Source organism: Rhipicephalus microplus, chromosome 9 (genome assembly GCF_043290135.1).
Source record: "Rhipicephalus microplus isolate Deutch F79 chromosome 9, USDA_Rmic, whole genome shotgun sequence".
Classification (NCBI taxonomy): Eukaryota; Metazoa; Arthropoda; class Arachnida; order Ixodida; family Ixodidae; genus Rhipicephalus; species Rhipicephalus microplus.
In genome coordinates, this window is record NC_134708.1 from 112,210,416 (window position 1) to 112,282,504 (window position 72,089).

A 72,089-nucleotide genomic window follows, 5' to 3' on the forward strand; every position below is an offset into this window, starting at 1 on the left:
AAGCAGTCGAGCTGGTGTGAGAGCTCGATCAGAGAAGACCGAAGCTCCCTGTGTTGCTCCGGTGTGCTTGCCTCAAGGTCGTATGAGGCAGCTACATCCAACACTGCCTTAATGTCACACAATGCTGGCAACATTGTAGGAGCTCGCTCGGCGATCAACGCTGTTAGTTTGTTAGTCTCGGCGCGGAGCAGTGCTATGGTAGGCCGCAGCTCCACGGCACTGTCGGACGAGGCTTCTGAACCACTTTGGTTAGCGTCCGTGAAGTACGTGGTTCTAGTATTACTCACGGTGTTGACACGCACGTCCAAGGAAGCGTGAACAGCGTTTCTTGGCGGCTTATGTGTTGGAAGAGTACAGGACAGAGAATGATGGCCGAGGGAAGTTTTACCAGCATTCCCAAAGAACAGGAGCCCGTGCGTATTACGGCCGCGAAGCGGTAGCACAGTGTCCATTGGGTGATGCCCTGGTACCACAGAGGAGGCATGGACACCGTCCACAGATGGTCCGATGGGCAGCTAAAGCGGCGGCCGGGTTGTTGACTCCATCGTCAAAGAAGCGTGAATGGCGTTCCTGGATGGAGAAGCCCGCGCAGCCGACTAAACACAAAGACACGTACCGGTGGCTTCCCGCAGAGGGTTCACTTGCCGGCTTGCGCTGACGGCAGAATTCATGGCCATGGACGCGTGGACGGTGTCCCTTGTGAATTGGTACCGGTAGCGTGTACTGCAGCCGCCGAGGAGGCCTTGACGCCGTCCCCGAACGGTGGTGGCAGTGGCGGCAGGTGAACAGCTGCCGAGGAGGCCATGACGCCGTCCTCAAGCGGCGCTTATCACGGCTCTCCTGGATGACGAAGCCGGGACGTGAGACTTCTTCTTCGTCGGCTGCGCCATTGTGATGAGCGAGACAGAGAACAAGAGACAACACCCGATCCTGGGCCAGCTGTTCTTATTCTGCCTTTGTTCTTCTCTTCTTTGCTCTAGCTACCCGCGCGCCGAAGCGCCAGGATTTGTCGTTCTTGGTCATTAATATATATATATATATATATATATATATATATATATATATATGTATGTATGTATGTATGTGTGTGTGTGTGTGTATGCGTTATGGATTTGTGAGAATTGATTTCAAGACTAGCACCTTGCTCCAGCATAACAAAATTGTGTTATCGTAAAAGTACACTGCAAATACTGGGCTTGGAGTACACACCAGCAGAGAACAAGCAGATGACTCAAATAAATATCGAGCTACTCTCAAGGCCTATGCTTGCATTCTGCATGTCCCAGAACATATTGCAGTATCCATGGGCGCACTCTGACAAATAAGTGAGCCTTCGTTGGTGAATGTAACCAAATTTTAAACTCCTTGTATTATCGCAGAGATTCTGTTTTTTTTTTTGTTTTGTCCAAACTGAAGGTGGAAATCGCCCTCAAGAGAGAAAATGACCTGCAGGAAACATAACTGACTTAGAACCTGCTACGGCACTTTAGTGATATACGAACGCAAAAAGAACACGAAAACGAGGTAAACGACGTATGAAGTATGGCTTGATCCTCATAACATGCTAAATAAAAGCACCAACTCATTCAAAGTGGTTGTCGGTTTAATAGGAGTGAGGCAATTTTAGGATATATATCTTCGAATATAGAAACGCAGAATGTATATGTATCCTAAAACGTTGGATACGCACTGTGAAAAGTTACAACCATTGCACTTCTGCGACTAGTTAAAAACTGCCAGAGTCGTTGCAGAACCCTAGATTGTACACAAATGTTCACTAGATTCTTCCGGAAAAAAAATAAGCAGGTTTTTATAGCAGTAGCTTATCGTAGAGCGGAAGCAGCATGCCGTTAAATCTTTAGCTTTAAGGCCTTATTCAACGCTAAATTTCACAGCGTTACAACTTTCTTCAATTTCTTTGAAGCTAGCATTACTGTGAAGATGTATCCAGCCTTCACGGCAACATTAACGTTCCGTTACTATAGCGCAAGCCATAAAATTTCAGTGCCGCTGCCACTTTGATGTCCAGCCGTGGGTGACGGCGGCCCTAGCGGTTCCTCCTGTCTCAATACCAAACTTTCGCCGCAGCTTCATGACCAGTGAACAGTCAAAGCTTTGCCGCGAAATGAAGCAATGAACGTGATAACAACAAGTTTCAATGTTAGGCGCAAAATGAAAAGTAGTTCGAAACATGCTCCGCGTTTCTCACTCAAAAATGACGCACGAAACGTACTCACAGGTACAGATAAACGCGAATTAGGGTCCCAGGTAATACCTTGCTGTGTCTGAAAAGCACGTGCTTTTCGCGAACGTTGGGCTCTCAAATGTCAATGCAATTATTGCAGTGACCTTTGCGTGCACGATAACTACACAGATTTGTTCCAGGTAAAGCCCGAGGCCAGTCGAGACGTACTATCCTTTCCTTCTCCTCACCGTGAGATAAAGGCACGCGAGGGAGCATTGTCTCCCTCCTTTAACCGGGGCAAAGCACACGTGGGAGCAAGATGGCGCTCATTGTGCCATCTTGCTGGTAATGCTGGAAACATGATAATTCTTCCGAGATTCCCGTCAACAGCGGTAAGTGGTTAACATTCATAGCTTGCTGTTTGACCAGTGAAGGATGTGCTCTTCGGTTGCTCAGTGGTTAACGCTTCGCACTTTCAATAGAGAGGATTGAAGCTCAAATATGCACACCGAAGTCTTTTTCTGGCTGGCTTTTTATTACATTTTCTTATATATACATGCATATATATATTGATACGGTGAATGACGGTGACGCCGACGTCAATGCCAGCAGCAACATCCAGCCGAGGGCGGCCATATATTCGCTACTGCAATAAAATAATTGAAGGACTCTGGCAGTAGGTAGCCATTTCTCGTTTAGCCCTTGGAATATCCGCTGAATGGGAGTACTTTGATATGATCGAAAAATGCGAGATGTTGATACTTGGAGTGTTTACTAGATGGACAGACAAACGCACGCATAGACGGACAGACAGACAAGCAGACACCCGGACGGACAGAAAGAGAGATGCACAGAAGGACGATCGGACACACGGACGACCGCCCAGACGAATGGACGCATGAATGGCCGTACGAATAGAATTATGAGTGGACGGTTTCACGCGCGGACGGACGGCCAAACGCACGGATAGACCAATGATGCTGTGACGTATTCATGAACAGACGCATGGAAGAGGGGAAAGAGTAACCCACGATCGAACGCGTAGACAGATGGACGCATGGACGTAAGGAAGCAAGAACGAACAGACGGACGGCACCACGGGCGTAAACGGACGCTTCACTCTCTTCATCATCATTCAGTCCTTGGATTTATTTGATTGATTTGTGGCGTTTACTGTCGCAAAACCACCACATGATTATGAGAGACGCCATAATGCAGGACTTGGGAAATTTTGACTGACTGAGATTTTTAAGGTGCACCTAAATCTGAGCACACGGGCCTACCATATCTCCGCATCTAGCAGAAATGCAGCTGCCGCAGCCGGAATTTGATCACGCGACCTGCGTATCAGCATCCGTCTTCATGCTGTGATTTGCTAGGAGAGAATTATTTATGTAAAGAAAGTAATCACCTTCGTTTGGAAGGCTTCTCGCATTTCATTGGATTATCACAGGCATGATTCTGAATAATCATTTGTTTCTTTTTCATCTGGTGTGGCAAGCAGGCCTGCTGAGTTTGTTGATTTTAAGTATAGTGTCTAGATATTATTTCTAGGCACTATACTTTAAGTGACATTTTCGGTTTGAGGGTTTCAATAATGTGTTCTAGGTGCTGTGTCTGTGTAGCAAATTGTTCGAAGCAGTGCTGGTGTTGCTCATGCTGGGAAGGGGGGGGGGGGGGGTTGCGTTTGGCTCAAGGTTAGAGCGTTTCTGACAGCTTCTTGTTCTTTCAATCGAATAATAGCAGGTTTAGGCTCATCAATAGTTTTCTCCTAGTCACTAATAATATGCAGATACTTCTTCTAGGTGTTTCGTAGTTCCGCTAGTTTTTGCAGAAGACTTGGATGTGTCTGTGGTACAGGTGAGGCATTAGGTGGAGACTGCACGTTAAGCGCCATGGCTGCGTACGTGTTTGAGACGCTATAGTGGCGTCAGAGGCTGCGTTGTTGCCGGCGGAAGCGTCTGTGTTAGTGAGTGTTTTGTTGATTGTTTGCAAGAGACGGAAAGTCTTCTTCCTCTGGCTGTTGCGACTTGTTGTTCTTTTTGCCTGATGCGCAGTGGTGTGGTAAGCAACAAGGCGCCGCTAGTCCTATGCCTAAGCAGTTCAAGCATGACGTTATCTTGGGCCTGTACTTGTGCCCAGCGAATCGTAATGTTTCGAAAACCCCATATTTTCGCAGGTTTGAACCGTTTAACGTGAACGATATGGCGTTAGATTTTCTAAGGAGCCGTGCTGATGTGATTTTGTGATCGCCTCATCAGATGTAGCGTCAATGACGTCGTCAGCACTGGCCCCCTAAGGGACGACGACATCAAAGGCTAATGCCTTCTTCGGTGACTAGCTTACCATGATGAGTGGTCATTAGACTAAGGACGCCCTGAAGCATGCTGCTAAGCTCGTCACAGCTCTTTTTTTGTTTAGAAACAGTTTTTTGTTTTTTGTTTGTTTTTTTGTTTTTGTTAGTCTTTTACGAGTCGTTGACGATTTAGAGTACCAGATACTCTACTCTGAGAGGACATAAAGCCATCCTGTACGCAAGCATCGTCACACATGCAGCTGTGTGGTTAGAAAAAATGTTTAACGATTTCGAGTACTTCGTACTCAACTATGGGAGAGCACTGAGCCATGCCGACTGGTTACCTATGCGTAGAACGTATCTAAGCATCAAGATAACGTTTCGTGCAATCGAGCACACAGTGCTCCTCATTGACTCTCGTTTTCGAGAAACAACCATTGCGTGTTTGCTTTCATGATGAATTCACGGGAGTATACTGCGTGGAGTACGTGATACAAAGGTAACTCGAGAAACTCACCTTAGGATCAACGTTCGTGAAATCTGTCGTTTAGCTAAATCCGATACCATTTATGAAAAACCGAAGCCACGGATGTTTTCATTTCTCAATTTTTTGACTCGCCTAATGTCTTCCTATTAGATTTCGTAAATGCGAACAGCACCTTCTGTACTTACCAGGTCAATTATGAAGTCAACGGTGTTTCAATGTAGCCTAATTGTTGCGCCACAGTCCTATCAACACAGCAGCTCATTCAGGTACGAGTGCTGAAAACAAAATGTTAGCTCCGTGTACAAATATCGCTGTCAAATTATCTTCCCTTCTACCGCTTTACTTTTAGGGGCGAAGCTCTTTATAGCGGCACCCGTTCGTCCCGCGTAGTATGTAACCAGTCTCTCGCTTTGACCTGCACACACTTTGACCTCCAAGGTGGCGCCGGTGAGAGATTCCTTCTGTGCGTTGTTGAACAACAAAAAATAGTGCTCAATGTACATGCCAATAGCTGATAATGGGGTATGAGAGACAGGAGCATTCGGCTTTTAGTTAACGTGCACGCTGCGATCCCCATTAGCCGCCATTGCATGTACATTGAGCAATATCTGAAGGGAAAGGGTTGCTACGTTATACCCGCGGGGTGTAACCACCTTAGTTTTAGAAAGGTTTAGCGAGCGTTGAGCCGCAGTGCCATGAATACAATGAACTAGTATATACCATGAATGAACTCGAGGTAGTTAAAGGTGGGAAGTAGGTACGAAGTGCAAGCCGTAAGAAAGTAAAAGCCGAATTCTCCTGTCTCTCATTTCCCATGCAGCCATTGGCATGTACATTGAGCTCTATCTGCCACGAAAAGGTTGCTACTTTATACTCGCTGGGCGTAACCTCCTTGGTGTTAGAAAGGTTTAGCGAGTGTTGGGCCACAGTGCCATGAATACAGTGAACTAGTATATACCATGAACTCGAGCTGGTTAAAGTGGGAAGTAGACCCGAAGCGCAAGCGGTTAGAAAGTGCTCGTGTGCGACCTCTCGTTTAGTCCTTGGAATGTCCGCTGGATGGCGGTGTTTCTATATGGGGAATATATGATGAAAAGATGCGAGATGGTGGTACTTGGAGTGTTGAATAGAGGGACGAACGGACACACAGACAGATGCATGAATGAACGCATGAACGGACGCAGGGGCGGATGCATGGACGAACGCAGGAACGGACGCACGCACAGAAGGGCGGATGGACGCATGGACGGTCGCACAGACGGAAGGAAGCAAGAACGAATGGACGGACGAATGCTTCGCCCCACTCTCCATCATTCACTCTGTGGATATGCTGCAAATTTTTTTTCTCTGGCTCAGTGTAGCAAATCGGTCGGGGGTCTCGTGTATAGTGCGGGAGCATGGAAGGCGGTATTTTTCAATCAAACTACCTGTTCGTAAAATCTGTGTTGCTGTGAAGGGTGACATTTTCTCAGGGAGGTTGCTTTGAGGCACGTTAAGGCTATTACGTAGAGAGCAAGGTACCCTGACTTAAGTAGAGAGCAAGGTACCCTGACTTAAGACCCGCTGCGCACTCAGGAAACGAATTTTCAACACATTTTACCGTAAATGTGTAAAAGGGTGTCCCACGTGGTAAACTGGGAACTTTTACTCTATTTTTGGCAGTATTGGATTACTCTTAGAGTAAACGCCAGTGCGCTTTAGAGCACTTCTCTAGGGCAACCATTCTTGTGTTTTGCGGCGTCTCCATTGGCATCATTGACGTAGCCCAAATGGCAAATTAGGATAAAGGAAAGTGAACTCGGAGTAGCGATATCACGAGCCACCGGCCTGTAGTTTCGCTTTCTCTCTCCGTCAAAAGTGATGGCAACTCAGGCACAGCTCGTGCCCATTCGGTACCTGCACGCGCAGTGCTACTGGCTTCAATTGTTGTAACGGGGCTGTCGGCGCTTCGCTTCGTTCGTCGCTACCAAGGAGGATTAAAGAAAAATTGCTGGAGTGCAAGCTCCTGCATTGCCTTGCCAGCAGAGGAGAAGCAAGCTTTTGCCACTGCTAAGATGGTGGAAACATGCTCTTTTCTGATAGTGCCCACTTGAAGGTCAAGCGGCTTTGATATGTTATGTAAATGCTGCGATAGTTCTATATTGAAAGATAGTTGTTCCCGACGAAATAACATACAGAAACGATTAAGGATGACTGAATCTTCAAAGAACTTTGACTCCCAATAAAGGCTCAATAAGGAAAACGAGTAACTGTAAGACGCACTTGGAGCACTATGTGACCCGAAAAAGTTCCCACATTAAACTCGTAGGGCGTGCGAGAGTAACGCCCCGTTTTTAATCGCTGAACGGTGATGCTTTATCATGCCCCTAGTAAGATGGCCGCCACAGCCGCCATCTTGCCAGAGGAACGGGTGGACTTCTGCGCAACCATTTCCACTTCAGAAATTTTTTTATATCCTCCTAGGTCGCTACACCTCCCGTTCACAGAGTGGTGTATGTACGTAGCACTCGAGCTCTGGCAGTTTCTGGGGATATATCAAACGATGATTTCATTGCTATAACTGCGAATAGCCGAAACTCAAAACACAATTCACGTAGCCCCAAGACAAATCTGTGCTCCGAGTCCACATTAGAGAGCACAGTAATAGTAGGATATTTTATTAGGAAGAGGTCACAAATCGTTAATAAAGGCTGCCTGCCGAGGCAGAGGGAACACCTAAGCGTGACATAGCAAAACGCTTGGATTACAGCAGGCGCTGGGTCATTATCTCTGATATTGTTGTCTCAGCGCCTAAATTTTAGCGATTATTTTGCTGGTACAGGCTTGAATAAATATTATACGATTTAGACGATTAATGCACTGTTACCGCGACTCTGGGAAAGAGCTGGGTTGTCCCTTAGATAAAGTGATGAAGAATTTAAATGCATTCGTTCGGAACATGGTAAGTAAATGAGGCCTGTTTAGAAAAAAAGTTTTCACCAATATTTAGAGTATTGTGAAATTCATATGGGCCGCCAGTAAGCTGCTCTTTGAACAAAGGAGAAGTTTGGAAATTGGTGTTTGTTCTGACATAAATTTAGGCGAGTTAGTGCACAGCGTAGTTTTTTTCCTACCAGTGCAGAAGTGAGCAGCGACAGGCCTTGTGAGCAATCGTACTTATCTCGAGGGCACCGTTCCGCGATCAGAAATAATTAGAATGACGATGTACAACCCTGGATACTCTACTCAGAGGAGCAAAAACTGTGCCGAAACCTCGCAAAAATCTCTTGTTTGGAAGCATCCGTCTGAACTGCGTTAAGCCAAAATGCAGACTACTTAGGCCACTTTCTCCGCTTTTATGTGATACTGGTAGGCAGTGAATAAAATATCGAAACAGAGATTGTGTTTGTGTTCTCAAAAAAATGGCAGATCCAACATACAGTGGAAACCGATGATATATGAAAAATGGAGGAAGGTTTATATATCACTTTAAAATCATCACGAGGTGGAGGTAAAATATGACGTACAAAACTTCCGTGTCAAGATTGTCATGTTGCGATGTGCCGTTTACCTTCGTCATCTATTCACGTCACGTCATTCCAAGTTTATTGCTCCGAATGCCTCATAAAGGGCCGCATTATACTGCAACGTAACGTTGACGTGCGTGAACGCTGGTGGAAGCGACGCTACGGTAATAAAACGCGAGCTCTCTATAGTCTGTCGGTAGGCGCGACCAGCGTCGGTCGGCGTGGCGCGACGAACGATCGCCGAAAAGTATTGTTGCTTTGACTGTGACATGTAGTGATGTTCTCACATGACACGCACTTCATTATTATCACGTTTTAACCAGTCAAATACCTACGTCATCCATTGACGTCCTGTAATACCGAATTTTTCACATGTGAAGCTAGCGAAACGACTGCGAGCACGTCATGAGAGTGGAATGTGCCACGTTGTTACATGATACGCATGTTGTGATTATCATGTTTGGATGTGTCATCTACCTATGTCGTCTATTCGCGTCACGTAGTACCGAATTTGGTACATGTGAAGCTAGCGAAACGGCCGTGAGCGCATTATGAGCGTAGCGTGTAGTCATGTTGTTGCATGGCACGCATCTCATGATTATCATGTTTTTACCAGTCACATGCCTTCCTCATCCATTCACTTATAGTAATACCAAATTTGGTATATGTGATGCTAGCGAAATGGCCGCGTGCGCACCATGAGCGTAGAATGGAGTCCTGTTGGTACATGACTCGTATGTTATTGTTTTCATGTTAGAGTCTGTCGGTTGTGTTCGCCATGCAATCATGTCATGCCATACTAGTTTTCCAACATGTCATGTCAACGAAACCACTGGAACAGCAGCAGGACCGTGAAATATAACTTATGACATTTAATAAATACATATCATGATTTTAATGTTATGACTAGTCAAATATTCTCGTTATACAGCCATGTTATGCCATACCAAGTTTGGTATGGATATCACTATTGAAGCCGCCAGGAAAGGTTCAACTCGTAGGCCGCTACATAGATAGACAGACAGATAGACACGCTCAAGTTGCTGAAGTTCACTAAGAAATGCTTCGCAATTAAAATATAACAAGATTGCAATTACCCATGATTATCTTTCTTGTAAGACGAAATGTCAGTGCAGCTAACGTGCCTTTCAACAGCCAATGATTTAGCTAGTCGTAATTTGGGCGGCCTGTCATAAAACTACCACGATAAACAGGTATGTGGCAAAAATTGTTTAAGACACACAACTCACAACTCAGCTCTGGTCCACCAACAGTGATGGAAGCCGCAATTAGCCCTACAAATGGCTGCGGTTCGGCAGTAGGTAGCCGAAGAGCTTGAGTACGTACAACGAGAAAATACTATAGGGAATGGAAAAAGGTACAGCAGCTGGGAGGAGACCCCGAAGCAATAGAAAGCGTGTGCTAACGACGACGAACCTGTAGATCTACGAGAGATGTAATCGCTTGGTTCCACCGCGAGTTTATGCCTGTGGAACTTGTACAATGATATGATATCGCATCTGTGACTTTTTCTCGTTCAACTTGATCTATTACTATTCACACTTACTACCCATGCTTATTGCCGCGCGAGATAGCTGGCGTTCCACATCAATGATGTGTTGGTTCCGTTTGAAGGTAAGCCTCATTGAAACTGATGTCTTGAAGATCGCCCAGGTCTTCTCGCTGCCAGGCAGGCTGTCCCAAACCTCGCCTTCACGAAGGGCTACTGTTGGAGGGAGTTGGTTTGCAAATCCGGTGAAGAGTACGAGAGGTTTGTTTACATTTTGCAGAAAGAGAATTCCAAACAGGAATCTTTCGCTCAGGATTTCGCCTGCCGCTTTTGGGCCTTTCACAGTCCCTAGACGCCAGGCCCAGAGAACCGGGAAAAGCTGTTTTCACCCAATCAGGTCACCATTGTTGAGGGTCATTTTGCCGGCACCACCCCCAACATACACACACCCACAAAACTCAAAGCAGGTGTTGTTCCGGCCATGCTGTCGCAACCGGGGAATCAGGCTGCCAGCAAAAAGGATGTAACGAGTCCGTCATGTCTCTTCTCGGTCTGACCACCCACAGTGTCGAACAGTGATCGCACGCCAGGCAACTCTACTTACACGTACTTGATCATCTGGCGTTGTTTTCGGCGTCGTTAACCTATCAGCCAGAGACGCACAGCGTAGTGGTCCGCCTTCGGCAGAAACTCGGCATCACGGCTTCGGTGCACAACGGCGCCACGTGTCGCATTTACGCGCCGGCACAAGCGACAACCATGCTGCGTGGAGTAATTACAACCATGCCCCTCCCAATAGATGAAAAACAACCGGGAATCTTCGCGTTCCTCCTATATGGAGGCTGCCTTTCTTCCTTTTCGGCGCCCGCGGCAACGATGGGCTCGCCGATCGCAACAGCTCCTTCAGGGCAAAGAAACTCTCGAAGGGCCAGGAATCTTATTGCTGGCCATGAAGAATGGGTCTCAGAGTTGATGATGACTGCAGCTATGCAGCTCGAAGAACCTCACACAATAGGATACAACAGTAAGAACGATCCAGGTGCCACAACACCACACCACACATAAGAACTCGGAATCCACCCCCAACCCACCAGACTTGCCAAAACTGGAGGTTCATAACACAACTCAAAATTTAGAATCTCCTTTAATAATGACATTTGAGAGGTAGTTTTAAACAAAACAAAGCAAGGAGCCATCTTCCCCTGAAAGCTGCAATCGAGGCAGAAGTCACCACGACAACTCAAATAAACCAACTTGGAGACCACCCTGACAACGAATTCACAAACATTATCAAACAAAGGTTAACCCTTTAGCCGCAGATCAACAATAATATTGACTGCAAAAAGAAACCACTCCTGTTCAAAATGCACGCATAATATGAGCTTTTTTTGCGAAATTGGGTGGCAAAACAACATGTGCTCTTGATTATAGTTCGAATTAAGACAACAGAGAGCGACAGTTGATGCTTTGTTGACAAGAATGTAGCACGTACGGTTCGCTGACGTTCTCCGCGGCGACGAATTTCTGCCTCACATTCCAGAAGTTCCGACGAGGTAAGCAAGTCGAGCTTTTTCAAATAGGCAGATAGAGGTATGAATGTCATGTATGAACCTGTGGTATGAATGTCATGGCGTCGTTTAGTTGAGACGCTGAGGTAGCAGCCCATTACCGCGATCAACAATAATGTCGAGCTGCCAGGCAATGGTAGTGGAACACCACGCGCTTCGTAGAATATCATGGCTCCTGCACGCTTCGGGTCACGCTCTTTTAGCGTTGTATTTGTTAGATGCTGTAACATTTACGTCGCAAATAAAACCATACAAGCTATTGCGTGTGCAGTCGGAGCCATGAATACCAAGTAGTTTGTCCCCATTAAAACTTTGTCCGATGAATATGGTATGTTTTGAAGTAGAATGACGAGAGTATTTTCGTAAAACTCGCTGATCTTATTCTTTGCAGGGATAGATAAAGATATTATCTGTGAAAAGTGAGGCACGGACAGTGTGCTAGAGTGAGTGACGAACGGACTAATAGATGGACAGAGAGACAGACTGACGGATGGACGGACGAATAAATGGAAGCAAGAACGAGCGGATGAACGGAAGCAAGTATGAACAGACGGCCGGCAGACGGAAGCAGCAACCATTGGACGGAAGAATGGAAGAACGCAAGTGTGGAAGCACGGATGCTCAGACAGACGGACAACGGAAGCATGGACAGACAGAACCACGGAAGCACAGACGCATGGACAGACGGACGCACAGACAGACGGACGCACGGACAGACAGAAGCACGAACAAAGAGAAGCACGGACCGACGGAAGCATGGACAGGCGCAAGAACGGACGGACGATTCGCCCCACTCATCATCATTCACTCCGTGGATATGCTGTGATTTTTTTGAACCCCGCAATTCAACCGTTAACTGGCAGATCAACACTATTGTTGACCTCCTCTACCTTTTTTTAGTTTTTCACGAAATATTATGGAACTTGTTTTCGTGGTTTTGAGGTGGTAATAAAAAAGAAATAAATCAGCTAAAAAATTTTGACTCTGTTTTTTCTTATCTTGCAAGTTAAAGGGTTAAATAAGAGCTTGCGCTTAACAAATGGGACCTACTGCTAAGTTCGTCGGCATTTTGGTTCATTTTACCCTTTTTTTACCAGACGGAAAAGCTGTATTCTCGGAGGATAAGACTCCATCGGATCAAAAACCCATTTTTGTGCGACCTTTGGCGTAGCCAAGCACGAAGAGAACGAACCATTTCAAAAGTGAACCTTGTTCCGTACAAGTAACAGGACAATTTCTGTGCCGCCCATACTAGATATGCGCCATCCTTCTTCGAGGCACACCACGCCTCCTCCCTCACTGCCAACTTACGACTTGCTTCCATAATGGGATGTTCGTCTCCGTCGTCTCCCACGTGACTTAATACCACGCCCAATCCTCTATCACTCACGTCGCACTAGTCTACAAATTCCTTAATGTAGTCTGGTGACCCTAACACTGGCCTTGATATCAACAATCTCTTAAGGCTTGTAAATGCACCTTCTTTTTCGGCATCCCAAGCTACTCTTTTCGGTTTTAGGAGCGAAGCACCTTAAAGCTCACCTGTTCGTCCCTCGTTGTGGTCGTAGTCGTAGTGTGTAACCAATCTTACGTTTCGACCTGCAAGGTGGTGTCGGTGGGAGAATTCTCCTTTGCATTGTTGAACAATAAAAACGTTGCAGCGTGCGCATTAACTAAAAACCGAATTTTCTTGTCTCTCATTCCCCATTAGCAGCCATTGGCATGTACATTGAGCACTATCTGACAAAAAAGGGTTGCTATGTTATACTCGCTGGGCATAACCTTCTTCGTTTTAGAAAGGTTTAGCGAGTGTTGAGCCGCAGTGCCATGAATACAGGACGGATGCATGAACGAACGCAGGGACGGAAGCACGGACGGGCGGGTGGATGCACGGACGGTCACACAGACGAACGCATGGACAGACGGAAGCAAGAACGATTCGATGGACGGACGCTTCGCCCCACTCTCCATCATTCACTCCGTCGATATGCTGCCATTTTTTTAGGGGGCTCGCTATCTGGGAATTTAGGGGGCTCGCTACCTGGGAATAATTGGGTGTGTACGGGTGGTAGTACTCTACCAGTCCTCGAAAGGAGCGAACATTTCACTTATTTTGAGGCCGCAGAAACTCAACAATAGGGCCCATTTTTAGCTCAGACAGACTACGGGTCCCTTGCCCCACCACGTGACCAAGATGTGTAACCTGCGAACAGCCGAAGCTGCAATTTGCGGCTTTTATTGTGATCCCCGCCTCTCACAGTCTCGTTAACACCGTTCTAAAATGTGCCATATGCTCTTTCCAAGTTTTCACAAAGATGGCTATGTCGTCAAGATATGGTACGGCATAGTAATTCAAGTCATTGAGTACAATATTCATTAACTTCGAAAAGCTATAAGGAGCTTTCTTAAGAGAAAAGCTCCGCACAAGAGGACCAAATGTACCTAACGGAGAAATAAATGCCGCATAGCGACTGACACTGTCCGACAAAGACACTTGCAAGTACCCCCTTGCTAAGTCATGTGTAGAAATTTAGTTAGCGCCACTCACTCTTTCAACCAGTGCTTGAATGTTCAGAATGGAGTAGAGCTGATCCCATGTGATTGCGTTCAATTTACGATATTCCTGACAATGCGGGAATCTTCACCCGGCGCTTGTACAAGGATCATGAGTGATGCATAGTCACTTTTTGTGGGCTCAATCACCCCAAGTTGATGGTGATGAAATAATTTTATTGAATATATAGCGATGGGAAGGCCCGGGCCTGGGGCTGCCTTGATGGCCGCTTGAAGTTGTTGCTCCCGCGCTGCCTCCAGGGCTCGCTGGACGGCCCAAAGTTGGTCCGTAAGTTCCCAGCTTTTCAGCACGGCCGACCACCACACGCACAGATCTTTTGAAAAGACTGCCATTTGATCTTGGTATATTCGACAACCCCACAACAGGTGTTGAAGTGTGGCTCTACCAAACTTGCATAGCTTGAATGTGTTGATCTCGTATATGGCAGGGTAAGAAGTCTTTATTTGCACAAGTATGGGGTAGCTTTCTGTCTGTTCTCACCTCCTCGCAACGGACTCTGCTCACTTGAGTTTAGAGTGAGGTGGTGGATAAATTCGCCTCTGCATCTGGTAGTACTTGGTTATATCACTGAATGTGGTTAATCAATCTTTTTCTCAAGATTTCTGCCCTTCCACGTTCGCCTAACCCGTATAAGTCACTCCTAGCTCAGCTCGGTGAGTAAGACCTCGAGCCTCGCAGTGCGCTACCTCATTGGGGTTGATTGCGGGAATGTCGGGAGCTGTATGCACTGGGAGCCCGAGCAGTATTCTGTCAATCTTTTCTACAGTGGAAAATTTTGCTTTGTTCACATTTATGATACGCCACACCTCCGGGGAGATCCGGCTCTTAGCGTAAATTCAAATGACCGCCTGTGAATCACTAATATATCATTGAGGACTCGTGGAGACCAGTACTAGTGCAACGGCTACTTCTTCTGCTGTCTCGGGAGATTTCGTATTAACTTACACGCTGGTAACGAGCTTTTTATTGTGATCTACGACTACCGCAAAGTAAGCTTTAAGTAGGTTTTTATTAAGTTTTAGGTTTTCAACTTCGGTCCAGAGGGATTCAATTTCTGAAGTTTTTTCACGAATCTCCGAAAACAGTTCGCTAACTTCTGCCTAATTGGCACTTAGAGATGACACAGTTTTTTTGTGTTGTTGAAAGACGTTCGTGAATGTCGGCTAGTTCACACAAGATTGTGGTCTGGCCAGATTTAAATGACGTGGACAATTTTTCGACAGCCGGACCGGGAATAACTATGTCACCACAAACAAGCAGTTTGAAGACACAAATACAGTTGTACGCTATCAACAAGCATGCCGTGGGCATGGCACAACTTCCTATTGAAAAAACGTCGACCATAGGAATGGTGGAATCCACCAACCACAATTTTGGTGGATTATGGCGGTGGAAATGTTGGTGGCACATGGTGTATGGTGGAGCGGATGGTGGGTGGCGTGCTCCAGCCGGCAATGGTGGAGTGCGAAGCAGAGTCAGAACCACCGTGACGAGCTGCCACTAAAAAATTAACAAATATTATTGTATAAAAAATGTAGCAAGCACACGAAAAAAGAAATGTGCGCCAGCGTGGCATTGAACCTGCCATCTCCGAATTTCGAACTGAGCACACTAACCACTGCGCCACGCCTACAGATGGTTTCATGGTTGTTAAAGAAGTAGTCAGCTAACAAAGTCACTGTTTAACTTCAGTTCTCTTTGTCGTTTTCCCGGGAGGGACGGGATCTGCATCTGCAACTAAACTTTACACATTTGATAAACACAAAGAACTGCTGCCTCTAACGATTGCCACTGCGATAATGGCAACGGCGCTATGTTTTTTGTTACAATTTACAACCGCTAGCAAAAAAAAAACAACTTAGTGGACTGAGGAGCAAGTAGAGTTTATCGGCAGTTACTGGCAAGTTCATTATACCTTTCTCGCTCCTTCCAAAGGGCGATATCAGTTCAGGCTTTATTACGCTTCTATGCTCATTGGATAGATACGCCCACACAATTGATTTGGATGTTTTTCGCGCAACGCACACCACACTCGTGCCAGTGCACCGCTGTTGCTCTGTAGTTAGGAACAGCTACATAACGGCTTGTCCAAAATGAATGCAGTGCACAAAAAACATTATGTTATCTTATTCGTTCAGTAAGCGTACGAATTGACGTGTCTGTGTTCTCGCATAAGAGCCAGCGAAGTGCCGGCGAGTGCGACCAGCGGCTGTCGGTGAGGGGAGGCGTACCTTTGTGGAAGTGCCGCAAGCGCGTCGCATCCGATGTTTGTCGCTTCTTGCGCGGACACCGTACACAATAAAAAAAGGCTTCGTTTAGGTTAAATGATGCCGCAGCTGCACAGTATTGTCGTTTTTACTGGTCGAAATTGTGTATTCTGTAACCCAGAAGCACCGATAACACTGGTACGGGCTCGGTCGTTATGACTAACCTCTGGTGGAAATCATTATGGTAGAACACGAGGATGAAAGTTAAAATTGCTGGGGCTCATCTCGACGCATATCAAAAGTTGAAAATTTATGCGTATTCGGACGCACTTTGTCAACTTAAAGGTACGGCTCAAACAATAGAGTGTGCAAGAATTAGCAGAGTTGCCTTTCTAACATGGCGACATCAAGTGATCACGCTGTGTTCTGCTCTAACATTGAAAGGGGCAATTGCGAACTGGAGCCCATTTATTTGTCGACAACTGCGCGCCGACGTAAAATATTTATTTTCATGTTCACAGTGACAACTCCAGTCTTCTAAACATCCGAAGAACAACAAAAAAAAAACACATCGCGGACGTCAAACTGATGAAAGTACGTGCGCGAAATGTAAACATATTCCCGGCCGCATACTCTATGCTCCGCAAAAATTGAAGCGTTGTTGACACCACAGGAATTAAAAAAAAACGTACTAGAAAGCGTAATGAGCAGCGTTGGTTTCTTTTGACCGTAAACATATATCTTTGCGCATTCAAGAATGAAACACTATAAATAAGTGATTTCACATACTGTAATGAGCTTTTCATCATGCCACCGCCATCTACCAAACTTCCGTCATGCCACCGTCATCCACCTTGCTCACCAAGCCTTCCACCAAACACGTTTTGCCTCGCCACCAAGAGCCGGCATTTTCCACCGTATCCACTATTGGCTCACCACCACCACCACCATCTGCCGCCATTTTTTTCCTCTAGCCGTCATCAGCCGGCATTTCCCACCGTCACCACCATTGGCTCGCCACCACCACCACCACCATATGCCATTATTTTTCCACTCTCGTCGTCATCAGCCATTACGCCCACTACAGTTTGCACCATATCCACTAATATTTCCACCATGTCCACTAATATTTCCACCATATCCACTATTCTTTCAACCATATCCACCAACGATTCCAGCATGCACCAACCCAGGATTTTCAATAGGGAACTAAGAAAATCAGGTCATCACTTTTAAATGATGAGTAACTAACTTGTGTTGTAGGCAGGAAACGTTTGGTAAAGCACATGATTCCTGTGGTCTCTCCTGCCCACCACGGCGAGACAGTAGTCATCATGTCACTTAGCAAACGTTTCCTGTTCACAACACAGGTTTTGCTGGCTGCCGCTGCCGTTGGATCATGCCCCGCAAGCAAGTGTCGAAGCTTATGCATGGATGATGTAAAGTCGATCCCGTCCTCTGGCCATGTATTTTGTCAACGTCTGACTGCCAGCTGATTCTTAGTTTCACTGCGCAAGTGAAGTCTTCACGTGAGAAGGCGCAGGGTACAACGTCACTCAACCCGGTTTGAAAAACTTGCGCTAACACTTCTCCACCAGTGGGCAGGGGGAGACCGGAGGCATTTTCTTCGCTCAAGGATACATGGGGTCGTCTAGCCCGTTGGGCTCTTCGACTTCAAGAATACGGCATCCGCGTTGTATATCATACCGGCCACAAGCATACCGATGCTGATGCACTGTTGCGATCTCCCCTATCCCCTGACATTGCATCAGTTCTTTCAGACAACACTTCGTCAGCTCTTGACGTGGACACCATCGCTTCTGCACAACGCAGTGATCCATGGTTCGCTTCGATTTTCGACGCGTTTTTCGACCGGCACCACTATTTAGCTGACGGTAGGAAACGACAACTAGTCATTCCGCGAACGCTCCACTCTACAATCCATTAAATATCTGTCTGATATCGCTCACATTTGTCCAGTGCAAAATAGTTGAGCATATTATTTTCACTCACCTTGTTAACTTTCGCGAGTCTAACCAGTTTTTCACACCCTCCCAGCATGGCTTCCGTAAAAACTTCTCCTGTGACACGCAGCTCTTAGTCTTTATTAACGACCTGCATGTCCTACTCGACTTTGGATTTACCATTGACTGTACTTTTTAGATTATTCGAAGGCGTTTGACAAGCTTAGTCATGAGCTACTACTTCTTAAGCTGAAACATTTATTTCTAGATCCTAACGTGCTTAACTGGATTCCAGCCTATCTTTCTAACCGAACACAACTTGTTTCTGCTAACAATGTTTGCTCCGCCGCCCAACCAGTGCTTTCGGGCGTTCCTCAAGGCTCTGTGTTGGGACCATTGCTGTTTTTAATTTTCATGAATGACTTACCAACTAACGCTTCATCAAAGGTATGCCTATTCACTGATGATTGCGTAATTTATTGAAAAATAAGTGACGAAGACGATGTTACCTCGCTTCAGGCGGATCTAAATAACATATTTACCTGGTGCCAATTATGGAACATGGAACTGAACATTTCTAAATGCAAAGCATTGCGTGTGTGCCACACTTCACTTGTTTGTCCACAGTATCATCTTAACAATACCTACCTCGAGGCTATTTCATCTCACAAATATCTAGGTGTTCATATTTCAAATAACCTGACCTAAAACCATCATCTGAAGTACATCATTGCCAAAGCTAACCGTAAACTCGGGTATTTTCGCAGAAACTTCTACATGGCACCTTCATACTTTAAGAAGCTTCTTTACAGTACATATATTCGTCCATCACTTGAATACGCATCATTCATCTGGAATCCTGGTGGCACTACACTAACACATGAGTTGGACGCACTTCATAATCGTTCAGTTCGCTTTATTTTGTCCAATTATACCCGCACGGCCAGTGTTACACTAATGAAATCTCTGCTCAACCTTCCTGAACTCGCCATTCGGCGTAAAAAACCCGGCTAAGTCTTTTTCATAAGCTTTATTATCATAACAATAGCCTTCGCGAACATTTTAATTAAGCCCCCCTCATTCATATCACCCCACGAAAAGTTCATGTTCCTCAATGCAGAACCAGAACCCATTTGCACGCTTTCAATCAAAGAACTACATCTCAATGAAATCTGCTCCCACGATCAGCTTCCGCAGTCACCGACACATCACGTTTTAAGGTTTTTTTACAAAACCTGTTTGGCGCTACTTAATTTCTGCGTTGTGTTATATATGTGTATATATGGATGTATGTATGCGTATGTGTATATGTGTGTCATGTCTTTTTTGTTTTTTTGTTTTGAGAGTGTTTGTTGTTCTTTGCTTAGTGCTTGAACATGTACTACATCCATTATCGCTACTGCTACGTTGTCTTTGTTGACGTTGTTCATATATAACGTAATGCTGTATTATTCTGCCAATTATTGAAATTTTGTTCTTGTATATATTTGTCAAGTGTTGTTTCTCATTTTTACATGTAACATGCCCCTCCCCTCTGTAATGTGAAAACCCTGCGGGTATAATAAATAAATAAATAAATTAATAAATAAATAAACAATCTGTGCGTCATTTCATTTCGACCCACAATGTGCACACGCCGGTGTCTTCAAGACCTACGAGCGCCTACCGAAAAGTTATTACTGGCGTGGAATGCTTACCTTCGGCCGCCAGTCCGTTCCTGGCTGCCAGGAATGTCACCGGTAGGAAAACCTGCCAAATCCTAACAGGTTCATTGAAGCCACTTCCATGCCCAGACCGTCCATTTGACCGCGTTGGAATTGACCTCCATGGCCCACTACCATCGACAACGACAGGCAACCAATCAGCTATCGTGGCACTGGATCGTCTTACACGGTGCGCTGAAACTGCTGCTCTCCCGACAGCGACAGCACAAGACGTCACATCGTTTATACTGCAACGTTTTTTGCTTCGTCAAGTGCCTCCTCGCGAACTCTTCAGTGACCGCGGACGTGTTTTCCTCTCCGATGTAATCTAAGCACTTCTTCAACTGTGCAATATATTGTACACTAGAAGAGTACAGCCTACCACCCACAGACGAACGATTTGACTAAGCGGTTTATTTGTACTCTGGGTGACATGCTGACAACGCATGTCGCTTTTGATCAAGCTGAGACCTCATTTATCTATTTGTGACATACACGTACAACACCACTACGCAAGTCAATACCAGGTTTTTCAAATTTTTTCTCCTGTATGGTCACCAACCATCGCACACCATCGACACTTCGCTGACATATTCGCCAGCTTGCCCCAAATGTTCGCTTGTCTCGGAAGGCCATCGTTACGCAAAAGAGTGCCGCAAGCTACCTTAGCGGCTTACTACAGCCAACCAACAGAGCCAGAAGGAGACCCGTGACGACGACTATCGTTCTGCACATATCTTCGTTCCTAGAGCACTTCTATTGCTGCAACAACCGCCCTGCGCTCCTGGTGTATAACCTAAGCTACTCTCTAATTAACTTGGTCCCTACTGTGTGGTCGAGCGTACCTTCCCGTTGAACTACGCTATTGAACCCTTCACGCCACCGAGCGATCGTCGTCGACATGGACGTGATATTGTCCACGTAAACCATCTCAAGCCCTACTTCGACTTGGTTTTCCACGTGTGTTAGATTGCCTGGATGGCTTCATCTCTTTCTTCGGGGATAGTTCTATTGAAGAAGAAAAACGTTGATACCATCGGCTCAACCATCATCACCACAACAACAAGGCATGATATCGGCGATCGAGCACCGTCATCAAGGTCCGCCTGCGTTTCTTTTAGAGCTACTACCCACTGGCTCAGTTCCTTCAATGAAACCACTTTACGATATATATATATATATATATATATATATATATATATATATATATATATATATATATATATATATATATATATATATATATATATATATATATATATTTATTTATTTATTTACCTAGAAAAACGAGAATACACGACCTACGTCGAAACACCTTTACATTAACAATCGTTTCGGCTGGTGGGCCAGACTTTGTCAGTGTTGGGCACACTGACGAAGGCTGACTCACCAGCCAGAACGTTTGAGATTATTTAAAAAAATTCAACGCATATTTTCACTTCTGTCTTTACGACGAAGCGACGAAGCTAGTGGGATTCTTTTGACCGGGATGCGTCTTATATATATATATATATATATATATATATATATATATATATATATATATATATATATATTTATTTATTTATTTATTTATTTATTTATTTATTTATATATATATATATATATATATATATATATATATATATATATATATAAATTCTGTTTCTACCTAAACGAACGCAACAACATTAACACTTTAGTATGGAACTGGCGTCCATCTTATTCTGCTTTATTCCTAATTTCATCCCTCTCTTCTTTCTTGCCCCGGCTCTCATGCTTCTTCTTCTCCTGTCCGAAGACTCATACCACTTCACCCCTCTCGGTTTCTTTTATTAAACCGCGCCCCCGCCATAGGGTAATATTTGAATACAGTCCAAATTGAAGCACATTCAACTGATCCACTTTCACCAGTGTGCCAGACAGCCTTCAAAATTCTGTTCTGGGTGGATGTCTTGGTCACGGAGTAAGGACCGTAAGGCCATTAAGTCTGCCAGTGTGAGACCCTCGTTATGAATAAAGAAAAAAAAAGACAATAACGCCAATTAAAGTATACGGGAGGTTATTAGACCAAATTGTAAGGTAAATGTGAGGAAAGAAAAGTGGATGAAAAGATACTTTGCCGTGTGCAGGAACCGAACCTGCGACCTTCGACTAACGTGTTCGATGCTCCACAACTAGGCAACCACGGCAGCTATCCTCTCAGCCACTTCAATGGTTATATATGAGAATTTAACCGTCGAAGTGTCAGTCAGTGCCATCTGTAATCATGGCGGTGAGTGTGGCACACTCTTTCATGAGCTTGTGTTGCGTCACGTAGCGCGTGAACTCTCTAAGAGCTGTTAGCTGACCATCAGTCCCTCGTAGACAACCTAAGGAACCAAGTCTCCCAGTACGAGATCCTCTTTATTAAATAAGCGAAATACTTAAAGGCTCGTTTTTTGTGTTTTGACACTAATTTAATGAAATCTATCAGACAATAACGCCGAGAAAAGTATAGAGAAGCTTATTAAACGAAATTTTATTGTAAATGTTCAGAAAGAAAAGTGGGTGAAAGGATAACTTGCTGTGGACAGGAACAAAGCCTGCGACCTTCGAATAACGCGTTTGATGTATATATATATATATATATATATATATATATATATTTATTTATTTATTTATTTATATATATATATAAATATATATATATTGATACGGATTATTTGTTGAAGGGAGGTAGAGGAAAAAGAAGTGAAGGTGTTCTGTGCCAGGCCTGACTTCTGCAACCATCTATCATCCCGCCTGTAAAATAAACATCTCTCACCAGTCACATAATTGGGGGAGAGTGCTGGGTAACGCCTTAAAGCACCGGACAAGTACATCGGTAGACATAACCTTGGAGCCTCGCTGGAGCCGCATACTCGCAGGACTTCTGCCGCTAACAGTCATAATGAACTCTGACGGCGAAATCTAACCAGCCGTGCCTAACACCTATGGACACCTTTACAATGAACCGCGCTCGTTCTCTGGGAAACCGGCAGAGGACGTCGATGAATGGCTCAAGCACTATCGGTGGGTGAATCTGTGTAACCACTGGTACACTACAGGCCAGCGCAACTACGTATTATTTCTTCTTGAAGGAACCGCGTTTATGGGGTACGAGAATCATTAGGAGAATTTGACTACGTGGGCGCATTTCGTGGACGAAATAAAGAACTGTTTTGGAGATTCCACTATGATACAGAAGTGTGCCTCGCAGATCCTGAGTCAACGTGCTCAAGTCCCTGGGGAGACATGTACGATGTATATTAAAGAAGTTCTCAAGCTGTGCGAGAGTATGGACCCACTAATGACTGGTAAAGATAAGCCCGGGCATCTCCTTAAGTGCACTGCGGAGGATATCTATCACTACCCTAAAGGAAAAGATGACTTGCTATCGGCCATCGACATCATCTGACATTGCCGAACATTTGAAGCCTTCAAAGCTCAGCGCATTTCGGCAAAGTTTGGTAGAGCCCTGCCGCGGTAGTCTAGTGGCTAAGGTACTCGGCTGCTGACCCGCAGGTAGGTGGTTGAATCCCGACTGTGGCGGCTGCATTTCCGATGGAGGCGAAAATATTGTAGGCCCGTGTTCTCAGATTTAGGTGCACGTTAAACACACCCAGGTGGTCCAAATTGCCGGAGCCCTCCACTACGTTGTCTCTCGTAATCATATGGTGGTTTTGTGACGTTAAACCCCACATATCTATCAATCAAATCAAAGTTTGGTAGACTCCCTAACGTCACAACGGTTGTAAGCATCGTCGTATTCCATCCACACAGCGATCTGGGCCAATAATACGACAAATAGTGCGTGAAGAACTTGATCAGCGGGACGCTGTTGTGCCGTCGATAGCACATTGCCACAGTTCTTATACACCATGCGGCCCCCCGTCTGCGTCCATCAACGATGCGGGTTTCGTCGACTCAAGGACGCCCGTGCAGTTGCGTCGTCATGCTTATATGTCTGATCCGCGAAACGACTCCGTGCAAAGGTCACCCCCCGATAGGGCAGCGTGGCAAGATTATCCCGCTGACCATCTTTAGCAGCGAGTGGGGCGTGAAGCACTTGTGTGCTTTTACTCCGGCGTTCGTGGACATAAAGCCCGCTTCTGCTCAGAGCGGCAACGGTCACCTCTGCCGCAACATCAACGACCCCCGGCATCCTCACGGCGCGCAAGTACTCAGAGAGAGTGTCGCTGGTCACCCAATGGCTACTACCGAACCGTCTTCCAACAGACCTTCCGCAGCAATTCGCCGGCTTTTGTGCGGAGTGTGACGCCACCAGCTTCATCCCGCCAGCATCGGTCACCATCACCAGGTCGTCGGCGTCTCGCTTCTCCTGCTCCGCCGGGAAACTAGAAGCCGCGGCTGATGGAGGTGAGGCCGCCGGACATTTTTCACTGCGTACAGATATGCGTCCGCCAGTTTCCATGCTACAAAATAAGGTCCGTGTTCTTGTAGATGATGTCCCCACGTTCGTGTTAGTGGAAATAGGAGCAACTGGTTCCGTCATGAGCGGAAATTTTAAGGCTAGTCTTGGCAAGAAAATGGTGTTCTCTTGCGGAGGCCAGACAACGTTTCGTGCAGTGAGTGGAAAACCGTTGCGCGCAGTGGGACTTCGTATTGCAACTGTGGTTTCTGCGCTAAATTGTTTAAGGCAGATTTTGCAGTTCTTAACTCTACTCATGACGTGATCCTGGGGATAGACTTTCTGAAAAAATGTGGAGCCACTGTGGATTGCGCAGATTGCGAAATTTTACTGTTTGCTATTTGTGAAGAGCCCACGCGATGCCAACAGACTATCGCAGTCTTTGATGACATAGTTTTACCAGCCCAGTCGATAGTTCAAGTGCCTGTTGATGTTTGTGGTATCACAGCAAATAACGTTGACGTTATAGTTTACCCAATCCAGCTGAGCTGTGCGAAGAAGCACGTGGTTGTGCTATATTGCGTGATTTCTGCAAGTAGTTGCAAAGCCTTGGTATGGATCATCAACTCCTCTTTTGAGCCGATTGTACTGCCTGGTGGAATGAGGCTGGCTGTGTTTAAATTTAACGTCAAGGAGCAACGTTGACATTACAGTCATTAGCAACGACAGGAAAAAGAAAAATGCGTCTGATGTGGCTTGTCCTAGTGATGACATACTAATGAATATGGTGAATAAGTCGCTATCGCCAGAGAAGGTACAAGCGTTAGTTCGAATCCTCTCCAACCACGCATCTGTTTTTGATTTCGCACTCAATAGCCGCAGAATTTCTGCACCACCTTCACGCACTCGTCATGCAATTGATATTGGTTCCGCCCAACCCGTTCGTCAGAGACCATACAGAATAGCTCCGTCGGAGCGTAAAGTTATTGCTGAGCAGGATGAAGAAATGCTGTCTAAGAAAGTTATACAAGAGTCGTCTAGCCCCTGGGCAGCACCAGTTATATTTGTAAAAAAGAAGGATAGGTCTTGGAGATTCTGTGTAGATTACCAGCGGCTCAATTCAGTTACAAACAGGGCGCGGGTTCGAATCCCGGCTGCGGCGGCTGCATTTCCGATGGAGGCGGAAATGTTGTAGGCCCGTGTGCTCAGATTTGGGTGCACGTTAAAGAACCCCAGGTGGTCTAAATTTCCGGAGCCCTCCACTACGGCGTCTCTCATAATCATATAGTGGTTTTGGGACGTTAAACCCCACATATCAATCAATTCAGTTACAAAAAAAGCCGTACATCCACTTCGCCGCATCGACAACGTTATCGATTGTTTGCACTATGCGTCGTACTTTTCTTCCGTGAACTTAAGATCAAGATATTGGCAAATGCCTATGCACTCTGCCGATAAACAAAAAACGGCTTTTATAACTTCAGATTGTTTATTTGAATTTAACGTCATGCCATTTGGTCTAAGAAACGCTCCAGCCACGTTTGAGCGCTTTATGGACACAGTTCTCTGTGGCTAAATGGGAAGTATGTTTATGATATCTTGATAACGTTGTTATCTTTGGCCACACGTTTGAAGAACACAATCGTCGACTTGATGTAGGTCTCACCCCTTGAGATCGCACCTCTTACCTCGAATTACAAAAAGCGCCATTTTTGTGATTGTGAAACTCCAGTTCTTGGCCATCTCGTAGACAAACACGGCGTTCAGCCTGATCCCCAGAAAATCACCGCGGTCAGCACTTTTCCTCAACCTCAAACTGCAACCGGAAAAAACGTGCGTTACCGGAAAAAACGTGCGTTACTTGCGGTGTGGCTTCACGTGAGAACAAGTCCCTGACTCAATAGCTAAATTTGCATTCTATCACCAGGTAACTCCAACCAGGGTGTTGCAATAAAAGAAGGCAAATAAATCACTGTCACCTCACATGTGTCTTCGTAGCTAGCCCATATATTAATGCAAAAAGCCTACTAGTTTATAGTTTACCGCAGTAGCGTTTGATAAACATCACATAATTTTGCGTCTGTTTTTGATATAGTGTGACAAAGAACGCGTCACAAAAATGAAACATACTTATTTTACTGCCACAGCCTCCTGGCCCACTTGACATGAAAGCAGCTTTGTACAATGGGCAAGGATCTTGCTACATGACACGCCTTGTGAAGTCGCAGCCCTGAGTGATACACGTGTTATGAGGTACCATTACATATGTGTATAAAATACTGCTGTTTACAAGTTAACTGAGTTTATTTGTTTATTTTGGGAAATTTCATGCATTGATATCTGGTGATGTTACTTGTTTTTCTAGACTTCTATGCAACGACAGGATGACTACCCCCAAATGCCCACTCTGCAAGCACGTTGCAACATCTGAATGTCCACTACAACAGGTCATCTCGAGCCACACGGATGTAATGCTGTATTTGTGAATGTTTTACCGCGCATATTGTGGAGGAGGGCTTTAGATAGGCCACAAGCATTGGCTGTCTACCGTGGCATGGAATAAACAGTTAAAGAATGTTGAAACTGTAACATTATTAGTTAGATTGTGTGGCACTGCTGAGCTCAACAGCACACTGTTTATACCGACCCACAGTGGCCATAATTCGATGGGGGTGAAACGTAAGGACGCTTGTGTGCTTAAGGGTTGGTTCGATTCACCTGCACCACATGATCCATTTTACAAAGTGCTGCACCTGCGCCGTGTTTGGTCTCGTGTTCACTTGTCGAGCTGAACGACGTCACTGGCTTGGGACTCGCCGACTTCTTAGCGGCATGGTGGTTTCCGGAGTTATGGCTGTCGCCACCGCTTGTAAGCTGTTGTGCTACGGGGATCGAAATGAGTCTTTGAAGATGTGTGACATCACGGTGAAAATATTAGCATGTCATATCTCACGTATGTTTTCATTTCAGCATGCACGTATTTCTCATACGCATTTGTATTCATCCTCTGTCACGTGTGACTCACTATTTTACATACTTATTGTGCAGCCGTGGGCACACACCGTGTTGAAGCCTGTGTGCGCTGGCGTCTGCGATGCCTGTCATCTATCTCTTTTGTCACAGCAGTTTCAGAAGCACTGTGCGAGATGTGAAGGTAAAGTTATTCGTGTGTCATATTTTAACGCTTGCTTTTATATTAACGTGCACGTACTTTACATATGCGTGCATCTTCATCTTCTGTCACGTGTGTCCAACTAGTTTTACTATATTATTGTATGTACATCCGTGGGAACACAACAGGAAGAAGGCTGCGTGCGCTGGCGTCTGCTGTGCCTGTCATCTATCGCTTCCGTCAGAGGAGCTCCCCAAGGAGTGAACAAGATTTGACAACGAGACTTGACTTGTACACATCACCATGAATTCACGTAAAAGAATGTATAAACGTCATGTGCATGTAAAAAAATAAAAGATTTCGATGTCTCACTTTTGTATTTCGGTGTTGCCGTGACTGGGAAAGCAGTTACACATCAATGGCTAACTACTTTTTCGCGTGTTCTTTTCTGCGCAATTTGTTGCTCACTGCGCACAAAAACAGGCGAAAAAGTATTAGGCCAGGCAGAAAATAAACAAAAACAATGTTAGAACTGGGGACAAAAAGTTCATCTGATTCCAGTATTTGAGTGGATCAACCGTTAGTCCGGCAAGGTGCAACTGTGAGGACTAACGGTTGCTCGTTAAGGTGTAAATGTGGGGAATAACGGTTGCTCTATAAGTTGCAAAAGTGAGGAATAAATGTCAGTCCCTTGAGCTCTTCTGAGGGGACTAACTGTTACACCTGGTTCCGTTAGTCCCTAAAGGGATAAATGGTTGTGGCAGCCCCAATAGTCAACAAAAGGACGAACCACACACCCTTTTGACACCCTGTTGCCATATATATATATATATATATATATATATATATATATATATATATATATATATATATATATATATATATATATATATATATATAAAATAAGGGAAAGAAGTGTATACCTAAGGGCTCGTTTTTCCGTGTTTTTAACACAATAATAATGAGATATAACAGACAGTAATGCCAAGGAATGTACAGGGGAAGTTATTAACATTAATGGAATGTAAATAAGAAGAAAGAAAAGTGGATGAAAAAATTACCAACTGTAAGCAGGAATCGAACCTACGACCTTCGAATTACGCGTTCGATGCTCTAACCACTGAGCTATTACAGCGGCACTCCCTCCATCCACTTTTTTGGGTTTATCTGTGAATTTTTTTAGAAGTAGGAGCGACAGTCAGCGCCATCTATAAGCCAAACAACGAGTGTGAAAACACTCTTATGCGCATGTTTGGCGTCACGTAGCACGTGAACTTATTATGAGCGGGCAGCTGATTAATTGTCCCTCTTATACAACCTAAACACACCAAGTCTGCCAGTACGAGACCCTCGTTCAATGAAATAAGGGAAAGAAGTGTATACCTAAGGGCTCGTTTTTCCGTGTTTTTAACACAATAATAATGAGATATAACAGACAGTAATGCCAAGGAATGTACAGGGGAAGTTATTAACATTAATGGAATGTAAATAAGAAGAAAGAAAAGTGGATGAAAAAATTACCAACTGTAAGCAGGAATCGAACCTACGACCTTCGAATTACGCGTTCGATGCTCTAACCACTGAGCTATTACAGCGGCACTCCCTCCATCCACTTTTTTGGGTTTATCTGTGAATTTTTTTAGAAGTAGGAGCGACAGTCAGCGCCATCTATAAGCCAAACAACGAGTGTGAAAACACTCTTATGCGCATGTTTGGCGTCACGTAGCACGTGAACTTATTATGAGCGGGCAGCTGATTAATTGTCCCTCTTATACAACCTAAACACACCAAGTCTGCCAGTACGAGACCCTCGTTCAATGAAATAAGGGAAAGAAGTGTATACCTAAGGGCTCGTTTTTCCGTGTTTTTAACACAATAATAATGAGATATAACAGACAGTAATGCCAAGGAATGTACAGGGGAAGTTATTAACATTAATGGAATGTAAATAAGAAGAAAGAAAAGTGGATGAAAAAATTACCAACTGTAAGCAGGAATCGAACCTACGACCTTCGAATTACGCGTTCGATGCTCTAACCACTGAGCTATTACAGCGGCACTCCCTCCATCCACTTTTTTGGGTTTATCTGTGAATTTTTTTAGAAGTAGGAGCGACAGTCAGCGCCATCTATAAGCCAAACAACGAGTGTGAAAACACTCTTATGCGCATGTTTGGCGTCACGTAGCACGTGAACTTATTATGAGCGGGCAGCTGATTAATTGTCCCTCTTATACAACCTAAACACACCAAGTCTGCCAGTACGAGACCCTCGTTCAATGAAATAAGGGAAAGAAGTGTATACCTAAGGGCTCGTTTTTCCGTGTTTTTAACACAATAATAATGAGATATAACAGACAGTAATGCCAAGGAATGTACAGGGGAAGTTATTAACATTAATGGAATGTAAATAAGAAGAAAGAAAAGTGGATGAAAAAATTACCAACTGTAAGCAGGAATCGAACCTACGACCTTCGAATTACGCGTTCGATGCTCTAACCACTGAGCTATTACAGCGGCACTCCCTCCATCCACTTTTTTGGGTTTATCTGTGAATTTTTTTAGAAGTAGGAGCGACAGTCAGCGCCATCTATAAGCCAAACAACGAGTGTGAAAACACTCTTATGCGCATGTTTGGCGTCACGTAGCACGTGAACTTATTATGAGCGGGCAGCTGATTAATTGTCCCTCTTATACAACCTAAACACACCAAGTCTGCCAGTACGAGACCCTCGTTCAATGAAATAAGGGAAAGAAGTGTATACCTAAGGGCTCGTTTTTCCGTGTTTTTAACACAATAATAATGAGATATAACAGACAGTAATGCCAAGGAATGTACAGGGGAAGTTATTAACATTAATGGAATGTAAATAAGAAGAAAGAAAAGTGGATGAAAAAATTACCAACTGTAAGCAGGAATCGAACCTACGACCTTCGAATTACGCGTTCGATGCTCTAACCACTGAGCTATTACAGCGGCACTCCCTCCATCCACTTTTTTGGGTTTATCTGTGAATTTTTTTAGAAGTAGGAGCGACAGTCAGCGCCATCTATAAGCCAAACAACGAGTGTGAAAACACTCTTATGCGCATGTTTGGCGTCACGTAGCACGTGAACTTATTATGAGCGGGCAGCTGATTAATTGTCCCTCTTATACAACCTAAACACACCAAGTCTGCCAGTACGAGACCCTCGTTCAATGAAATAAGGGAAAGAAGTGTATACCTAAGGGCTCGTTTTTCCGTGTTTTTAACACAATAATAATGAGATATAACAGACAGTAATGCCAAGGAATGTACAGGGGAAGTTATTAACATTAATGGAATGTAAATAAGAAGAAAGAAAAGTGGATGAAAAAATTACCAACTGTAAGCAGGAATCGAACCTACGACCTTCGAATTACGCGTTCGATGCTCTAACCACTGAGCTATTACAGCGGCACTCCCTCCATCCACTTTTTTTGGGTTTATCTGTGAATTTTTTTAGAAGTAGGAGCGACAGTCAGCGCCATCTATAAGCCAAACAACGAGTGTGAAAACACTCTTATGCGCATGTTTGGCGTCACGTAGCACGTGAACTTATTATGAGCGGGCAGCTGATTAATTGTCCCTCTTATACAACCTAAACACACCAAGTCTGCCAGTACGAGACCCTCGTTCAATGAAATAAGGGAAAGAAGTGTATACCTAAGGGCTCGTTTTTCCGTGTTTTTAACACAATAATAATGAGATATAACAGACAGTAATGCCAAGGAATGTACAGGGGAAGTTATTAACATTAATGGAATGTAAATAAGAAGAAAGAAAAGTGGATGAAAAAATTACCAACTGTAAGCAGGAATCGAACCTACGACCTTCGAATTACGCGTTCGATGCTCTAACCACTGAGCTATTACAGCGGCACTCCCTCCATCCACTTTTTTGGGTTTATCTGTGAATTTTTTTAGAAGTAGGAGCGACAGTCAGCGCCATCTATAAGCCAAACAACGAGTGTGAAAACACTCTTATGCGCATGTTTGGCGTCACGTAGCACGTGAACTTATTATGAGCGGGCAGCTGATTAATTGTCCCTCTTATACAACCTAAACACACCAAGTCTGCCAGTACGAGACCCTCGTTCAATGAAATAAGGGAAAGAAGTGTATACCTAAGGGCTCGTTTTTCCGTGTTTTTAACACAATAATAATGAGATATAACAGACAGTAATGCCAAGGAATGTACAGGGGAAGTTATTAACATTAATGGAATGTAAATAAGAAGAAAGAAAAGTGGATGAAAAAATTACCAACTGTAAGCAGGAATCGAACCTACGACCTTCGAATTACGCGTTCGATGCTCTAACCACTGAGCTATTACAGCGGCACTCCCTCCATCCACTTTTTTGGGTTTATCTGTGAATTTTTTTAGAAGTAGGAGCGACAGTCAGCGCCATCTATAAGCCAAACAACGAGTGTGAAAACACTCTTATGCGCATGTTTGGCGTCACGTAGCACGTGAACTTATTATGAGCGGGCAGCTGATTAATTGTCCCTCTTATACAACCTAAACACACCAAGTCTGCCAGTACGAGACCCTCGTTCAATGAAATAAGGGAAAGAAGTGTATACCTAAGGGCTCGTTTTTCCGTGTTTTTAACACAATAATAATGAGATATAACAGACAGTAATGCCAAGGAATGTACAGGGGAAGTTATTAACATTAATGGAATGTAAATAAGAAGAAAGAAAAGTGGATGAAAAAATTACCAACTGTAAGCAGGAATCGAACCTACGACCTTCGAATTACGCGTTCGATGCTCTAACCACTGAGCTATTACAGCGGCACTCCCTCCATCCACTTTTTTGGGTTTATCTGTGAATTTTTTTAGAAGTAGGAGCGACAGTCAGCGCCATCTATAAGCCAAACAACGAGTGTGAAAACACTCTTATGCGCATGTTTGGCGTCACGTAGCACGTGAACTTATTATGAGCGGGCAGCTGATTAATTGTCCCTCTTATACAACCTAAACACACCAAGTCTGCCAGTACGAGACCCTCGTTCAATGAAATAAGGGAAAGAAGTGTATACCTAAGGGCTCGTTTTTCCGTGTTTTTAACACAATAATAATGAGATATAACAGACAGTAATGCCAAGGAATGTACAGGGGAAGTTATTAACATTAATGGAATGTAAATAAGAAGAAAGAAAAGTGGATGAAAAAATTACCAACTGTAAGCAGGAATCGAACCTACGACCTTCGAATTACGCGTTCGATGCTCTAACCACTGAGCTATTACAGCGGCACTCCCTCCATCCACTTTTTTGGGTTTATCTGTGAATTTTTTTAGAAGTAGGAGCGACAGTCAGCGCCATCTATAAGCCAAACAACGAGTGTGAAAACACTCTTATGCGCATGTTTGGCGTCACGTAGCACGTGAACTTATTATGAGCGGGCAGCTGATTAATTGTCCCTCTTATACAACCTAAACACACCAAGTCTGCCAGTACGAGACCCTCGTTCAATGAAATAAGGGAAAGAAGTGTATACCTAAGGGCTCGTTTTTCCGTGTTTTTAACACAATAATAATGAGATATAACAGACAGTAATGCCAAGGAATGTACAGGGGAAGTTATTAACATTAATGGAATGTAAATAAGAAGAAAGAAAAGTGGATGAAAAAATTACCAACTGTAAGCAGGAATCGAACCTACGACCTTCGAATTACGCGTTCGATGCTCTAACCACTGAGCTATTACAGCGGCACTCCCTCCATCCACTTTTTTGGGTTTATCTGTGAATTTTTTTAGAAGTAGGAGCGACAGTCAGCGCCATCTATAAGCCAAACAACGAGTGTGAAAACACTCTTATGCGCATGTTTGGCGTCACGTAGCACGTGAACTTATTATGAGCGGGCAGCTGATTAATTGTCCCTCTTATACAACCTAAACACACCAAGTCTGCCAGTACGAGACCCTCGTTCAATGAAATAAGGGAAAGAAGTGTATACCTAAGGGCTCGTTTTTCCGTGTTTTTAACACAATAATAATGAGATATAACAGACAGTAATGCCAAGGAATGTACAGGGGAAGTTATTAACATTAATGGAATGTAAATAAGAAGAAAGAAAAGTGGATGAAAAAATTACCAACTGTAAGCAGGAATCGAACCTACGACCTTCGAATTACGCGTTCGATGCTCTAACCACTGAGCTATTACAGCGGCACTCCCTCCATCCACTTTTTTGGGTTTATCTGTGAATTTTTTTAGAAGTAGGAGCGACAGTCAGCGCCATCTATAAGCCAAACAACGAGTGTGAAAACACTCTTATGCGCATGTTTGGCGTCACGTAGCACGTGAACTTATTATGAGCGGGCAGCTGATTAATTGTCCCTCTTATACAACCTAAACACACCAAGTCTGCCAGTACGAGACCCTCGTTCAATGAAATAAGGGAAAGAAGTGTATACCTAAGGGCTCGTTTTTCCGTGTTTTTAACACAATAATAATGAGATATAACAGACAGTAATGCCAAGGAATGTACAGGGGAAGTTATTAACATTAATGGAATGTAAATAAGAAGAAAGAAAAGTGGATGAAAAAATTACCAACTGTAAGCAGGAATCGAACCTACGACCTTCGAATTACGCGTTCGATGCTCTAACCACTGAGCTATTACAGCGGCACTCCCTCCATCCACTTTTATACTAGTCCACTCAATTGATGGCACTGCGGCCCAACGCTCACTAAACCCTTCTAAAACCTAGGAGGTTACGCCCAGCGAGTATAACGTAGCAACCCTTTCTTGTCTTTTGTGCATTGTTGAACAATAAAAAATTCGCTGCGTGCGCGTAAACTCAAAGCCTAATTCTCCTGTCTCTCATTCCCTCTTTGCAGCCATTGCCATGTACATTGAGCACTTTCTTTTACTGTTCAACAACGCACAGAAGAAATCTCTCACCGGCACCACCTTGGAGGTCAAAATGTTATACTTGCTACACTCTACTACAACGGCTGCGAGGGACGAACGGGTGCCGCTATAAAAAGCTTCGCCCCAAAAAAACTTTAATTAGCAGATTTATTAGCAGATTAAAGAATGCACCACACAAATAGTTTCTTCGATGCATGCACTTTATCACAATAGTCACAGGTTCACCGCAACGTCAAAGCGATGGACGTGATATCAAAAATTGGAAATGACACACAAAAAACGACAAGCTACTTGGTACTTGTAGAGCGCCACTGAAGCACAAAAAGGGACACTCAAAAAGAACATTTTTGCATACATTGGACAAGCGCAAACTAACATCTGTCGAAGTTGTTGCGTCTTTGTGGTTAAGCACCACGCTGTAAGTGTCCGCGATGCAGAACCCTACTTAGATATACCTCTATTAAGGTGGCGGTCCCACTCCAGCACCAACCACTCCGCATTTACCTTATAGTTTGAGGATGCACTGTAAACGCTGCGATTTACGAAGAACTTTTATATGGGCGAATTCAGAAAGCTCATGATCCCAGTTTTTTTAATGACACCAAGTGGTAACGCCTGGTCAGAAGAAGCGTTACCTATAGCAGTGAATATAGTGGGAGCACAAAAAAAGCATTCCCACTGTGTAAGCCTCCGTTGTACTGCGAGTACGACTAAACAATTCAACATAACAAAGCGGAGTTTACTGTGCCTTTAGATAAAATGCCATTCAAAGCTTCTATGAAGAGATATTAGCCATAAACTAATTAGTAGTTTATTTAGGCTCCAATGAACATGGCCAAAATATTAAAAGTTTGTGTGAGACTTTTTCTTTTACTTTTCAATGTAGCACGATAATAATTATTAGCAATTTAGACAACAATACACTTACTTTCAATACGCTGACTTTTTAAAAGTTTGTGTTAGATCTTTTTCTTTTACTTTTCAATGTAGCACCATAATAATTATTAGCAATGTAGACAACAATACACTTACTTTCAATGCGAAGTTTCTTTTTGCTCGGACGATAACATGATGAATTATTATTTTGTCGACGCGGCAGCCTATTGCTCTAAGTGGTTAATTATTACAAATGAAGCGAGAAAACTATGCAAGCGGATACTCTGAAATTTTAAATAATTAAGCAGCAGGCCTTTTTTCTAGGATTTTATGAAGATAATTTTCTTTCTTTTTTTAGGAAACCTACAAGACAGCAGTGAATATAGGTAATTTTTCAGCAGGCCAGTGCCGTACACACTCACTTTTTTTTCTTTTAGAATAGATGCGGAAACGTGAGCGGTGGTGGTTGAAAAACATTTATTCAGAAAAGCACAGAGAGTTGCGTGAGAGAGATTACATTCCCTGAGATGATGGTGCAGTCCGGGTGCAAACTAGGCGCGGAATGTCGTTGACCGGCCGCAAATACAAACCGGTGATTTGGAAGCCAACCAAGCCCCGCAAAATCGTAGACAATATTTCAGATGCCGTTGGCAGGTGGATTCTACAAACCGCGCCACCGAGATCGCTCGTGATTTCAAAAGCTTGCAGCGTCATTTCGGTGTCAACTTGACATTGTGAGAGCGCGTTCACCGGGGCGAACATTAGCTTTTGGTGGGAGTTTCTCCAGGGGCGAACTCGATTCAGCTGCGACGCCACATACCGCATGTGGTTCGAGAACAACCACTATGACTAACGCATTGCGAAACGCTTTTAGCCGCTCATTATACTTTTAGGAAGGGAAAGAAGACAACCACCCGTTTGTAGCACGAAGATACAAACGAGCTGTTTTCTTCTTCCCCTTTCTTAACCTTTCTGGCAGCTTGCCAATTTCCGCAGAACACAATGGCATTACACGCCTCTATGAGCATGCTCATGCGAGGCACAATGTGTGGAATGTGAAATGAACACTGTCGTAAACGCAAACCAAACATCTGTGTAACCTCATTGTTAACACAAAAATGTAACCAATAATTATGAAGGGCTACAATGCCACGTCAAGTTAAACCCACTACCAAACACCGGAGGCGCAAGTTTCAGTTTCTGCTGGTTAAGCATTTTTACGGGGTGCTTGGACGTCATATTTTTTTTCTCTGTTATGTCTTAGCGCAGGTTAACATTTATGGAGTGAACGGAAACTGACTAGCCCAACTTAGTACTGTTGCTGTCGTGCAGAAAATGCTTTGACCTGGAAGTGCCGGCATTGAATCCTGGACGCGGCAGTCGCCCTTTAGGAGCGAGGCTTTCCAAGCCATGGTTTGTGCGTCCACGATGTATACCGTAGTAGTAGTAGTAGTAGTAGTAGCAGAAGCAGCAGCAGTAGTAGTAGTAGTAGTAGTAGTAGTAGTAGTAGTAGTAGTAGTAGTAGTAGTTAGCCACATCCACGGTTGCACCAGAGGAGCACCACGCGCGCACTCTTTTTATGAGGAAGAAACCAGCGCCCATTAATCATAAATAAAAAAAAATAGCCGTTTCTGATGAAATATCTTACAGAGAGGAGTATCTGTGACTTAATCTCCAATAAAAGGTGCTATAAACTTGATGCTTACAAAAAAAAACTAGTATCAGAAGGACGCACTTTGAGCACTATCGGACCAAACAAGGGTTGCCACATTAGATTGAATGTGTGTAACCTCCTTGGTTTTAGCAAGGTTTCCTCTGACATTACACGGGATGGCTTTACGCTCTCCTATAGTAGAGTACCAAGTGCGCTAAATCGTTACACTTTTTCTAAACACAGGTTTAGCGAGGGTGTGGCCGCAGTGCCATGAATATAGTGAACTAGTATATAGCCATGAACTAGAGGCGGGGAAAGATGGGAAGTAGACACGAAATGCAGGCCGTAAGAATTTGCGCTAGTGCCACCTCTCGTTTAGCCAGTTTAATGTCCGCTAGTTGGCGGTAGTTCTATAGGCTGAATATATGATGAAAAGACACGAGATGGCGGTATTTGGAGTTTTCACTGGATGTACGGACAGATGGACGCATGGACAGACAGACAGACAGACAGACGTACGAAGAAGCGCACGGAAGGATTGACGGACGGATACACAGACGAACAGATGAACGCACAGACGGGCGCATGGACGGATAGAAGCAAGAACGAACGTACGGATGGATTGTTCGCCCCACTCATCATCATGCACTCCATGTATATGCTGCGAATTTTTTTCGATGGGGGTGAAAATTCTTGAGACCCGTGTGCTTAGAGTTAAGTGCACGTTAAAGAACCCCAGGTGATGAAAATTTCCGGAGCTCTCTACTGCAGCGTCTCTCATTGTCATATGATTGTTTTGGGACGTAAAACACCAACAAATCTTATAATTATTTGCTAGAAGTAAGCTGCATTGTCCTTATTATGTTATGGTGCACCTTCTGATCACGCTTTCCAGCTTCGAGGTTTCCTGTTGACGGCCTCCTCCTCGCAGTGTGGAGCCTGCTGCCCCCAGAGAGTGACGTCATTGGTGTCACTGCTACACAGCAGGTGTGAAGCTCACTGACTTCCACGTAGCGCCTAAAGTTGCACTGAATTTCTTATTTTATAAGCCGAAGACTAGATTGGTTATGTTTGAACGCAAATCCGCGAGGTTGGTGAAGTACTTTTCGAGAAATTTAGGTTTCGCAAACCTCCATGAAGGTTTCCTAACGTCCCGCAAAGTAAAGCTGAAGACCAACGTAACCTCCTTGAAATGACGCCTCATCATGACGAACAGATCACCCCATTTTTGACGTCATCTCAGGACGTTGCTGCTTTGTAAAAGGTGGGGGCATTACTTAGGCAGTGACATGCATGTTATTGGCATAACGCTTTCATGGGTGGAAGAATTCATTCACTTGAACTAAATGAGAAGGAAGAAAAAGGTACATTTCACCTGTGATTCATTGTAAGCGCATACAAAGTATACGGCATTTTTTCGCATTAAGCATGATGAAACTTGTTCTAAATCAAGTTCGTACATGTTTTTCTAAGCGCCAAGACGCGTACCATTGAGCAGGAATCGAAGATAGAACAGAAAATGGCGTTTCTCGCCACTCAGTTGCTTGCAACGGCCATTGTGTTCTGTCTTCAACTATTTTTTTGCCCATTCACTTCATGATTTACAAAAAATCACATATAATATGGAAACAGACATTTATATTCCCATGGTTTTTTTCTCACAAGCGCTACTACTTGACGAAGAAGTCGTTTTCGAATCTTGTTGTGGGGAAGTAGAAGGTAGGAAATTAAATTCGCAAAATGGCCGATTTGTCGTCATTGTTATTCAGCTCAATTGGGCAGTCAGAGAAGCTTCTTATGCTACTGCATCAGCTGCAAAAAAAAAAAGAAGCAGTTAGGAAGTTTGAGAGCACAATAGTACCTCAGTTTTCTGGTTGTCCATCCAAAGCGGGCTGAGCCAATTTACTGAAGAACGCCCCACGGATAACACCGATGAAGAAAGAAAAAGAGAAAAAAGTGAGTGCGGAATTTGGGAGGTTCACTTTCATTCTCTTTACTCCGTTCAATCGAAGCGTCAGTGGTAAATTCACTCAAGCTTAGATCATCAATTCACTTATTAAAAGGCCATCAAATGGCGGGGCACTTTAACGAGAGCAAAGTAGCTCTGCTAGAAGCCTGTAATTTGGCACGATCACATCACCAACAACGTATCATACGTGCACAAGGTAGGGCTGTTATCTGTTCCGTTTATAATAAATAGGAAGATGAATTTTATCAGATTGCTTCTTGAACAATTATTTGCTTCTCTTTTTCAGAGTATGCTTAAAAGGCTCAAATAAAAAGATGAACAGCACTCCAAGTAAGTGAATTTACTGCTCAAGAAGACAATTCCCTAAGGTACATAAATTCTGCGAGAATCGCGGCCTGCAAGTAATAATTTTCAACGAAACCGTGGGGAGAGTAAAATATTGCCGGTTTTAAAGTTTTTTTTAGTGGATTGCTTGACGCCATTCAACAGTTATAGCCTTTGTGCCTGACACTTTGTCCTAATGTGTAAATAAGGGTTGCAGCTGTATCCTGGTTGATTGTCTACACTTGAATGTTTTTCTCTACTTTAATATTTGTACTGTTTTGAAAACTTAAAGCTCATTTTCACAATAAAAAGGTCTCATATTGCACTCGACACAAACTTAAGTTCAACCTTTTTCATTACATTTTGGGCAAGATTATTACGAAGCTACTTATTCTACTGAATAGAATGATGAATAAGGCGTGCCACAACTTCATTAAATAAATAAGGTGTCCTTACCAGGGCCACTTCTATGACATTCAGATTCGCCATTTTCTTGGCGAATTTGAATTTGATCCTTTCTTTGACTGGGAAAAGCGCCCTTTTTTGCTGCGCAGACTTCGCCGAATATTATCATTTCGTGATATAGTCCTGTCATTATCACATCGTGCTGTTTCGCACGTTGATTTGTGTGCCACTGTCAAATATGTGACATTAGATAATAAATAGACACGTGTTGGGGGCCCCCAGTGTATATAAGCAGAACGTTGACGTTTGCAATGTATTCCTTGACGAAGGCCGGACCCCGGCCGAAACGTAGGAGTAATAAAAGTTTTCGTACGTTTGTCCGCTCAAGCCAATTTCTATTTATCACTGGATTAACAAAAAACACTCGCTTGATATATATATATATATATATATATATATATATATATATATATATATATATATATATATATATATATATATATATATATATATATATATATATATATATAATTCATCCATCTATCTATCGATCTTTTATATCGCTGATTTCAAAGTGATCTGGTGGCTTTTTCCTTAATTTGGCATTTACAGCATTGGATATAGAGGGATGTGGCTGTCTGACGAACACGATTAACAGGTTTCGTAGTGTCGTACTCTATCTACAGCTGTATTTTTAAATAGAAAAATAGTCACGTCAAGAACCTCATCTTCATATATCTTTTGCGAATAGTGCTGTCCCTGTGTAAATGTACAAGATGAAAATAAACCTGGCGGAACTAACCATTTTTCACAAATATAATGGTTGTAAAAAGATTACGATAACTTTTTTACATCTACACAGAAAGCTCTACTTTACAATATTTCCTTGGAAGCAATGAGTTTTCTTTTTACATTATTGATATATTCAAATAATAAATAAATGTTTAATTGATATCACTCTATTTTTCACTCGTATTTTACTTTATTCTATGTAAGACAAGCAGTGAAGGAAGTGTTGTAATTAACTAAAAACAGGAGGAACGGGCACACCTTAGCGTTATTGGACATGATGCAAATAAAAAAAAATAATCTTGTATCTAAGTGTATGCTTATAAAGCAACCATGAATAAAGCAGCTTAATGGGTCAGGCTTACCGTTTACAATTTGCTTGCATACAGCAGCTCATCACGGTTTACGGAACGAGTGATGACGTCACATATTTTTCAAATAAGCTCCCAACTTCCCGAAACGTATTTTCAGCCAGTTGTCGGGAATAGCCGCACCACTGGATTATAGCAATACAGCTACATCAGCGTACACGTAACCCTATACGTAAGGGCAAGATTCCAGATTCCAAACAGGGCGTTCATGTTTCGTTAGACATTTGCCCTGAAAACCAAGCACTAAAGAAACTAGTTAGATATGGTTGGCAGAACGATGTGTTATGCAAGTTTGCTGTGTGCGCGGAACTTCCACAACAAAGTTTGCCAACGTGTCTGTTTTTACGAGTTTGACAGCTTATGGTGACAACGACAGCGCTTGTCTGGTGGTGTCACTCAGCGCTTTCAGTCACCCCGTAGTTGGCGCATTTGAAATATCTCCGCCACGAATTCTCAGATTTCCTGTTCGCACGCGGTGAGAATGCTGTGCTGGGCATAAAAACTCGTGATCAAGCTTTCATTTGCTGGCTGTAGCCGCCTTTATTATCTTCTGCGAGGTGACACTGACTCGCTGCAAGCGCAATAGAGATAAGTAAACTTTCACAGAGCCACCATTCCACAGTTGTAGTCTCCGTTGAAAACGTCGGATGCTGCCAGACTTTATACTAAGTTTTTGTACGTGGCTTTAGAGATTGCGGTCGTATGCTTGAAAGGTGACTCGTATTTGAATCATGGAAAACTTTATTAGAATCAAGAAGCTACTTGTCGCTTTACGTATCATGAAGCCTTAGAACATTTAGCACACATCTCTGCATTGACCTTTGAGCACATACGGAAAACGCCAATCAAAAGTTTACACTCAGGTTTCCCGCTGCACATTTTAAAGAGGGCGCGTAAAAGAGCATAAAATATCCAAAAGATTGCTTTGCGGAAACTATACGCTGAATAATTCTGTCCAATTAAAGCCAAGCTCAGGTTGGTTGGGCGTATGGTAAAAAACTATGGATCATCTTCTTGAAAGTAACACTAATAGGATGCCTAGCATCAGCGGTGCGCACGACGTTGAACCGGTTGAAATAGGCGTCGACGCGGGTTCTAGAAGAATCGTTTAAAATGTAACTCGGCGTAGCGTATACTCGAGTAAACGATTGTTTGAAACGCCAGGACATGGAAGGCGGGCTTTGTTTCGTGTAAGTATCATAACATATAAACGAGCGGAAAGATTTCTTCCACTCGACGTGCGGTCGAGCGTGCGGACGGTCCAGAGGGTCCAGAGGACGTTCCAGAGGAGGAGCCGGCAGCTGCTGTGAGTGAGAAAGATTGTGACGTTAACGCACAGCTGTGGCTTTACCTACTTGACGCAGCTCCAACACCTGTGGCGAGGGGGTTGTGGGGACTCACGGTACTCTGTTACACAGGCTAGTTAAAGGGCTGCTTCGCATCTGAAGAACGGCTTCTAAAGCTAATTAAGTAGCACAGCTCTGACTACCCTATAAATGATTTGCACCCGGGCGCGTTTTATTTCTGTCTCGCATAGTCACTGACGCTTGAAGACATCGTAGAAAATTTAATTTACGTTATCAGTGAATTCTGATGCTCTGGAAGTGTGTTTATGAACACTATTTTTCGCATTCCTTCACAGTGACTTGTTTGTTTCATCATGAACAAAATAGGTTGTGTGACTATCAACAAATCAGCACTCAAATAGCGAAAGATAGTTCATGACAGAGAAGTAAAACAGTCACAGTTTTGCCTCGAGGGTTATTGTGTTGTAGAATTATGAGCGGCTGTATTCAGTGCTAAAATGTTGTATTCTCCCCCCCCCCCCCTACTTTAATGCTCTTGGGCACTGTGGGTACTCTAATAAATAAATAAATAGATAAGTAGGTAAATAAATAAATAATGCAAAAAAGAAGATCACATCATATCCATGGAGTGTACTCTATTGAATGGAGTGAAGCGTTAATCCATGCGTCCATTCGTACATTCGTATGTGTGACCACCCGTGCGTCCATCTGTTTGTTCGTTCGTGCATTCATTCGTTCCTGCATCCGTCCGTGCATTCATCTGTCCCTGCATCCGTCTGTACATCTGTCTGTCTGTCCGGTCATCCATACGTCTATCCATCTAGTGAAGACTCCAAGTACTGCCATCTCGAATCTTTTCATCACATATTCAGCATATAGAAGTACCACCATGCAGCGGACTTTCGAAGGACGAAACGAGAGGTGACACTCACGCATTTTCTTACGGCCTGCGCTTCGTGTCCGTATCCAACCTTTCACCACCTGTAGTTTACGACTATGTACCAGTTCACTATATTCATAGAGCTGTGGCCCAATCCTCGCTAAACCTTCCTAAATCAAGGAAGTTACGCCCAGTGAGTTTAACGTGGCAACTTTTTCTGGTCAGATAGTGCACAAAGTGCGTCCTCTGGATACTACCTCTTTTAGTTAGCTTCATATTCAACGCCGATTTTTTCGGAAATTAGGTCACCAATACTCGTCTCTGTAAGTTATTTCATCATAAAGTACTATCATTTTATTTATCATTAACTTGCACGGGTTCCTCCTCGAATGAAAAAGTGCACGCATGCCAGTCATCTAGTCCGGCCGTGAAGATGGCTACCTACTACGACGACTACTACCTACATCGCGCATGTACAATCCACGGCATACGGAGCTTCGCCACCCAAATAAGAATTCCCTACGAAATAAGGCCAGCAGCTAAGTGGTCTTATTTTGTTGTGCTTTAACGCAACAACATGCTGTGGTAAAAAAATTTCGATTATCCATGGACTGAATGGGTGTTTGGACTTTCAGTTATATAGAAACCCGAAGATTATATATACATATATATATATATATATATATATATATATATATATATATATATATATATATATATATATATATATATATATATATATAGTCCAGTAGATCCTCCGTGAGCGGTCACAACGTGGTTTATTTCGACGTTTCGGCCTAGAGTCTGGCTTGATGAAGGCCAGACTCTAGGCCGAAACGTCGTGCTCTTATGCACGACTTGAAATGCTACACATTTGGTGATTTCACACCACTTTCGTTCAATGCATTTGAGTCAAAATGCGTGTTGCGTGCCATGAGTGTTTAACTCACATTTACGCCAGGTCGTAACATGAAGATTGTGTCATGTGTATCGTGTTCACCATAAGTACCACGAGGCGCACTTTCTTCCCTCAGTTGTTTCGCTGCATGCATTTGCGCCTAGATTCGTATGATGCGACCCCAGTACCTGCAAAACATTATTGTGAGGTCGCAACGTGCTTCGCATATTATCGATTCCCGCTGTACGTGAGATCTCTCTTTTTTTACTAGCTCTATGCCTGTGCAAAGTTACATATATGTATTTATATATCTAAGTTTAGCTACATAATTTTTCTATGTGCATTGTAGAAAAATACGTCCTCGGTGGTCCCTCTTATTACGCAGTTAATGCGCCTGTTAACACTGGATCCTCACTTCGGCCCTAGGCTATCTCTCAACGTAATTTTTTACCACATTCAAACTTCTTTCATCTCGACGATTCTCGTGTGTTCGGAACTTATAATAGACTTAACCAGGTGTGCGTTCGAGAACATTATTCTTTCGTGATTATTGCATTTCTCCGCTAGTGAACCAAAAATATATGCACTACAACAACAGTTCTTTATGTGTAGTGAGGCTCAAACTCAACAACCTTTCCCGCGGAACGCCTTGCTGTGTTTTAAGGCTTGACTGGGTGTCTCATTAAACGTTTGCAACAGTAATTTCCACACCTAGTGATGCTTTAGGTCGAGTTTGAAGTTTTATTTGACAATTTCCATGTGTTCAATGTTTAACCAAATTCTATTTAGTAAACGTTTACAAGTCATTTGTTTCTCGCTCATTGATATGATATTGCTGTAAAGCTTGCTAAGTCTGATTTAGTAACCGTAGTTTTTTTACAGCCACATAAAAAGATAAAGTTAACCTAATGTCAAATTACCGTCCATGAGAACTTATTCAGTAGCCTTACGTTCGCAAACTGCATACTCTCATTTCAAATAGGTCATTTCAGGTTTCTCATCATGAAATTGAGCATGTAGTTATGAGACCATCAGGATCTCTTGAACATGCACTGACATCGCACAGTATAGAGGCTGCTGCGAATTTCGCCTCAATCTAAAATCAACTGCCACAGACGGGTTCGAACCCGTAACCTTTGGGTCAGACAATTTTGAGCCCCATTGCCACTTCTCCATCGTGCCGGACGTCTAAGGCACGACTACTTCTTATTACCTGCAGTATCGATTGTGTGATTAAGTTAATTACATTTGATTTGTGAGAAGACGCTTCTGCGCAATTGTAGATTAGAACACAAATAGCTTGAAATAATTGTGTGCTACAGATATAAAAACTACAAGTAGTAATGAGGCACATCAGCCAAACGCATTTCCTGTTTACTTTACCCGCTTATTCTCCTCGCCATGTGTAGGATAGCGAACCGGACATACTTTAATTAGATAGCTTCTGAGTCTCTCCTGCTTTTCTTGTTCTGTGTTGCGTTTATGCTCGACAATACTTCAAGTCTTGGTTACGGTGATTTGTATTGTTAGGAAGATAACTCAAACCTATTATAACTGAAGCAAAAGAGTTGAAATTTGTTCTACTTGGTTGATTATACATGAAAAAAAGGCCTTCGAAAGCTTGGCACACGAGAAGGACAGACGCGAACACCGCAGGAACTAACAACTGTGACTTCATTGAAGAGAAGCGTTCGCCCAACAAACTTCAGAACAGGTGTGCAGCATGTCAGACCAGTATGATCTACATCACCCGGTTAAAGATAGTGTGCACAATCATTTATTCATCTATTGTCGCAAAAGATTAAATTATGTATGATTAATCAACTTGACGTTGTTCGTTTAAAATTATACTTTACAAAATAAAGTTTTTTTTCATTCCATTTCTTTCATTAGCCCTCGCGTGTTAAGTCTACCTATAAATGATGTGACAAAGTGCAGTACACGAAACCCTTCCTATATGGCACACAAATGTGAGCGGTCTCTCGTTTACTGAGATCAATGAATGTTAATATTGAGTGTGTATCTCTGCAGTAAATTCCCACAAACCGCAACAGATTGTACTATCAGCGACCAATAAAACCAGAACAGTGGCAAGCCTTCGTTATGGTACAGTGCGCGCCGCACACTTATCATCATAAACAGGCACGCATTTATGCGCAATGGACGGCGCGCACTACAGTTTGAGTTGGAGTTTGTGCAGCCACGTGGCAACTACAAGAAAGCACATTGTAAACGTGGCTTGGTGAAAATTGAGATAATCTGCATATCACAGCTCCACTGGTCTCTTTACCCAGAAAATATATGTGGAAGCTACAAAATTACAAAAGTGTACAGGCAGCTAAAAGGGACCGCACAAAATGAACACGCATGTGACCTATGAAAGCAAACAATAAGATTGCAACCCTCAAACACAAATTAAAAGATTATTACAGCAATGTATTAACAAATGAAACTAAATATATAACCATAACAGAAGTCATCCAACATTCATGAACAACAAAATCAGCACATCCAATGAGCACACAAGTTGCGAACGAGATACGGCAATTAACAATTGTTAATTTGTGGTTGTTCATTGCTCTTGCAATACGTTAATGTAGTGTTTTAAACTCATAGTCAGTACGACATGGTTCTTGCCAAGTGTCTGTATACTCTTGCAAAAAATTGCCGCTGTGCGGCTTTCATTTCACGCTGATAGACAAGATTGTGGCCCTGGAATCACTCATGTATGCCAAAGCCTACCTTGTAAATCATTGCGTGTGGTCTTCGGTTAGGCTTTGCTTGCCTGCCTCTGAGCAACAAAGACTTCGTGGCATTGCGAAAACGCTGTCTATGGTTTTCACACTTTCGCGATGTTACAGTCGGCGGGCAGAGATAAACAATGGCTTTGACGTTGAAGGCAGGATATATGTTTAGTCTACATCCACTACGATCGGTCATTTGTCATTTTACGCTTGTGCCCCGCAGGGGCGCCTGCGCAAGTAGGCGTTTGGTGTGTAGCGACACCACAGACCCGAGCGAACGGGGGAGTTTCTACTCCCTCCCACGCCTAGCCGTGCGTGGCTTTGCCGTGTCCGGGGAAAAGAGGATCCTGGGGGTTGAGCCGACGCTGGGTGATTGGACCGTTAAGGCCCCCCGGCAGAGGCAACACACTCCTTTGGCCCCGGCTTCACGTAGACGGCACGCCTGGGCTGACCCACCCAGGGGAAATCGGCAGTCGCCTTTTCCTATCTCTCTCTCTGTACATCTTCGTCTTTATCTCTTACTATTTATCTGTCCTGTCTTCTACTCTCTTCCGTTTACTTCCAAACTTCCTGGCGGCTAGGGTTAACCCTGTGCAAATAGCCTACCTTGGTCTAGGCGCATTGGGTTATAGTGGCGTTGTACGGCTGGCGTCTGCAGCTTTCAGCATCCGCAAACTTGTGGCGTCCCCTCGTTGGGCTCCGTGGTGGGTGGCCGCCAACTCTGCTAAACAAAAATAAGACAGGCATGCATAGAGCATTCTCCCCACTGTCTGATCGTACCGGTTTAAAGCGGGTACGCACCGATGATATAAATTTTTTCAACCAGCCAAAAAAAAACATATCCTCACTTTCATGTTATCCACTGTTAAAAAACTGAAAAGCAAGCCAGGACCATCTCTCCCTTCCTAGTTTCTAGATGTCTTAACGAAACTCTTGGCACAAGATACAAGGTAACCAAAATGGCTAGTGGAGACCTTCTCCTCGAAATCCGAGACAAAGAAAAAATTGAAAAGCTAGACCGTCTTTCAGATTTCGGTAGCATACCAATAACCATAACATTACATAGATCAATGAACACAACTCGCGGAGTGGTATCTAACAAGGACTTACTTGACTTGACTGAGACTAAACTTTCAGAGGGGTGGAAGAGCCAAAATGTCACTAATGTACAGAGAATCATCATCAGAAGAGATAATAAGGAAACACCAAAAAAACACTTAATACTCACGTTTGCATCCAGTAAACTACCTGAATCTATTCAAACAGGGTACACGAAGACATCTATCAGTCCGTACATACCAAACCCTCGTCGTTGCTTCCAATGCCAGAGGTATGGCCATGGCTCTAAAACCTGTCGTGGTCGCCAGACTTGTGCACAATGTGGAGTCTTAGGCCACGTGTCTGAGAACTGCAAACAACCGCCACACTGTGGAAACTGCGAAGGAAACCATGCCGCATACTCACGCTCCTGCACATACTGGAAAAAATAAAAAGAAATAATTACGTTGAAGGTGAAAGAGAACATTACATTTAAGGAAGCACGGTGAAAAGTTGCTCCATTCTATGGACCCACATACGCTGATGCGGCGCGTCAGGGGGCACCGCCGCACCAGCCCTCGCCACTCCTTCGGCCCGCGCATACCGAGCCGGTGGTTGTGGCACCTGCCCCCAAGGCGGCTGTAGCCCAGGCTACACCGCCTACTCCCAAACAGAGACTGGAGACTCTAGAGTCCTCGGGTCTCAAGGTCTCACCTCACCAGGCGAGGCCCGAAATTCGAACTAACAGCCTGCATGTGCGGGCATCCAGTGCCTCCGAGGCAATGGATACGTCGGTACCCTTGGTGCCGAAAGAGCGGCGTGGCTCCTTGGAGCGCGCCAAAAAAACAAAAAAAAGCAGATCACCAGGCCCTGTTAAGTGAACTCAAACTCCCTGTCTAAACAACTACTCGCTTTTCGTACACACAGCACTATTTTACATTCACCATGAACACTCAAAGTATACAATGGAACGTCAGGGGCCTTCTCAGAAACCTTGACGACATCCGAGAACTCTTACACGAACACTCACCAATAGTGCTGTGTGTACAAGAAACACACCTTAATTCAAAACACACAAATTTTCTTCATGAATACGTTATCTTCCGAAAGGACCATGTTGATGCCATGACATCATCTGGAGGTGTTGCCATCATAGTGAATCAAGGAATTGCATGCACACACTTACAACTCCAAACATCCCTTGAGGCAGTGGCTGTTCAAGAAGTTTTTTTGATAAACTGATCACAATCTGCACTATTTACATTCCTCCTAGCTATCAGCTGCAAAAACGTGATTTACACTCTCTAATTGATCAACTTCCGGAGCCTTATGTACTCCTTGGAGACTTTACAGCACATAGCAGTCTATGGGATGACTCTCGGTATGACGCGCGAGGTCGACTGATCGAACAGTTCCTTCTCTCGTCGAGCGCGTGTCTCCTAAATCGAAAAGAACCAACCTATTATAATCTCGCTAATAACACCTACTCCTCCATAGACCCAAGCATAGTATCTCCATCTCTTGTGCCTCTGCTTCAGTGGTAAGTCGTCTGTAATCTGTACGGAAGTGACTACTTCCCCGTAGTTTTGAGCACAACTAAACTAATTGAGTGCCCACCACGTGTTCCCGAGTGGCTCATTAATAGAGCCGACTGGGAACAGTTTTATACCATCGCTCATCTAGGTTAGAATAACATATGTACTTTGAACATTGATGTGGCTGTCAACAACTTCACAGCGTTTTTGATTGATGCTGCAACAAAATGCATCCCACAAACAAATGGACACCCTGGAAAACGGCGTGTGCCATGGTGGAACTCTGAATGCCGAAACGCGCGCAAACAGCAAAACAGAGCTTGGAGGCTGCTTCGGAACTCACCGACAGTCGAAAATCTTGACACCTTCAAGAAAATAAAGTCTCAAGGCAGGAGAACGCGTGGGCAGGCCAAGAAGAGAAAGCTGGCAGAAGTTTTTGTCAAGGATCAATAAATACACACAGGAGGCGAAAGTCTGAAACATGGTCGGTAGGATAGCAGGAAAACAAGTACACACATTTCTGCTCGTAAACACTCAGGGTGATACTTTGGAAGATCAGGCAAACTTTTTCGGTTCACACTTCGAACAGGTGTCCAGCTCATCCCACTATACTGACAATTTCCAAAAATACAGAACAAGAATAGAAAAGCAGAAACTCGAACACAAATGCACTAGATACGAGGCATATAACCAAGCTTTCAGTCTAGCCGAGCTGCGAACGTCTCTAAACTACTGCAGTACTTCTGCTCCAGGTTCTGACCGTGCTGTGTATGAAATGTTAAAAAACCTATCAATCGAAACACGAAAAACCTTACTTTGTTAGTACAATGCTATCTGGTTTTCTGGCACTATCCTTACCTCCTGGAAAGAGGTTATTATTATTCCCAATTTGAAAGAGGGCAAGGACCCTTCTTTACCTTCGTTATAGGCCTATTGCACTTACAAGCTGCTTGTGCAAAGTCTTCGAAAAAATGATATACTGCCGACTTGTACATATCCTGGAAACAAACAATTTGCTCGACCCATTTCAGTGCGGGTTTCGAGAAAGTAGATCCTCCACAGACAACCTTGTTCGTATCGAGGCACAGATCAGGGACGCCTTCGTTCATAAACAATATTTTTTCTCTGTATTCCTCGATATCGAAAAGCTTTATGATACAGCATGGCGTTTTCGTATTCTAAGAGACCTGTCCCACCTTGGCGTGCACGGAAGAATGTTTCACATAATCGAAAATTACCTGTCAAACCGGACATTCCGTGTCCGAGTGGGCACGGTTCTTTCCCAATTATTTGTCCAGGAAACAGGCGTGGCACAAGGTGGTGTACTTAGTTGCACACTTTTCCTCATCAAAATGAATTCCTTGCGCTTGTCCATTCCTCGCAATATGTTTTATTGTACATATGAGTGCCCACCACGTGAGCATGTCGATGACGTCCAGCTTGGCTTTAGATCTTGCAATCTGGCAATGTGTGAGCAGCAGGTTCAGTTATGTTGAAACAAGGTCTCCAACTGGGCAGAGGAAAACGGATTCCGACTGAACCCCAAAAAAAAGCACGTGTGTCTTGTTCTCTCCAAAGAGAGGCATGCACTCAGAACCCCACAATGAACTGAACGGTCAACGTCTGTCTGTTAATACGGAGCATAAATTCTTAGGATAAATCTTGGACAACATGTTGACCTTCGTACCGCACATCAAGCATCTAAAAACAAAATGTTCAAAAGCCATGAATGTTTTAAAAGTGTTGTCACGTACTAGGTGGGGTAGTGACAGGCAATGTTTTATGAACCTATATAGAAGCCTCATTCGCCCCCGCTTAGATTATGGGGCCATTGTTTATCAGTCTGCGACTCAAAGTGCTTTGAAGATGCTGGACCACGTGCACCATTTGGGCATCCGCCTTTCTACGGGTGCTTTTCGCACCAGCCTCGTAGAAAGCCTCTATGTTGAGCCAAATGAGTGGTCGCTTCATCTGCACAGAACTTACATGCTCTTTGTTTATTTCCTTAAGGTGAAAGCAGACAAGAAGCACCACACATACCCTACTATTAATGATTTGTCGAGCTCAATTCTGTTTCAAAACAGGCCTTCGATGAGGCAGCCCTTCTCAGTTCACCTAAAGGGTCTAGCTGAAGAAACAAGAGTGTTACTTCAACACAGTTTAATGGCTCCCGTGGCATACCCGTCACCATGGCAGTGGCAGACTATAGACCGCGATGTGTGTTTCCTAGACGTTACAAAACATGCACCTATCGCCCATATCCGAACATACTTCCTGGAACTTCAACACAAATACACACGTCCTGAGTTCTTTACAGATGCTTCCAAGTCTAACTCCTCTGTCTCCTACGCTGCTGTCGGCGCATCCTTTTCGGATGCTGGCCCTCTACATCTAGGCACAAGTACCTTCACAGCGGAAGCTTATGCGATACTTGTGGTGGCTAAACACATCAAGCAATTACAAATACAGAAAGCAGTAATTTAAACGGACTCCCTCAGTGTGGTAACGGCTCTGCTGACTCTTAAAAAACAAAAAAACCCAGCCCTTGTCTCACTTTACTCTATTTTGTGCACACTCTACACACTCGAACAACATGTTGTAGTGTGCTGGGTGCCAGGGCACCGTGAGATTCAAGGCAACGTGAGGGCGGATCAGCTCGCTGCATCCGTCCACAAAAGCACTGCCCTTACACCCATATCCATCTCGGCTCTTGATCTTAAGCTGTCTCTCAAAGGAAACCTCAGTGTATACTGACAGAGCAAGTGGAATACACACACACAAAACAAACTACACGTTATTAAGCCACACCTTGGTCATTGGCTGCCCGTATCGAAATCGCGGTATACAGAGGTAATACTAACGAGACTCAGGATAGGACAAACATAGGTGACACACACTTATCTTTTGTCTGGTGACAATCCACCATTGTGTGACAGATGTGGTGAAGCATCAACAGTCCTTCACATGTTAATCCAATGCAAACACTTAGAAACTCTAAGAAAACAACATTTTCCATTACCCTACCGACAACGTATTCTTTTACACCCTGCAATGTTCCTCGGTAGGGAACCGCTTTTTAATCAGAAATCATTGTTAGCGTTTTTAAAAGAAATTCATAGTTTTCATATCATATACCAGGGCATTCTGTAGCACGACCTCTCCAGAGAGGTTTTTGCTGCGGTGGCTACTCAAGAAAGCACTTGCCTCACGGTCCTTGGACGCAAGAGTATGAACGAGTGAGGCACTTGTGCTAATGCCATACATATCCACCATCGTCTTTTATTGTCACCAACTTTTGTCATCTATTCACACCACACACACCTTTCACGGCATGGTCATGATTTTATTACTTGTATGTTTTTACCCGCCTTACCGCGAGGAATTTCATGGCCCTTATACAGCCGCTTATCACAATCATTGTCCATATTTTTAGTACGATGAACTGGCGCTCTTTGGCCGTGAAATGGCCCTTTCGCCACAAAACATCGAACATCATCATTTTACGCTTGTGCCATGGAGCACTAGATTGTGCGTAGCCCACAAAGATAGAAGCTGCATGAGTTCTTTCAAGCCTTGGTGTTTGTTTTCCGCTTTTCTAAGTCACCCCCTGTTGCGTATTTTGTACCTTGAAAAATTAATCCAGTACTCGACCAGCATTGATGCCTTAAGGTGCAAGTAATAACCTACATACCTTTGAGGGTATTCATGGCACACTAATCTGATTTATTGTTTTTGGAAATGAAAATTACATATTTCATTCATGCTACAAAAATTATGTATATTATGGGCTTTCTCCCATTTTGAATATAGCATTCTCCTGAGGAAGCTCTTCAATTAGTGCACTATCATAAGAACTTTGCGTCTCGTACAAAGTTTCAAAGTATTCGTAATCAAAAAGCATGGCTTTTCTTTACATATATTCTACAACATCCTGAAATTATGACACCGCTGTTAAAAATTCTTCATTGTTAATAAAATGCTGCTTATTCTGTTTCCTTCAATTCAAAGGAGCTTGAGAGAAATGCAGCTGAATAACATGCGCCATTTTAGGGAGTAGGTCTTTTGTGTCCTTCAAATCTCCTGCTTGGTCTACAGACTGTAGTATGTAATAAATAAAATAAAAAATAAAAAATTGAATTGAAACTGTTGGACACTGCGCTGCCAGGAGCACAGCTTTTTTTATGAATAGTTTGTTGTATAGTGTATACATAATGGCACTTCACACTTTCAAAAAATGTAACACTTTGAAGGCTCTAAAAAGGTGACTCTGTCGAGAATCGCTCGAGAGTTGTGATGATTTTAGAGACAAACTCTGAATCCTTCACCCTAGACAAATAAAAGGCGATAGTTATGCCCTTGCTCTTCGCCGTTGTTGCCACCATCCTACGCTGCTTTTTTCGGAAGCTTCATTCAACTAAAGTAGCTTTCCACTGACAGCAAGATCGGTCCAACTTTAAAGCCGCCACGATGCAAGGCAACTACGTTTGCATTTGACTTAACGCCGCAGTGACGTATAATGATGATACAAACTTCGGCGATTGGTGAAGTCATAATGGCGTCATACCAGGACGTCATGATGACATTTTGCTTCACTCATTCCCAGCACCGCGAAACGCTGCAGGACGCCGAAAGTAGGCTTTTGTGTACAAATTTGTGGGCTTTGCCTTGAAAAATACTCAAGACAAGGCCCTCCAACTGTTTATACGTTGTAGTATATTAAAGTGACCTAAATCGTTCGGAGAGAGGTTCGTGTCTCACATTTCGAGAATAAATCTATACATAGATAATTTCTCATAAGAAAGAATCTCCAATACAGTTGCGCTGTTGCTTCAATTCACACGCACGTCCATCGCACTTATCCTTTTTTGTGATTCATCCTAAAAGTGTTCATTGCCCAGCAACTGCACAAAAATACATCCCAATGCGGATGTACAGCGTGTCGAGAATTTTACTTGATTCTCTGTAATCAATAATACTCGAAGTATCAATCATATTTATTTACAAGTTTTTTTTCACAAATATTTACAAATGACAATGCTTCCTGTCGTATGATAAATTGATGAACGGAGTAAGTTTTATTGATCTAAAGAGCAGAGCATATTTTATTTATAAATACGGGCAGTGCCTTCAGTCAAAGACACAAAAAACGAAAACGAGGTATTTTACACGAGGAGCGTCACGATTCATTACACGCACCGTCTGTGGTCAGCCTATCAGATGTAAACCAAAGCGGGCCGGTACATGCTGCACCATCGTTTTGAAGATTGAGTGGCCCAGCGAATAGGGTGCGTAGAAATTCGCATAGTGTTTGGCTCTTGCGCAACACTTCTTTTCCTGACGCAATGCCCGTTACGCTAGCTCACCTGAAAACAGAGAACGACATCAGCTTGAAAAATGTGATGCATGGCACAGGTGGGGAAGTCAACCTGGGATAACATTTCTCTTCCCGGCGTGCGAGGCCAAAAATATCACTCCACCTGAAATGCTGCTTAGTCATGTAGCCATCGACAAGCGTTCATATTTAGAAATTCTCACTTTACGACCACGACGCATTCTACAACGTGCTTTTTGGCTAGTCATAAGGCATCTGTGGACGAAATATCCAGCTCTTGGGAATATTGAGCTTTTTACAACTGTAGCTCTAAAGCTATCGCAGACACTATGTTAAAAATGAAAAAAAGGCAAAACCGGTAACGTGATGCAGTCAATGCAATATATTGTGACCTGTCGTAATATTATCGACAGCTTTCCCGTTCCCGCCCATGGTTGTCTAGTTGCTAAGATATTCGGCTGCTGACCCGCATGTTGCGGGATCGAATCCCTGCAACGGCGGCTGCAATTTCGACGGAGGCGAAAATTCTGTAGGCCCGTGTGCAGAGGTTTGTGTGCGCGTTAAAGAACTCAGGTGGCCGAATTGTTTTAGGTCCTTCACTACGGCCTCTCTCATATTCACATGATGGTTAGGGACGTTAAACCCTACGTACAAATCACAGCATCAAATCAGCTTTGACGTTGACAAGTTCGCGAAAATGGATAAAGTATAGGCGAAATAGAGATACTGATTCTTCTTATCGGCAGAAATTGTGTCGATCACTAAGTATTGTTTGCGCCTGGATTAACTGCAGCGTAAGCACGCATAATGCCAAAAAAAATTGAAGCTATTAAAAGCCCGAAACACTTCAAAGGAAATTACGCATGCTCTGAGACTCGCCTAACACGACAGGAAAACGAAAGCCACTTTTTTTTCTTTGCTTTTCAGTGAACTTTACGCCACCACCTCTCCCCAAGTGCACTTTTCTCCACCTAAAGTTGGTGTAAGTTGCCTCCCGGATCAAACCTTTTGAAAGCTTTCTAGACTCACTTGCTTTCCAGTGGCTCATGTCTATGACTAAGCGATGTTGGCATGTGATTACGTGATTATAGGCCACCACGTGACCGAATAACACAGCCACGTCTTCATGACGTCAGGAATCATATCGACCTGTTAAGTCATCACGAAAAAATTTTTTGCCGGAAATATACCGACTACGTTGATGCAGACGGTAGCCTTCTGCGTTTCATTAGGCTTCTAAAGCTCTCGCCTCACAATACAATTTCTGATGAATATGAGACACTTTGAGCTATTTGGTGTATCAGGTTTTTAACTATGTTTCTCAATGTATTTCTAAACCAAACTCCTTAGTTGCTGCGTGCAAGATGGCTATCTTTCACTAAATCTTTGAGATAACACTTTAGGTTCCATTAAAGTGTAAAAACAATAGCTGTTGTTCCATTAGCGTTTAGTCGCTTAGTAGTATACGTACACTCCTCTGTACACGTATTTACACTGTACTGAAGTGCGAATAAGGTATAATTTTATTATATTGCAACCAAATATATTTGTAATGGTTGCTCAATGTCTATTGTAAATAACACGAAAATAGCATATCCATTGCACTCCTAAAATAAATTGCAAGGTATGTTTGGCAGAGCAACCTGCACCTCTGAATATACGCGGGGTGGAGACTTGGGTGTCATCTCAGTGTATTCCCTGTAGACTGGCAGACCATCGTGGTACTCGGGGACATCACATACCCTTTTTCCTTCATCGATATTCTCATAGCGACACTGGCCTATTCAAACAAGGAAAGAAGGACAAACTTTTGTCACAGCAAAGCCATTTTCTCTTCAACTGGCATTTGAGAAAGCGTCCCAATAGGTTTACTCTCTACTGGCCTCTTGCTTTTCATTTATTTCGAATAATGTTTTGGTGTTCTCAGCTACAGAGATTTTATACGGCTGTGCAGATCTCCCTAGCGGGCCAAGCCAAGTATACCTCGCGATGGCATGACCGAGTAGTGTCATTTATGTACCGTACATTGTCCCAGAATAAACACGACACTCAATACATTCATCTCACCAGCTTTGTCATTCGCTCGGAAAAATATTGCCGCTTGCCTTTAATATCGTTTGGTAAATGGTGATCATTTTTTCTGTATGCCCCCAAAAACAACATGGCCTGAAAGAGGTATCATTCGTGAGAAAGAGGCAAGGCGCCGCTTACTCAGTATCGAAAGTGTAGTTCTTCAAACAAGCAAGTAGATAATTTGTGGTGCGGCGTACTTTACTAGGCAAGGGCAGCAAGCCCTCATTGCTCCTGCAATATCGCTCCCGCCACGGCGGCGTAGGAGGCTAAGGCATTTCGCCGCTGACTCGCAGCTCGGGAAAAGGAATCCCGGTCGTGGCGGCCAGATTTTCTGTGGACGCGAAAACGCTTGAGGCCCGTGAGTCTATATTGAGGTGCACGTTAAAGAAATCCAGGTGGTCAAAATTTCTGGAGACGTTCACTACAACATCTCTCAATATCTTATGGTTAGTTTTGGACGTTAGACTCTGACAATTACAATATTTATCTTCTGGAATCGAGTGTTTAGAGAAAATATTGAACAACTTAGAGTGCAATGTACTCTAAAAGCGAGAGCGGTTAGTTCTCCTTGACTATCGGGAAGAGTCCGGCGATACTGTGGTAAAACATCGGTTTCCATTGCCGCAGAAGTCGGATGGCCGAGATGTCGTTAAAGATGAATCTAGCTCGTGAGTTGCTCTTTATTCGACAAAGATACGCGGAAAGCAATGTTTTATTTTAAAATCAATTATTATAGCGTTTCAAAGGAAACTTTAGACACTCACCCACACTGAATTGTACACAACGTTCAAGAACCACGGCATCGTTGCAACACTCGACATTATTACAAAATAGGAGGCAATAATGTACGTCTCACTTAGTGACAAGTATTCAGTTATCTTCAATGAACTACTTACCGCTTACTTTTGTTACAGAGTTTATTACACTTTTGGAACTTTAGTGTTCTGGTAGCTCAAATGCGTTTTCTTGCAACTGATTACTGTTAATAAAGAGCCTTTTTTTTGCCTCTGAACATCACTTTATATACGACCGCTCTTCTTTGCTGCTTTTCGTCCCGAAGCTCAAGCCGAAGTGGTTTGTAGTTCCTATTTTTTGCAAATCTTCATATAAACTTTATGGTAGGTCAACAGATGTAAGGCGTTCCATTCTTGTGCTCGAGGACGCGAGTTTCATTCCACACGAAGGTGGACGCATTTTCAATGAGGTAAACAGCAAAAACACTTCGTTCTTCGGCCCATACGCTTGACAATAATACCGACGGGGTACAAATATTTTGGAATCCCAACTGCGGTGGGCTCAAAATGATGCCAGCGTCCTGACACAAAGAGCCGGAGAAATCGAACTGACGAATTCGTAGCCTACCAATGGAAAGTTTTTTTTTTTTCGTTCCATTTATGTGACTTTCTATTTCATTCATAAGTACATTGCACTTCAAAACTTCATTATTCCCAATAGATGCCATCATTGGCTTCATTTTCTTTTCGTTCGAATAACTTAAAATTTTTGTGATCACATCCCTAGAAATTGTATGAAACATGAAAACTATGTTCACCTAATCTGCACAGTGCACGCACGATTTCACTCCATCTCTTAGGTATTAGAATTGTATTCTTCATGTCACATTTCTAGAGCCTGCTTTATAAGCATGTGTGGTTGGATCTTTCTATTTATATATGATGTAAAATCGTAATATATAATTTGTCTTACAAATAGCTTTCTCTCGCGCCTCAAACAAAAACAAACACGCATACGACTTGGGACATTAAGTACACTGTACGCGGGAACCATTACAAACGTGAATATACAGCCAGCGCCAAGTGTATAAAATCCACTAGGTATGAAAAACATTGAATTTGCCATGAAGGTTTGGCTGTATTTGGTCGAACTGCAAGGTACGTGCTGGTGGCATGTTTTGGTACATACGGAATCTTCAAGTGCAAAGCTAACTGCCAAACCGGCGGAAATATTCAGCATTTCATCGCATCTCGCGCCTCCTGAACATCTGACGCCGACTGTACATTTAAAGACGAAAAATGAAAGTATTGTTTGAAGTTCGAGGGTGATTGCCACTTAAGTACAGAACATTCATAAACAGCAAGAATGGCGGCATAAAAGCGACGTATAGAAGGATTGTCTGCCCTCACCTTTCAGTAACATAACAGCACCAACATGACAGAAATCCTTAATAAATGTTTTTTGGTGTTTCGAAAAAAACAACAAAAAACCTGAACAACTTTGAAATAGATCGATGTTCTTCTATCGACAATGATAAATAATGAGACGAAATGAATTCAGTTGTGCTTCATAAAAAACACTTAAAATTGAAGTTTATGCGAACATGTGTTTTGCAGTATGGCCTACTAAGAGTACGGGCCTGAAATCTAAGCTGACTGATAGTAAATGGACCGGAAGCGTTAATTTGAAGTTTCCGATCTATGCAAAATAGGAGGGCACACGCAGGCGCGTTTCTTTCAAATACTAGTTGAACTGGAAAGTACGATGAGCGTTGCACTTAACATCTTTAACCTGTCCGGTAACTTTGGTAAAACAATAGGTTCGGGATTGACAGCCTTCAGAGACTCATTTCCCATTCACTGGAGAGGCACACATTCGAGTGACAAGACACATCGAAGTATCGTAGCAGCCTTCCTAATTAGGCTATATACAGGAACAGGTAGCGCACAACATGGACGCTATTCCGGATATTAACGCAAGACTGTCTCTCTGGTCCCCGCCTGATTCCTCGTATTCTGCAGTGAAGCAATGCATTCCAGTAACTCATTAGGATTCTTGGTATTGGAACTTTCTGAACCAGCTGTATAAAATGGGACTACTTGTAATCAGAGGAGCTGGTGTTACCGGAAAAAAAGTACCGAACTAAGTTACTCTTTACGCTATTGAAAAGTTGAATGCGCAATCTTTAAGAACTACTTGTGAAAGAAAAAAGATAACGCGTTACTTTTACCGCTGCTGAGAAAATAAAATACTTGCAATTCTTGCCGTTACGTTCAGGTTACCAATTTCATCACTGCTTCTTCGCTAAAGGAAACCACAATATTATATTTATAAATCGCTTGCATCTTCGTAAAACTGTCAGCCCAAACAACTATTTTACGCCAATTACTTATGGAAAGAAAACACTTCACAGAAATCTGCAAGATTTTAGCAATACTAACTTGTGGCAATGTTACCTTTAGAATTGCATGTAGTGGTTTCACACAGTGAGAAGCATCGCGAAGGCGTTATTTATAATTATGGTAATACAAGATAAATCGGAATTTGCACTCATAGCTGATTCAAAGAACGACTGAATGCTCGGAAATTTGACAATATGTAGAAGCTAGCTGATCTTCAAAAGAAAATGCATTCACTGCCTCTTGCTCCCGGTCACCATATACAGGGTGCAAGTAAATGTGCATATATTTGATGGGAGGTTCATGAGCGAGGCGCTGGACAATATAATCCACTTGTGCGAAAACCTTGTCACCCCCCAACCCCCCTGTCCGTTTATTTTTATCCGGTGTCTGGCCGAACAATCGCGCACGGGGCATTTTCTTTCTGCTTGGTGGCCAATCTGAAGCACGCCTCGCTCTCGTTATCAATTACACGCATGCGCCTTCTGTGCAACGGAAACAGCCGGCTCGTCTCATCTTTGCTACAGCCACGTTCATCGCCACTTTTCAAGTGCGTTTGTCCTCAGGTATAACAAGTTGTAAATATTTACTTTATTTCAAACAGCAAAATCCATCAAAAGTGCCGATTTATGTCTATAGCAGTAAATCCAGCTAGTAACATGACAGCCCACGTCAAAAGAAAATTGTTAACGTTAGTTCATTTTCGTTACAGTTCTCAAGTGGTAGCGAGTACATTACCAAATTACCAAGAAAAAAGAAACAAGTAGCCGTATACTCTACTTCTAACTCGTTACCACGAGTACGGCCTGTCATCATCCAATTGTGTGATATCTTAATATTTGGTACTCACACACAGTCAGATATTCAAAACTGCACATAGATCGATGCTATCGTGCTATACCCAATTATTGTGTTTTTCGAGTTAACAATTTTTTAGGAATCGGAGTTCCAATGGGTGGCAACGCTAAATCTGGTTTTCAGAAACTCTGCTTTAGCGAATTATAGTTCAAATTATTTGCTATTTCAGGTAGAAAATGACACCCCGGTAAGATTTCTTTTGATGAAAAAACCGATAAAATGATAGCCAAGATGATAGTGGCCTGTATAACGGTGTCATAAACAGTGGCATCAAAAGCGAAATAAATCCTGATGAATAATTTACAATCACATGTTCCTATTTTGTCCAGACATTGTGCAAATTAGTGTCAACCAGAGTGTATATTTGACTCCCCCCCCCCTCTAAAAAAAGCATGCTTTATTCTACGGGAATGAAACTTTGAGCAAGGGCCTTTCGTATTTAGAATTTTGCGAGACATAATTCTGAATTGGTAGAGCTGATTTTGTATACATCGTTACAACGACAACCGAATAACGCACCTGTATATCGAAGCTACTTGACTCTAACGAGGTCCCAGAGTTCATTTTTCCACCTTTTATTCCACAAAAATGAGTGAAGACTATGCTGAATCATTAAACTGTAAAATTATTAAGAGAAGATATTTGTGATTAGTTCACTTGATGGCCGCAAAGAAGTAATCGAGCTATTTCCGACTTCGCGTCTTCGTACTTAGTACGGTACATCGGGATAAATGAACAACGGCGTTGTCCTTCAAGACTCTTTTTTATTTTTGTAGCTTTTACAACCGGTAACGCAATATACTTACTGAAGTACACAGTGCGAAAACAGCTGCTCTATAGATCGAGTTCTACGTCTTTATATTTCTGAGAGAGAGACAGAAAGAAATATCGTTTAGTTATACATCCGGCGTGTAGTAGACCCCCGGCCTCGCAGGGCGCGTATTGTGCATTGCCTGAGGGTGGTAAAGTGTGTCCACGCATACGTGAGTTCCTTAGACTGCGCCCCGTATTCCACACCCTGTATCGGTAGTTTCACAAAGTAGGGCCACAATACCCTCGTAACGTAGTTCGCCTTTGGTATGCCTTTGATTGCCCGCTACGATATGCCTCTATTCTCTTGGAAAATGCCCGGAAGGTGGCCGGAAGAGTGAACTACAAATATTATACGCGTGCTACCAAAGAAAAAGTACGTTACTACAATGAAACTGTGCGAAAACGTTCTTCAACGTAAAGAAAAGAGAAATAAATATGCTAGCAAAGCAACTGTTATCATTAAGGCCAGAAACGTTCACCCCCGATAATCTGTTTTCGAGACGTGGACTACAAGAGCCTCTAGGCAAGCGAATTCGTGTTCGAACAAAGGCTACTGCAGATGTTTTGTTCTGCAGACTCTGTTACCATGAGATATTACTTTTTACAAAAAAACATACCACGCGCATAAGCTCGTTAAATATAATGACATTATGACGTGAACTTCTATGTACACTCCATCTTGCAGCTACCTCGCAGCACTGCGGAAACTCGAAGGAGTACGCAGGTGGCACCCTTGCAGAGCATGGTATATAATTCCTGGCAGTAACTGCTTTACTACTAACGAGACGGGGGCTTTTAGCATTGCTTCTGCGCAACTCGTGAAGTGATACTCCGTGCGGGAGGCCCTGTGTGCATGCATTTTCTGAAATACTGCAGCGACTATGAGCTGCATGGTAATGATAATAGCCACCCTAAACCGGGTTACGTACAGCGTCATGACAACCCAAACTCAGACTAAAAAATCAATTTCCATCTGAATTTGTGCTTCTTACTAGCTTGTTTCTCGGACACCAAGAAATAAGTTGCACAATTTGATTGATATATGGGGTTTAACGTACCAAAACCACTATATGTTTATGAGAGACGCCGTAGTGGAGGGCTCCGGAAATTTAGACCACCTGGAATTCTTTAAAATGCGCCCAAATCTGAGCACACGAGCTTGCAGCACTTCCGCCTCCATCGGAAATGCAGCCGCTGATGCCGGGATTCGATTCCGCAACCTGCGGGTCAGCAGCCGAGTACCTTAGCCACTAGACCACCGCGGCGTGGCTAAGTTGCGTCATTTGTTGCAGCTTAGGCAAACGCTGAAGGAAAAGCACAAGGTAATTTTTTTCGCTTTAATTGAGATCGCTCGTTTTTTCCGATTACGCTAAGACAACCGAAGCGGTGCCGAGTCGCAAAGTGGGTGCGTGTCGTCTGAGCGGATGAGGGCACAGAATTAGCAATGGTCGGGCATAGACGATAATTTGCTGTTTCTCACAAGAAAGATGCGTGGTGCCCGCTGAAACTGCGTCGATTGAAGCCTGGGAAAGTAGACCTATAAGCGAAAAATATTTTCTGATGAAAAAAAGGTTAGTATTGCTAAATTGGTTAGGTAGAGTCAGTATGATCGTTGGCAGTGTATCAAGACGCTTCTATGAAGGCTACCATAAAAGGAACCACATTGCTCACAAACGCTACGACTCTAACTGTCATGAATTGCGTTAGGCAGGCCAAACACTGTCAAGTATATAGCAAGGTAAGGGAAATAAGGAAGGTGAGGGAGAATTATATGAAAGAAGAGGAACAAAAAGAAAATGAAGGGAAGAGGGTGCCACTGGTTTACAAACAAAGGTTTCTTTTTTCAGAGTAAGCAGCGTCCACTGACCAGAGGGAGTGGCGTTATTTGCGCTATCCCGTCCCGAAATGGCTAACATTAGCTGTTAGGGGCTGGTAGAAAACTGACACGTGAACACGTTTCCCGCATATCTTGGCCTCAATCCGCCAACTCCCGTTGAAAGGGTGACGCGGGCATAGCGTTCCATTGTGACTAGCCCCGTCTCATTATTGTTTTTTTTTATATTTTAGGCTTAGAATTTTAGCGGTGCAGTTCCACTGAAAAAGGTCACAGTATGGTGTCTATAGACAATTTTCCGCCACTGGTTTGCCCTAGACCGGTTTGCATTTCGATGGCGCCACAACAGTCCGGACGTCTCTTTACCATGGCCGTCTTTCTCCCATTCCCTTCCACAACACAACTCAACAACTGCTTCGCATCATCTGCTTGGCGTCCCCATATAGCTTCCGCGCACGCTAGTAAAGGCGAAGCAGACACTATAGGGGTGCCAAGCAGGCGAAATGACGTGGATGTCCAGCGGTGCTGCAGAAGTTCAAGGCAGAAACACGGCCACGGTATAGGCAAAGTAAACATGGTAGCGACTATGGGTGCAGTTTGCTTCCACCTCGAGCTTGTAATGTAATCTTGCTGCGTTCTGTGGCCTATAGGTTAGGAAGGCACTCGTTTATTTGCTTTATATTTATGTTTTGACGCTTCGAAAGCAACGTGTTCGTTGGTACTTTGTAGCCTTTTCTATATTTATTCTGAAATTCGCTATGCTTAAATTCTCAGAGACAAGGGTTCGCAGGCATGGCTAAATAGACACGGCTAATCCTCTTTATAAACAGAGCACATAACTGGTGTCTTGTCGCCAGCGTTACATGACACGAAGCAGGTAGCTGATTTTACCATAATTTCTTGCTGTGTTAACAGCGGGCGAGTAGCAAGCGTTTTGTTGGATCGAAGCGGGGGGTCGCCTCTGCACGGGTGCTGCCATGTTGGCTTCCGAACCCTGTTGTCAGCGCTTACGGCCATGGCAGCTTCGCTGGCCCCGTAGAATTTTCTGAAATTAACTAGAGGGGACTGTGGCGCTGCGATCGTTCAGTGAGAAGGAATTTATGGGTAGTACACGGATTTGCGTAGTCTTTGTACTAACGAGTGGCGAATCGCACTTGTGGCTTCGTTTATGGCTGTGTTTCGGTTTCGTTACAAAGAAAAGAATGAACCCTTTTGAAGTTTGTCACCTGGAATGAAATGCTAAGCCTAAAAGAATATGCAGCTGATGCGCAACTGCCGAACATTTGCTGCTTTCCGTTTCGTGAGAAAATACGCTCAAGCCACATGAACCTCCATGGAGCCAGAAGTACGAAGATTAGACAAATACGTGTACAACCTCTCATTCCCATGTCACTGAAGCGCCATGCGTTGCAACTCCCATAGACACTAGCGCCGGAGTTTCCTACAGTGTATATTTAGAAAACTGTATGGCTGGTGGTCTGCCGCTAGTTGGCTGAGCCACTCGGACGCCTCTCGAATGGGCTCTGCCAGTTTTTCACTTTCGCGGCTAAATAAGGACAACCACGGGATTCAAGATCATAACAGCTGTCGCCAGATGATTACCCGAATCGTCCGATGCCAGGATATACCAGGTGTGCCTACTTTTTTTTGAGCCGTGACACTTCTTTCAAGTTCCCACAACGGCGTCGCCCTAGCTACGCCATCGCAGTGCCGACGCAGTGCCATCGACGCGCTGGCAACTAGGCGACAAGCCAGGCCCCCGGCTTGTTCGAAGCCTGCGAAATGAATGTTGTGGAAACTGAGGGGGAGACGCTGTCTCCCAAAGAGTACAACGACACTCAAGGATAGGTTGTGGCCCATGAACGACGCAAGAAGGCAAAAGACAAGAGAAACGCGGAATCAGCCACGAACGCGGGAGGTGCGTCCATGGAGGCGTCTCGGAGACTGAAGGATTTTTTGCATCGCCGGCCATTGCCAAAAGAACCGCAACTGCCAGAAGACGATTACAAGGTTGTAATACGCCCAGGAGGAGGTCTGGACTTGACGCGACAGAGTCTAGCGCTCCTAAGAGACTGTGCTCTAAGAGCGGCAAAAGTACAGCCTGACATTGCTGGGGAAAATACTCTCAGAATCAACATGCGACAAAATACCATGATCATGAGCACACCTAGTCTAGCCAATGCGAAGGAATACAGCAACATCAAGGAAATTGTGATCAATGACAAAAACTATGCTACAGCCGCTTATGTAAAAGCACCAGAAAACACATTTAAAGGGGTTATCCACGGAATACCGAAGTATGATAATCAAGAAGACATAGAAAAAAGCTTGGTCAATCAGAGGAGCCCGACGATTCTACATGCACGACGTATGGGACTTACGGACTCAGTGGTTATTGTTTTCGAAGGGTTGTTTGTGCCGTATTTTGTATACTACCGTGGTGCCGAATATAGGTGCTTCCTATACAAGAAGCAGTATGAAACATGCAACACTTGTGGTCGAACTAGACATCGGGCGGATGTCTGCCCACAGCCTGACAGCAAGAAATGCCATGGTTGTGGGGTGCTCAATCCAACTGAAAACCACCGGTGCGTCCCTAGGTGTAGCCTTTGCTGGAAAGGTCATCTTACAGGGGACAAAATTGCAAAGAACGGTTTAGGACCCCGTACCTTTTGAAGAGAAGATGGTGGGAAAAGGAACAACAACAAGGCGATGAACGAAGAGACATGAAGATTTTGTTGAACACTAGAGCAACATAGGCTTGGAGGGAAGGGTATTCACCAGAAAATCCAACGGAGGAGAAAGGCAACGCCACCCAGGACAGAGGGGGACGACGCCGAGATCATTCAAGCTCCTTCCCGCGACTCGCCGAAGAGGAAACAGAAGGGACTCAACACGAACCCAGATCCACATCCAGATCAAGGTCCACTCGTCAACACAGATCCAGGTCACGGGCCAAATGCAAGACAAGGGCAACGACATCACCTCAAGGACAGTCCCACGAGGGTCCTGGCCGCGGTCGGGGCAGTCAACAAATGGTGAGCTGGGTGGGCGAGGTATCAGGGGAGTCTCTCCGGTCTGGGAGTTTGCCTGAGGTTGTGGCAGAAGGGTCCACCCTAGGTCAAGAGCTAAACCATATTAAGAAAATGCTAGGGCAACTCACCCGTGAAAACGCGAAACAGAGGGACGAATTAAAACAACTGAAGGAAAAGAACTCTAAACTCAGGCAAAATCAGCTGCGCGAGTCAACTAGCTCCATAGCATCGTGTAGTCGAATGTTAACTCCAGCGCCTGCAAAGAAGTCAGGAGTGCATGCAGCGAAACGAAGAGCAGAGGAAATATCTCCTGTAGAAAGTGAAGACCTCTCGAAATCCCTCGAAAAGAAAGTTGAGAATATGCTCAGAGAACTTACTAAGGTAATGCAACAACCATTCGCAGGATTGCAGCTGCAGCTCGTAGAAATAAAACAAAGAATAGATAGCATCCCTACTGAAAAGTTCCGTATGAAATCTTACGGAAAATATATGGACTCCGTAACATTTCCTTATGCTACATACGGAAAACTAATGGAGTTTTATGGAAATATACGGAAGTTGTATGGCATTTACGGAAAGCTTCTTATGGAGTATATGGAAGGATAAGGAAATTGTATGGCGTATACGGAAGGCTTTTTATGGAGTATACAGAAAGATAAGGAAAATGTATGGGCCATATGGAATGCTTTTTATGGAGTATATGGAAGGATAAGGAAGTTTTATGGCGTGGATGGAGTGAGTTTTATGGAAAATATGGAAAGATAAGGAGACTTATGGGGCATACGGAGAGTTCATTATGGAAGATATGGGAGGATAAGGAAAGTGTATTGAGTGTACAGAAGCTTTCATAAGGAAAATACAGAATGTAAGGTCTTACGGAAATATACAAATTTTGTAAGGTGCTTACGAAAATGTGTAATAGTGTATGAAAGGAATGTGGATTGTTGCAAAAATGTGGAAACTGTAGAGTTGTTGTCACATTTCAGCAGGAAATCCGAGCTCTATCAAGTTGTAAATGAATGCACAGTGACATATATAGTACAAAAGAATAACGCAGGCTAGTCTGTGTTGTCAGTCACCACTGTTCGCCCTTTTCCAGAATGAATACAACTTCTGCAGATGACCAGGTGCTAAAGTCTGTCACACGGAAAATGTGTCATTCACAAGGAATGACAACAACTGTCATTTTACTTGCATGCTGTCACACGAAAACAAATTAAGCAAGCAAAGCATAACTTCAAGGGCTTGTTTTTTGGTAGAAACAATAATAATGAGAAATAAATTCAATGTGAATGAACTTGTCAATATTAATGAAACTGTTCTCATTAACATTGGCAAAGAGAAATGTCATTTTACAATATCGACCATGAGCTTAGCTCTCCTGAGCACCGACAAAAGAAATGAAAAATCTATGAAAACTAATTGCATGTAGCCTAAAAATAATTTTTTATTGATAGTATATGGGCTCCTACAATATAGATACAGCTATACACAACTTGCCACAGCTTCACGACAGAAACGAGGTAGGGGCAGAGGGAGTGGTCAGAAAAATAATTAAGTATGAGAGCACAACTGATATGTACAAACACATAATGGTGCTTATCATTGATGCACGGATGGTCGTGTATAGAGCTGGGTCGTTTTGAGATCTTCAAAAGCATTGTTTGAGACCACCATGCAGATTACGCTTCAATTGTAGTGCTACATAAGACACAACTTATGGGCCAGCTTTAATGAATAAGAAGATTATAGGTTAAACAAATGCTTTAAAATATATCATATCATGGCTGCATGGACGCATACAAGCTATGTAAAGCGCAATAAAGTGAGGACGCATGAGCTTCTCTTGATGCTTCAGTTCTACATAGATGCTTCAACTGTGCTGCAAAAAAATTTAACCAATGTCTGTGTGTGCAACATTGTCCATTTTAAACTATCTATATGTATATATAAAATTCCTACTGCGAGTTAAGCTACGTAGCACTCCATAACTCTTCCTTTTATTAAGGGCAATTTTTCAAACAATCAACATTATTTATTTTCTGTCTGATGACTTCGTGCCCGCAATTCTTGGTTTGGCTCGATCACAATTGTGCAGCCCTTATTTTAGAGGAATCAAAAAACATCAACCAAAATATATTTTGGAACTGCTTCTCGGTGATATTGCCTTCCCTCAACTGCCACAGCTTGAGATGAGTCATATAGCAAGTCTCGCGCATACCTAGGGCGTACCCTTGAAGAAACAGGTCCGGCTGTGAAACGCTCAGTTTTTTCTCAAATAAATTTTTTCGCTTGAGTTTTCTCACTTCTCGAGTCCCTTCACAATCAAGCAGACCCATTGTTCCCCTTAGTCCTTAATTTTGTTATATTATGAAATAAATAAAAAAATTAATAACGAAAATAAAAATACTAATAACTGTTGCGCAAAAAACACAGTCCCACATACGTACTTGAACGCAATATTGCTTTTATTTTGTTTTATAACCTAAGGCATTAGAAAAGATAGCAGTACAATAAAAACGTTGAAAAAAAAACAAAAAAATTAAACTTGGCGGGACTCGAACCTGCGCCACTTAGTTGTGCTCGTGCACGTGAACCGAGTGCGTTAGCTTGCTAAGCTAATCCCGCTGAAGGTTGTTCGAGTGTTTAAGTTATGTATATAAATTTGCTCTTTACACGCTATGTCTTGGCATATTTATGTACGATATGCGATCGTATCTATTGTTGTGTGCATATGTTTTGGGATTGTATATACGTCACATGCTTTTCGCATGTCTTTCAACTATAGATTGCTGCCCCGCCGCGGATGAAAACAAGTATTTTTACACCCACACACAAGCTTGAGCAGTTGAAGGTTGTTTCCCGGGGCTCTCTTGCGATTGAGTCGGCCACCACAGGGAATGAGAGTGATACGCCATTAATACCTGCATCTAGCTGTATTCCACTTAGTAGCTCTATCACTTGATGACAAATCGAGCGCGGGGCGCGACGTTATTGCGCACGACCATGCCTCGCGTAGTGGCGACATCAGCTGATTGCGCTGGCCCGCTTGCTTCGATTTGCTTCAGAGCAAAGAAATGTCATACCTTGAATGATTGCGCACTGCACTATGTCAAAATGTTACTGCTTTGTAGCAATCCTATTATTCATTGAGAATTGATAACTCTGATATCACTACTGTAGAGCTTTGCGTCAGCGACACGCACCGAACGTGAAACCGCACTACGTCTGTCGTAGAAGCAGTAGGAGGCTGTCGTCTGCTAGAACAAAAACAAAACAAAAACCTGCGAAAATATTCATAAGTTGTAACTTGTTTTTTGAATAACCGTTTAACACTTTTAAAGTTCTTTTGCCAGATAACATACATTTTTTTTCAGTTTATAGCAGCGACAGATGTTTTTTTTTCCTCACACAGATATCCAAGCCAAATCCATTCACAGCTAAAGCCAACGTTTTTAGAACAATTCAGTTTCACAGCTCCGCTAGAGTGTACTAGAATGGGGGAGTGGGTCCACTGAAGGCTCCACGCTGAGGCGTTTTTTTCGGAAAATCCAGGTGGCGCTACCATCGCCTTCACCTGAAGACTTAGCCGTGGTTGCCATGGTTACAAGTCCCCTTTGCCACGCGGTTCGCGACGGGTGGGTAGTCTGATAGTTCGCGCGGTTCGCGTGCTGCTCGCGCGTCTGGCGCAGTCTCGCAGCGTTGTTGCTTCGTTCGTGCGTGCGTGGCCGTGAACGGCGTCGCACCGTGCTTCCGCGCCAGTTCAACAAAATCTAAATGTTTATATTGCGAAACGCCCTGCTCGTATAGGTAGTCACGCACGCAAGTACCGTGATTTCCACGGTAATTGTTTACAATCAAGAGCGTAAGTTGAATTTGGCTTTTGCGAAAACGTACGCATCGAAAGTGTAATATGAGCATTAACTGCGATGCTTTTAAAAATGTCAATATAACTGGGATATATAAGTAAGTTTGCGTTTGGTGCAAATTTAGACTCACGGCAGCAAATTGAATATGATGCAAGACTAAAGTTACCAGCTGTTATCACGAGAATTAAAGCTAAAGTATGCGAACCCTTCTGCAAATTTGCAGCTATTCGTTAGGGACGCGTGATATTATTGAAAAACTGAACCAGTCCTGTTGCGATTACGTGAGGGTGTTGGCAAAGGAAGTTTAGTCACATCGGACGGCAACTGTGCTATTCGTAGGAAATGACTTATAGGGCGGACGCACGTCCGTCGCGGTGGTTTTATGATGAGTTTTTGTTCGGCATCTAGTGCTGGTATACGTTGTAGGTATTAATGAAATATGTTATATTTTACCTTTTCTCTTCGTGCCTGCGGTACGTGTCCATGCAAACATTTGTTCGAAACATGAACGTGTTTTCACCTATAGATAGGAAGTCTGAAAGACACCAATAAAGAAGTGATATGCGCAAAATATTTTATTTTAAATTGACTGCGCAAGCTTTTCGCATAAATATAAAAAACAAAATAAATATCATCGAAAGACTTCGACACCGTCGCTCAAGGAACGTCAGGCTCTATGTTGTCCTGCTAAGCTTTAAGTGTTTTGCTCTCGCTCGTTTCGAAGCGTTTTCCCTGTTCATTCCCTTCACTAAGAAGTGAAGGCGAGTGAGCACGTAGAACGAAACGAGCTTTGTGCTCACTGCATCTTTGTGGTCTGGACAGCCGACCGCTTTCGAGTTCAGAAAATTAGTTTTCACCAATGAAAGGATGTCAGAGATGCTATCTGTGTGCAACATGGAAACACTGAAACATTCAGTAAACAAGTTTTCAAGTGAGGCAATGAAATCATACAGCTGTCGTGAGGGGTACAGAAGTCCACCCCAGTCGCATTGCTCCGTGAATTGCGAAGGGAGCTGTTCAGCAACCGCGACAGCTTTCTCAAACAGAAGCACTTCTTTGCATTGTACGCATGCCAACTTCAATACACACTTTCTGGCCACGTACCCTGCTGTGTAGTAAATGAGTCTCGAGTCACTCTTCTCCAAAGTCACATCGATGTGGTCAGCAAACTTTTCTGGCATCGTGGCAATCGTGCTTTCGACCTCGCCAAGTTTTCCCTGTGATATAAGATCATCAATTTTTTTGTGCGTGACCTTTAGACCCTGTCTGTCATGCACAGTGACAAGAGCGTTTATCATGTCAGGGTTTGCGTTTGCGCTGTCCACACTGTGCGCCAAGTTATAAAAGGACAAGCAGTTGACGGTTATTAGAAACTCATCCGGAGAGGGGTGCGCGTTGCAGCCACTTGACTGGCGAACGATGCCGAAGAAATGTTCCACGGGATCGGTGCTAAGTCGAGATGTCATGAGATATTTGAATCCAACGCTCTCTGTCAGGTACTTCAGCAATGAAAGGGTATTTGCTATAGTGACCCTAAAACCTATGGCAGTGGACTCGCTGAGAAAGTGCCGCTTGTTGTCACTGAATGATTCCCAGTCATTCAGGAAGTCCAGAAAATTGGACAGGAATGCCACGTCTGTAGAAGCTGGTCTCAGCGCTTCGGCCCGAAACCTGGAAGTCATCACGGTGATCAGTCGTTGGATCTTCCTGCAAAATAAACAAAAAGAATGTATGTCAGAAGAGCGCTCATCATGCGTTTGAGATGTTTACGATTACACTTAATTCATTTGGAACGTAGGCGCAACTCACGAGAAGAACAGCTGAGTTGCCTCGATGCTGCCACACCTTCTCTCGATGTCCTCCTTGTAGAAGGCCAGGCCCCGTAGGACATATGGACCGAATAGTTGGAAGGCGAAAGGGGTTCTCATCTTCTCAAATGAGTTTGGTTCCAGATGCGTCTC

General features: G+C 43.6%; 13 non-coding genes across 13 annotated transcripts; all 13 read right to left on the reverse strand.

Moving 5' to 3' along the window:
- Positions 1–28,547: 28,547 nt before the first annotated feature.
- Positions 28,548–28,620, reverse strand: TRNAT-CGU (transfer RNA threonine (anticodon CGU)). Its single transcript has one exon. It is a non-coding gene; the product is annotated as a tRNA-Thr (tRNA).
- A 387-nt stretch (positions 28,621–29,007) lies between these two features.
- Positions 29,008–29,080, reverse strand: TRNAT-CGU (transfer RNA threonine (anticodon CGU)). The gene has a single exon. It is a non-coding gene; the product is annotated as a tRNA-Thr (tRNA).
- Positions 29,081–29,467: 387 nt separating this feature from the next.
- TRNAT-CGU (transfer RNA threonine (anticodon CGU)) lies at positions 29,468–29,540 on the reverse strand. The gene has a single exon. It is a non-coding gene; the product is annotated as a tRNA-Thr (tRNA).
- A 387-nt stretch (positions 29,541–29,927) lies between these two features.
- Positions 29,928–30,000, reverse strand: TRNAT-CGU (transfer RNA threonine (anticodon CGU)). The gene has a single exon. It is a non-coding gene; the product is annotated as a tRNA-Thr (tRNA).
- A 387-nt stretch (positions 30,001–30,387) lies between these two features.
- On the reverse strand, positions 30,388–30,460 carry TRNAT-CGU (transfer RNA threonine (anticodon CGU)). Its single transcript has one exon. It is a non-coding gene; the product is annotated as a tRNA-Thr (tRNA).
- A 387-nt stretch (positions 30,461–30,847) lies between these two features.
- Positions 30,848–30,920, reverse strand: TRNAT-CGU (transfer RNA threonine (anticodon CGU)). Its single transcript has one exon. It is a non-coding gene; the product is annotated as a tRNA-Thr (tRNA).
- Positions 30,921–31,308: 388 nt separating this feature from the next.
- Positions 31,309–31,381, reverse strand: TRNAT-CGU (transfer RNA threonine (anticodon CGU)). The gene has a single exon. It is a non-coding gene; the product is annotated as a tRNA-Thr (tRNA).
- Positions 31,382–31,768: 387 nt separating this feature from the next.
- TRNAT-CGU (transfer RNA threonine (anticodon CGU)) lies at positions 31,769–31,841 on the reverse strand. Its single transcript has one exon. It is a non-coding gene; the product is annotated as a tRNA-Thr (tRNA).
- A 387-nt stretch (positions 31,842–32,228) lies between these two features.
- TRNAT-CGU (transfer RNA threonine (anticodon CGU)) lies at positions 32,229–32,301 on the reverse strand. Its single transcript has one exon. It is a non-coding gene; the product is annotated as a tRNA-Thr (tRNA).
- Positions 32,302–32,688: 387 nt separating this feature from the next.
- Positions 32,689–32,761, reverse strand: TRNAT-CGU (transfer RNA threonine (anticodon CGU)). Its single transcript has one exon. It is a non-coding gene; the product is annotated as a tRNA-Thr (tRNA).
- Positions 32,762–33,148: 387 nt separating this feature from the next.
- On the reverse strand, positions 33,149–33,221 carry TRNAT-CGU (transfer RNA threonine (anticodon CGU)). The gene has a single exon. It is a non-coding gene; the product is annotated as a tRNA-Thr (tRNA).
- A 387-nt stretch (positions 33,222–33,608) lies between these two features.
- TRNAT-CGU (transfer RNA threonine (anticodon CGU)) lies at positions 33,609–33,681 on the reverse strand. Its single transcript has one exon. It is a non-coding gene; the product is annotated as a tRNA-Thr (tRNA).
- A 387-nt stretch (positions 33,682–34,068) lies between these two features.
- TRNAT-CGU (transfer RNA threonine (anticodon CGU)) lies at positions 34,069–34,141 on the reverse strand. Its single transcript has one exon. It is a non-coding gene; the product is annotated as a tRNA-Thr (tRNA).
- Positions 34,142–72,089: the final 37,948 nt, after the last annotated feature.